The 60,948-nt window shown below is 39.7% G+C and overlaps 3 protein-coding genes and 1 pseudogene across 3 annotated transcripts; 2 read left to right on the top strand and 2 right to left on the bottom strand.

Moving 5' to 3' along the window:
- Nucleotides 1–1,078: 1,078 nt before the first annotated feature.
- LOC128048560 (lysozyme C-1) lies at nt 1,079–6,154 on the top strand. The gene is made up of 4 exons (XM_052640982.1): nt 1,079–1,292; nt 2,440–2,604; nt 4,640–4,715; nt 6,088–6,154. Exons 1-4 carry the CDS (start codon nt 1,097–1,099, stop codon nt 6,152–6,154), a joined length of 504 nt encoding a protein of 167 aa, XP_052496942.1. The 5' UTR covers nt 1,079–1,096.
- A 16,211-nt stretch (nt 6,155–22,365) lies between these two features.
- LOC128048559 (lysozyme C, intestinal isozyme) lies at nt 22,366–27,186 on the bottom strand. The gene is made up of 4 exons (XM_052640981.1): nt 26,970–27,186; nt 25,578–25,742; nt 23,619–23,694; nt 22,366–22,432 (listed from the first exon to the last, which is right to left on the bottom strand). The coding sequence occupies exons 1-4, from the start codon at nt 27,163–27,165 to the stop codon at nt 22,366–22,368; spliced, it is 504 nt and encodes a 167-aa protein (XP_052496941.1). The 5' UTR covers nt 27,166–27,186.
- Nucleotides 27,187–46,891: 19,705 nt separating this feature from the next.
- Nucleotides 46,892–46,996, bottom strand: LOC128049063 (uncharacterized; annotated as a pseudogene).
- Nucleotides 46,997–49,518: 2,522 nt separating this feature from the next.
- LOC128048561 (lysozyme C, milk isozyme-like) lies at nt 49,519–56,061 on the top strand. Its single transcript, XM_052640983.1, has 4 exons — nt 49,519–49,706; nt 51,146–51,310; nt 54,649–54,727; nt 55,995–56,061. The coding sequence occupies exons 1-4, from the start codon at nt 49,571–49,573 to the stop codon at nt 56,059–56,061; spliced, it is 447 nt and encodes a 148-aa protein (XP_052496943.1). The 5' UTR covers nt 49,519–49,570.
- The last annotated feature ends 4,887 nt before the right edge of the window (nt 56,062–60,948 follow it).

The following is a 60,948-nucleotide window of genomic DNA, read 5'->3' as shown; positions in this document are numbered from 1 at the left end:
GAAACAAGTATATTAACATGTACATTTCATGTATACTTATGAGAAAGGCCAGGATGAGTAAATCAAAGAGTAGCTGGAATTTGGACTTAACAGATCATCTTTACCAGAGAATAGTAAATATTTAGAGGCACAACTAGACAGAGGAAAAGAGTACTGGGCTTCCAAGGATGCTGAATTTTAGGATGATAAATACATTAAAAACTGATAGGCAATAGTAGCTAGTCAAAATCATTGTTTTGTAGAATCCTCTGGTGCTGTCTTGGGGCTGGTAAGTATCTGAGGTTTTGGTGATTAATATCTGCACAAATTTATGTTCTGCTTTCAGGATGATAGGGGGAGGGCAGAAAACTTGTCCAGGATCTGCTTCTTCAGCTCAAAATAATCCTTGTGCCAAAGGGGAAGATTTTGGAATGGCATATTCTGTTATTCTTCTGTAGATTTTACCATCCTGATTTTTCACTTTACAATGACACTACGTTCTAACATGGAAATGTGAAGTAAGACATTGTCAGATGGAGTTAGGAATGTTGTTCACCGGAGGTTTATTTATCGTACTATGACATTGATTTATAAATTAAGAATTTATAATAGACACCAAAAGAGTAAGTATAAGAATCTGGCTGAGCAACATGGTGCTGTGCTATATATCATCAATCAGAACAACAGGCAGTGTGTCATGTTCTTTGTGAAAAGTGTATATAAAATAATTTTAAGTGAAAAAAATGAAGACAACATACTGAAGTCACATAAAACATCTTAATGTAAATGAATGTTAATCAAAGATGGGAGTTCATTTTCAGTTGAGAAAAATGTTGGTTCAGGTTTTTTTTTTCTGAATACTTGCTCAACTTCATAATAAAATAGGAGGAATTTCCTCTTTTGGCAATAGTGCTAAACCTTGTTCTTTTTTTCTTAATGTCTTTAAGTAATCTCACTTCCTTATTTTCTGCAGACTAATTCTTAGGGTATCAGAATATCTTTCTTCAAACATAAGAAGGAAAATGTTTAAGTCAGTGGACCAATAAACTGTTTCTGTTTTCCACATGTTTCAGAGGGTGGAGCCACCAAACCAGTGAGATAAGAGGGGAGTGAAAAGATGTTAAATAGCAAGTCTGGCTCACCCTGGTCAGTCTGGACATTTGACTTCTCAGTCAACATGAAGGCTCTCGTTATTCTGGGGCTTCTCTTCCTTTCTGTTGCTGTCCAAGGCAAGGTCTTTGAGAGATGTGAGCTTGCCAGAACTCTGAAGGAACTCGGACTGGACGGCTATAAGGGAGTCAGCCTGGCAAACTGTAAGTTAACTCTTCTTTCTCCTTCCAAACAGTTGACCAGGTGTGGAACTAACAGAGGATGAATAATGAGCAAGGGACTTTGAGTGAATGGGTTTTTCTTTGTTGGAGGGTTTGTACGCTTACCATGGTTAATAACGTTAACTTGCTCCTTTAGAATAGATGTACCAGGTGAAGGACTGAGGCATGAGAGGGCCATTCTAGTCCCTCTAAGCATGCCAGCTGGCACATGTAGGGTGATGATAAAATATATTTCAGCACCTCGGATATGTGTCAAGCCCATGGTGTTTGACTCTAGCAGTTTGGCAGTTGGGTTCTTCTAACCTGAGTAAGGCAGTATTTTTCTCATTTTTAATTCCCTTACCAATGTTGGGTTTTTAACAGCAAGCTTTTTAAAAAATTACATTAAACTCTCAAAACAGGGACAGTAGGAACCTATTTCCCTCAATTCATTTTTATAATAAGGATCCCTGAAATACAGCAGGAAATGACATTTTATTGTGCTCACCCTAGTTGATTATTTTTCATTTCTTCCACAGAATTCAATAAACGGCCTTAGGAAAAGTTCCTCTGTATTTTAGTCTATATTTTTCAATGTCATCACTGTATTTTTCATATTGAATTCAGACATCTCCCTCCATAACTATTTTTGAGTGAATGAGCAAATGGCTAGATGGATGGATGGAGAAGAGTCTTTCCTATTCTGTGACTCTTACTGTCTAATTTGGTACCCACATTCACCTTCAGGGTCATAAGAAATTTTCTCTCTCCCAGAGAATCCTAATTTTTCCTAATAACATATTTTTCCTTAATGTGTGCATCTGCTGCTAATGACCAAACCCACTCAACTAATCTGTTGGTTTTGCTATTCTAGGCTCAGTATTAACTTAGGGATGTGTGAAGGGCAAGAGCTATTTTAATTTTTTTTAATTTATTATCTTGTTTCATTAGTATTACCAAATGATTTGCTAATAAAAGAATTCTCTTAAGAGAATTCCTAACACGAAAGCGTTAAAATATTTCACAAGTAAGTACATCTTTGTACTTTTAAAGTAAGTTGTTAATAAAGTAGAACTAAATAGAACTGATTGGGCTATGAAGTGTAAATCATCTCATGTTGTTTTTCAACCAAAAATACATTTTTTTCCAGGGTTGTGTTTGACCAAATGGGAAAGCAGTTATAACACAAAAGCTACAAACTACAATCCTGGCAGTGAAAGCACTGATTATGGGATATTTCAGATCAACAGCAAGTGGTGGTGTAATGATGGCAAAACCCCTAATGCAGTTGACGGCTGTCATGTGTCCTGCAGTGGTAAGACAAGATGATGTTGAGTGATAGCCCAGGCCCCATCTGGTTACACCTGTAAGAACAGAGATTCAGTACAAATGAAAATGTCTTGAAGGCTTCCCTGGTGGCTCAGATGGTAAAATATCTGCTTACAGTGAGGGAGATCTGGGTTTGATCGCTGTTCGGGGAAAATTCCATGGACAGACGAGCCTGGCTGGCTACAGTTCATGTGGTTGCAAACAGTCTAACACAACTGAGTGATTAACACTTTCACTCATCATGAAAGTTGGCTGTTGGCTAACATACAAGAGTTTCTTGAATGACCTAGCACTTTAGTATAACTGAACTTGTTGATGCTTTGTAAAGGACAATGCCATTCCTCTTATCTTGTTTGAGAAGATTTAGGGATAATTAGGTTTGTGTGTGTGTTTTTATTTAATAGACCCTCCTTTATTGGAAAACAAAGGATTACTAGTTAACCAAAGAGGAGGAATACCTGTGGTTCCTTTTAAAAAATTGTTTTTACTTTTTATGAGTATATGTTTTAATTATATAGAAAATTAGAAACATAACTATACAACCATCAGTATGGTCATCATGTACTTTAACAGTTATTCACATTTTGTCATATTTACTTCTATGTATATAAACTGTATGTATGTGTGTGTGTTTTGGCTGAGTGATTTAAAGTGCATTTGAAACTCTAAATTCTTGAGCTTGCATTTCCAAAAAATACAGTTCGTATTTAAATACTGTCATTGTGACAAGTTAATTTACAGATTTGTTTAACTGGGCTAAAATAAATTTTCTATTGAGTTCCTTTTAAAATAGAGATGACATGCAGTGTTTAGTGCATAAAATATTGGTGAGCTGATACAAATTTATATTGCTAATTTTTTATATATTAAAATTCCTAATAGAGAAATTAGTCAAAGAATATTCTTTTGTATCATGTTAATTTACTTTAAAAAGCATTTTGCATTATATAATAATCTGTGGTCACTGAATAAAAATTCTCACTATCCAGAGATTTATGATAACTGGTAAGTTTTGGTATCCACATATTTCAGAAGATACATCACTCACATACATGAATGTAGAACTATATTATGCATATTTGTACCCACATACAAACATGTAAGCAATGTATGTCAGCAGAAATGAAATTATACTAAACTTACTGCTTTATAATATGCTATTTATTACACAAAATTATTTTATCAACAAATACCAATCTTTATTATATTTCAAGATGAATAAATTCCACTAAATAAATATTCTATAATTTATCAATCCAAATCTCATTGATAAACACTTAGGCTGTATTTTCCCCTGTTATTAATTGATATGAAACATCTGTACACACATCTTTGGGTGCATCTCTTATTATTTCTTTAGAATAAACTTCCAGTAATAGAATTGCTGAGCCAAAAAATGCTGGACCCATTTCCCCTTGGTTGTTTTAGTTTTGTTTCAGTAGCTCAGCTGGTAAAGAATCCACCTACAATTCAGGAGACCCTGGTTCGATTCCTGGGTCGGGAAGTTCCCCTGGAGAAGGGATAGGCTACTCACTCCAGTATTCTTGGCCTTCCCTGGTGGCTCAGATGGTGAAGAATCTGCCCACAATACAAGTGACCTGCGTTTGATCCCTGGGTTGGGAAGATCCCCTAGAGGAGGGCATGGCAACCCACTGCAGTATTCTTGCCCGGACAATCACCATGGACAGAGGAGCCTGGTGGGCTACAGTCCATGGGGTCACAAAGCATTGGGCATGAATGAGCGACTAAGCACAGCACAGTAAAAAGAGAATCTTCTATCACATTAATTATTAATTCCAGAACTCCCAATGACTTTGGTAAATGAGAAACGAAATGCTTTAATTTCATGCCAAATAGGATAGAATGAAGAAAAAGTTTTCCCCCAACATTCACAACATGGACTCTTAAAAAATAATTTTAGTTGTACTTTCCTTAGCTTAAGAAAATAAAGCCTGCAGAACCTAAACTTAAAATGAAATCTCTAGGAATATTGTTTTCATTTCTCACCATTTGCTTTTCAGAATTAATGGAAAATAACATCGCTAAAGCTGTAGCATGTGCAAAGCATATTGTCAGTGAGCAAGGCATTACAGCATGGTACGTTGTTGTTTTTTTTTCTGCTTCCAATTCTATTGAGATGTAATTGACACACAGTGCTGTAGAAGTTCAAGGTGTACGGTATAAGAGTTTGACTTACATACATCATGAAATTATTATCACAGTCAGTTTAGTGAACAACCGTTATGTCATATGGTTACAAAAATAAAGAAATTGAAGAAAAAAATATGTGTGTGTGATGAAAAGTCTTAGGCTATACTCTCTTAACAGTTTTCATATATATATGAATTTTATGTATGAATATGTATATGAAATGTATATGAATATGAAATGAATTCACTAAATTCATTTATATGAATTTTCATATATTTCTTATTTTATACATATAGTGGTGTTGATTGTATTTCTCACACTGTACATTACATATCTAGCATTTTTATACTTGGAAGTTTGTAGTACCTTTAGTTGCCTTCATCCACTTCACCACCCCTCACTCAACCACAACCTGATTCTCTGGTAACCACGTATCTGACTTCTTTTTTCTATGAGTTTGTTTGTATGTTTGTTTGTGTTTGAAGTATAATGGACCTACAACACTATGTTAATTTCTATTACAAACTATGGTTAGTGTTAAGCATTAAAAAGGAGAGCTGAGGGCTTTCCTGGTGGTCCAGTTGATAAGACTTTGTGCTTCTAAGGCAGGGGGTGCTGGACAGGAAACCAACAACTTCAGGTGTGGCCAAAAAAATAAGACGGTGAAGAGAACTGGGGGTTTTTTGGTAGCACTTCAGGGCACCTGGAATTTTAGCTTTCCTCTCCCCCACCAAGAATTGAATCTTGTCCACAACTTTGGAGGGGCAACGTCTTAACAACTGGACCACCAGGGAAGTCCCAGGTGAGAGCTGTTTTACCCTACTCTTATGAGAGAAGCAAAGGAATATTTCCAAAGAACAAAGTATGCTACTGAGAACTGAAAAATTGAAGCTTTAAATTAATGCTAAACAATGTACTAATATAAACAGTTTACTTTAACTGGCTCAGAATCTTATTCTTTTACTCTTCAATTTATTTTAGGAGATTCTAGAGTTTTTAAGATTCTACACACTCTACCTTGTCATACCTTGAAATTATTTTTGGAATTAAGTAAATGTGGAATGCACTCTGCAGTTGTGTTGTGAACACAGGACTCAACATTTGTGTTCAGCATTGTGTGCTCTAGTGAAGGCTGGTGGAGATGTGAAGTCCTTGGTATACATATCTCCAGTTGGCAAATAACAGTACTTGGATTTGTCTATAGCTTGCATTTCATGTATTGATGAACTATTTTGTTCTCCCAAAGGATTTGAAGTATGTACATTACAATGAAGCTATGTTTTGGTCTTATGACCATTTGTTTCATCTTTCTCCACAGGGTGGCATGGAAAAGTCATTGTCGAGACCATGACGTCAGCAGTTATGTTGAGGGTTGCACCCTGTAACTGTGGAGTTATCGTTCTTCAGCTCATTTTGTCTCTTTTTCATATTAAAGAAGTGATAGTTGAATGAAAGTTTATACCACCATTATTTCAAACAAATAACGTTTTTACAGAAGCAGGAGCAGGTGGTCTTTCTTCTAAGAAGCTTAATGTTTATCTAATGTTAATTGTTTGATATTAGGCCTATAATATTTTTCAGTTTGCTAATGTAACTAATACTGGTGAATATTTGTCTAAAACCTTAATTATCAAATATGTGTCCAGTACATTCAGTTCTTAATTAAAGCAAGATCATATATGCACCTTGCTGATCATGAAGGAATATAAAGAGGGATTAGATGAGCTGTTTCTTTCCTTGATTTTATTAGCATAGATTCATGCATTATGACCAAATTCAGAGGCAGATAAGTATTGGAATAACTAATTAACCACAGATATGAAATTATGCATGCTGTAAAAAATACAAACTATTTCATTAAAAGCTTTGCAATTCATTCCTTGTCTGTTTTGTTTAGATCCATTTAGTGTCTCTGAAGAAATACATATATATGTACTTGGGAAAAAATGAGCTGACACTTAGTATTTCCAACATTCTCACCTGTATCCAAACAGAAGGATATTGCTAGAGAAAAATCCATAGGCTTATTCACAGACCTCAATTAACAACAACAAAAAAAAAATTGGTGGAACTGCGCAGCTTTGGGATCTTAGTTCCCCAAGCAGGTATTGAATCTCCACCCTGAACAGTGGAAGCATGGATTCCTAGCCACCAGACTGCATTCCTTTCAGTGTGGTTAAATTCATAACCACAAATCCCAAATGGGCCCTTAAGACTGATCGGTGGTCACTTCTCTGCAAACTTTCTGTGCTGATATCCCCACTCTCATCCCAAAATGACTGTCACTGTTCACTTCTCTCTTTCCAAAGATCCAGCAAGCACCCCAGCTACCAGCCTTCCATACTCTACTCTCAGTAGACGACCTGGGCTCACACTACACTGACAGAACAGAATCAAATCATACAAAATTCTCCCCTCCAGGCCACCATAATAGTGTTCACATCTCTCCTTGAGCCCTCCTTCTCTTCTTTCCCCTTTATCACTAGGATGTAGGGCCTCTGCTCTTGCCAATGACAGTGTTTCTACATGCAGTCTTCATCATACATAGCCCTCTCACTACTCCAATTTAAGCTAAGTTTTTCCAGCATCCTGTGTTTCTTCCTCATTGCTGGATCATCCCATCACTGTACAAACTGCCCCAGAAAAGTTTCATCTTGCAAAGAACTCTCCATGGACTCTACCTGCCAGAGTTCAGCTCCAGCAGCCAGGGATTCAACCTGAAGGGATGAGCGGTGTTGGCAAGAAACTGAGGCAGCCTCTCAGTTTTCTTTGGACTGCCTGTTTATTTCAAGCTTATGATTCTTTTATACTTTTACAAAAGCATTAGGTCAGAGGTTTGATATTTTTAGTTCCCAGAGACCCAGATTTATTTTTCTCCAAAAATCACTGTTGCCCCTCAAAAGGAGTTCCTTCCTCAGTGATTCTCTTATCTACTTTTTCTCATGTGTCCTTGTGAATACACTGTAACTCATGCTAACATCTGGGTTGCATACCACATTCCTCAGTTTAATTCTTATCTTTCTAAGTCTTGTTTGCCCCTAGTATCCTAAGCTCAACATTTCTAAGAAAGGGCTTCTAGCTAAATATCTCTGAAGTCCCTAATCTCTATAAGCTATAGTAGAATATGTTAACATTACAGCATCCCTTAAATCTTTAGCTTCTAACTATTTTAATTATTCCTAAACCCTAAATTCAGCAAACTCCTTTGCCGTAAACACTTTTCTCACAAATGGGCTTCAGATAGCAATCCCTACAAAGGCCTCAAGCTGCAGCCTGTGTTCTCACTCTGGAACACTTTATTGTAAAATTCCTTGAACAAATGTCAGTGATTAACTTTATGAATTATTCTTTGAGCACAGCTGCAGAAGGCTTTATGCCTTCTCATGCTCCTCTCAAAAACAATAAGTACCTTAATATTCTCTTCAGTCAACTCAGCCGAGGAAAGGAAAAAACAAGTCAGAATCACAAAGCCTAACTCCTTCATTCCAGGTCCGTGCCTACGGAACAATGGGAGGGGGTTTAGGGCTGTGCCTCCATTTTGTCAGTAATGCCTAACGCTGCTTCCAACATCTACATAACCCTCCAAGTACATCATTCTTTGCTCCCTTTTACAGCAGCATTTCTGGGATGAGATATCTATATTCACCCACTCCATGTCCTCACCTCCCTTTCTCTTTTCATCTCTTCTTAATCTGACTGCTCTCCTCACTCAGCTGAAAACGGCTCCAGCCTGACTCCTCCCAGGATGCCTTGGGGCCAGTTCTAGTGATCACCTGGTTTCTGTTCATCCGACTTGATCTCTCAGCAGCATTTGACAGAGTGAACCACTTCCTACTTCTAGAAAAGTTTTTCTTCCTTAGCTTCTCCTCCTTTACATCCTACCTCATTGATGGCTCCTTCTCAGCCCTTCATGGCTAGCTGTTCTTCTTCTTGATTTTTAACTGTGGGAGTCCCCAGGACTCAAACCTGTAAAACCATCTGAAAGAATAGTTTTACTTATTCATTTATTTTTCTTTTCTTGCCAAAGTATAACTTTCAAAAGAATAGAGTCCCACTCTTTAAGGACATTAAAATAATCTCAGTGTTTCCCAAAATTTGCAAGTACAGTAAAGCCTTTTAAGTTTTCAGAATAGTTTGAGAATATAATGCCAATATGGTGCCCAGCAGCTCTGAATCCTTCAATATGCAACTCTCACAGAACCTCAGAACATCATCCAAATTAGGAGATGAACACTGACAAATTAGGACCACTTTGTCATCAGATCTAGGCAATTTTATCAATTGTAACATAAGTTTTTCTTAACTAAAAGGTATAATTCAGAATAACATGTTTAAATTGGTTGCTGTATTTTTCAGTTTCCTTCAATCTAGATCATTTCTTCACTTTTTTCTTAACTTTTATCACTTTAACCCCTTTGAAGACCTCAAACCAGCTATGGTGTAAATGGCCTAAGGTTTTTCTGATATTCTCTAGAGTAAATTAGGTTATGCATCTTTGGCAGAGATACAACAGATGTAATACTGTGCTCTTTCTGTTGTATCTTTCAAGTGACATGCAGTTTTGAATATTCTCTTATGATGTTCTCATCAATTATTTGATTAATGTAATGCCTGCAGATGGTGACTGCAGCCATGAAATTAAAAGACGCTTACTCCTTGGAAGAAAAGCTATGACCAACCTAGATAGCATATTCAAAAGCAGAGACATTACTTTGCCGACTAAGGTCCGTCTAGTCAAGGCTATGGTTTTTCCTGTGGTCATATATGGATGTGAGAGTTGGACTGTGAAGAAGGCTGAGCACCGCAGAATTGATGCTTTTGAACTGTGGTGCTGAAGAATACTCTTGAGAGTCCCTTGGACTGCAAGGAGATCCAACCAGTCCATTTTGAAGGAGATCAGCCCTGGGATTTCTTTGGAAGGAATGATGCTAGAGTACTCCAGTACTTTGGCCACCTCATGCGAAGAGTTGACTCATTGGAAAAGACCCTGATGCTGGGAGGGAATGGGGGCAGGAGGAGAAGGGGACGACAGAGGATGAGATGGCTGGATGGCATCACCAAATCAATGGACGTGAGTTTGAGTGAACTCTGGGAGTCGGTGATGTACAGGGAGGCCTGGCGTGCTGCGATACATGGGATCGCAAAGAGTTGGACATGCTGAGTGACTGAACTGAACTGAACTGAACTGAGGTACTTTGAGAAATTTTCTTCCTCATCAAAATGTCAATTTTTGCATGCACTTTCTGTATCAGTATGGACCCCTGGCTTCCTATCTTACTGCAATTATTACATGTCATAACCCATGGCCATCATTTATTTCGATGCTCATATTGTCCCTGATTTGGCCAGGAGAGACTCTACAGACTAGCTTCAGTGTCCCCATCATTCTCTGGATACTTTTTTGTTTTTTTGTGTAAAGTGTTTTAATTATCCCCTTGTTCTTTTCCTCCTTCAGCCTGGAATCTTCCACTTCTCCCAAGAACCCTTATTTTAAAAAACCAGCTCTGAGTAGTTGAGTGTTATTGTTTGCCTATCCCATCAATGATAAGGGCTATAGAATGTATGAATTTACATAATTTTTATCTATTTAAATTGAATTCATATAATACCTCCAGTTCCAGTCTCATACAACTAGGTTAATTCTAGTTTTTTTCCTTTTTCATGTTGGTAACTCCCTTGTATGCTGCTGCTGCTGCTGCTGCTAAGTCGCTTCAGTCATGTCTGACTCTGTGTGACCCCATAGATGGCAGCCCACCAGGCTCCCCTGTCCCTGGGATTCTCCAGGCAAGAACACTGGAGTGGATTGCCATTTCCTTCTCCAATGCATGAAAGTGAAAGTGAAGTCGCTCAGTCGTGTCCGACTCTTAGCGACCCCATGGACTGCAGCCTTCCAGGCTCCTCCATCCATGGGATTTTCCAGGCAAGAGTACTGGAGTGGGTTGCCATTGCCTTCTCCAACTCCCTTGTATGACATTGAGAAATCAGGCACCCATTGTCTTTAATAACCTTGAGGTTTGTTGTGAACACATGCATATATTTGATCAACTTGACTGTTTGTAACCAATCTCCCAACACTGCACACCATGGATTTGATGCTGTGCACTCAGGCTTTGATACCTCTCATTGGGTCACCCCTTCCTCCACATCTGGACAGCTGCTTTGGTGTGTTATATCTTTGACACAACATGCTGGACCACTGTTTTTACAGGAAGGAGGGCAGAAAGGTTTTACTCTTGTTTATACCTGTATTCCAAGTACCTAGAACAGTGCCTATAACATCATATATGCCCAATAAAAATCAGTTGCTTGAATGAGTCTCCCTGATGAGTTAGTATATTCCCCGACCCTGGGGATTCTGAGTTTTCTTACTATCCAATCTCAGATGATTCTAATACAGTAGCTTCTGGGGCTCCAAGTATCAGATCTCAAATCTATATGACCAGCCATGGGAGGACAGCAGAGGGTCCAAACTCTAGTACAGCCTCTGGCTTCAAGATTTTAGGACCATTTTGCTATGAATAAAGGGTTTATTCACATCAGGATATCCAGAGGTGTAAGAAGAATTAGTCAAGGTAGAGGAGTGAGGCTTGAAGAGTCACAGCTCAGATGCACAGATAGGATATATCTAAGAAGCCGCAGGACAGACGTATAACAATGGCTGACTTAAGAAATAACCAGAGAGTAGCAAAAGTTGGCCTAACAGGGAAAGCAGTGGTTGTTGAAGATTTTGCTTAGTGTTTTTGATAAATGTCATGCCTTTACTTATACCTGTTATTTTAATACAATTAAGTTCTCAAGCCAAATTTTCACCCTTATACTGAGAACAAAGTAAAAATCGATGTGAAAGTTTCATCATGTTTAAAAGACATTCAGTTCTGATGTTGCTCAGTTTCACCTCAGGATATTATTTGACATGTAGAGTGATATTCCAGATGATTTTACTGGGCTCTTCCTGTAGCACTAATTATAACTAAGCCTTGAGCATATCTCTTGCACTTATATTTAGCAGACTTACTTAAAAAATATTTTATAGAAATTGCTAAAGGAAATTTAAAAGTTATATCATAAGTGACTAAAGTCATTCATAGACATAATGTTTTTCAGTTATATATATGCCTATTGTGCAAATTACATTTAAAAAATAATTTTATGTATTCATTTTATGTTTTGCTGTGCTGGGTCTTCATTGTGTGGGCTTTTCCATAGCTGAGGCAAGAAGGGGCTATCTCTAGTTGCAGTACATGGGCCTCTCCTTGGGGTGGCTTCTCTTGTTGCAGAGCTCTAGGGGGCTGGGGCTTCAGTAGTTGCTGTACAGGGCTCAGTAGTTGCAAGCCTCGGTCTCTAGAGCACAGGCTCAGTAGTCGTGGTGCACAGGTTTAGCTGCTCCGAGCACATGGGATCCTCTAGGTCAGGGATCGAACATGTGTCTCCTTCATTGGCAGGTGAATTCTTTACCACTAAGTCCACCAGGGAAGCAGCAAATTATATGGTAGACCATTCCAAATTTTTTACAAAGTTATAAATTCTCAGTGTTTCCAGAATGAAATGTTTCTACAGATTTGTTATGAAAGATGTTACTCCTCATATCTCCCACTTCACAGGCAACAATTTTCTACTCTTATAGCTTAATGTTAGGAATTTTAGACAGTGCCCTGTTGGCCTGATTGTTAGCATTTTGCACTTTCACTGCTGTGGCCCAGGTTCAATCCCTGGTCTAGGAATTGAGATAACACAAGCTGTGTGGCATGGCTGAAAAAAAAAGAATTTTATTTATACTCCCATGCTTTTATGTATCAGGCTTGTATTGCTTCTTCTTGATTTCTCCATTTTATGATATTGATCCCTATGGTTAAGGATTACGTTCTGTTTCCTCCTCCTGCATCTTCATCATACATGGCAACTTTCCCTAAAACCTATCCTTCTGATGTAACTATCTATACTTTATTAGATCAATACTCAGTTTTTACATAGTCATAAATACAATTATTTTCTTCTCTTATGCAATATTTTATTTCCCCTGGAGCTAAAAACTACATGATCTTAAACTGGCTTAGCTTTCTTTGTATCTATCATTAGTTCAACTCCCAACTTCAAGGTGGCTTCAATACTTTATTGAAGTATAGTTGATGTAAATACAATATTATATAAGTTTTAAGAGTACAACATAGCAATTCACAATTCTTAAAAATTGTATTTCATTTGTAGTTATAAAGTATTGGCTATATTCCTTGTATTGCCCAATATATTTGTGTAGTTTGCTTATTAATTTATTTTGTCTGTGCTACATGGCTTTCAAGATTTTAGTTTCCAACCAGGGTCCAAACCCGCACTCCCTGCAGTAGATGCATGGAATCCTATCTGCTGGACTGCCAGGGATTCTCAGCTCATTTATTTTATCCATAACAGTTTGCACCTCTTAATCCCCACTGCTATCTGCGTCTCCCCTTTGAATCTCCTCTTAGGATTTAGATGCAGATAGTATTTCATCAGTCTTATCTTTCTCCAAGATTTTTCATTTCTGCTATCAAAGTTTTAATTCCAACAGCTCTTTTTCACTCCCTGAGTATTCTTTTCTTCCTTCTTTTGTGTCATGTTTGCTATTTCTTATTTTATCTGGATATAGTAATAACAGTTTGGGTTTGTTTTGGCTTTAGTTGACTTCTCTATGTTTCCTCTTATATGCCATTTTGCTTTTTTTTAAATTTGAATTATATCTTTTCGTATTAGAGGCATTTCTCTGTTATTTGGCAATCCTTGGTTATCTAATTAAATTCAGGATTGGGAAACTTTAAAAGTCATTTGAGGTTCCAAGGGCCTATGTGGATTTGACCATGTGTACTTCTCAGAAGGATGACCTGGTTGGTTGAGTCAGTTTCACTGAGGCCCCTTAGATCTCCTCTTAGACTAGACACATCCCCAGGGCAGCCTCTCCCTCCTCTCTGCTCACACACACATAAAAAGGCCTGGTTGCCAGTACTTCAAGAGTTTAGTGGGGGATGAAGGGTTTAGTGGGGGATGAAGGTTTTAGTACCAGGCATGTGTTTGGCTAATCTACTTATTTTCTGTAGGGTATTCCTCCCTTAATCCTGTCTGGTGACTCTCAATGCAAAGGCCTTACTTTACCCCTGTTTTATCCCATGGGGGTAAATAAGGGGTAATTGTTCAGCTGAATTAAAAAAAATTTTTTGTGGTAAAAGTCACATAATATAAAGCATACTATTTTAACCATATTTAACTATATATTTCAGTGGCACTGAGTGCATTCACATTATTGTGCAACTCTCATTATCATCCATTCTCAAATTGTTCACCTTCCTACTGAACCTCTGACCCTGTTAAACACTAACTCCCCATTCTCCCTCCCCCAGCCCCCGGCATCTATCCGTGTCCTTTCTGACTCTATGAGTTTGAGTATTCTAGGTGTCTCCTCGGAGAAGGCAATGGCAACCCACTCCAGTACTCTTGCCTGGAAAATCCCATGGACAGAGGAGCCTGGTGGGCTGCAGTCCAGGGGGTCGCTAAGAGTCGTACACGGCTGAGAGACTTCACTTTCACTTTTCGCTTTCATGCACCGGAGAAGGAAATGGCAACCCACTCCAGTGTTCTTGCCTGGAGAATCCCAGGGACGGGGGAGCCTGGTGGGTTGCTGTCTATGGGGTCGCACAGAGTCGGACACGACTGAAGTGACTTAGCAGCAGCCGCAGCAGCAGCAGGTGTCTCCTATAAGTGGAATCAAACAGTATTTGTCTGCATCTAATACATATTCCCTTGTGGCTCAGCGGGTAAAGAATCTGCCTGCAATGCAGGAGACCTAGATTTGATGCCTGGGTTGGGAAGATCCCCTGAAGAAGTGAAAGGTTACCTACTCCAGTATTCTGGCCTGGAGAATTTCATGGACTATACAGTCCATGGGGTTGCAGAGTTGGACACGACTGAGTGACTTTTACTTTCAATGTACATTGGAATGTATTTTTAGGTAAATATATGTCCTACAAACAGATTATAACTTTTTTTTTTTTTCTGCTATGGGAACAGTTCAGTTCAGTTCAGTTCATTTCAGTCGCTCAATTGTGTCCAACTCTTTGCGACCCCATGAATTGCAGCACGCCAGGCCTCCCTGTCCATCACCAACTCCTAGATCTCAATAATCATCTATTTTATACATGGTAGTGTGTATATGCCAATCCCAATCTCCAAACTTATCCTACGTCAGTACCCAACTTGGTATCCATGTGTTTATTCCCTAAGTCTGTAGAACCTGAATATTTTTTAAACAGAATCTCAACCAATCTTTTTTTTCTAGCTTCTCTCTTCCTCCTCCCTTCCCTTACTTCCAGAGATCCCCACACCCACAAATTCCTGAGATTCAGGGAGTTCCTGCAGTGTGAACTGGCTAGCTTCTTAGCTCTGACCTCAGCTCCCAGGACTGCCCTATACCACTTACCTTAAGTGTTTCAATCCAGTAAGCACCACAGAAACAGATGACAGTCCGACTGAACTATCTGGAAATCAGCAGCCAGAAAGATAGGAGAAAAAAGACTATATTTTATCAAAGGAGGCATAGATAGCTGTGTCAAATCCTGCCAAGAAGCTAAGGAATTAGGGGAAGCGGCAGATGGATTTACTGATCCACTAGCTTTGTTCGTAGTGATGCTTTCTAAGGCCCACTTGACTTCACATTCCAGGATGTCTAGCTCTAGGTGAGTGATCACACCATAGTGACTATCTGGATTGTGAAAATCTTTTTTGTACAGTGATTCTGTGTATTCTTGCCACCTCTTCTTAATATCTCCTGCTTCTCTTAGGTCCATACCATTTCTGTCCTTTATTGAGCCCATCTCTACATGTCTCTAATTTTATTTTTGTCTTTGCCTTTTTATATGTATATATATATAGATAGATATATATTTAAATTTTTTATATTTTGGGCTGTGCTGAGTCTTTGTTGCTATTAGGGTTTTTCTCCAATTGCAACAAACAGGGGCTACTCTAGTTGTGCTCAGGCTTCTCACTGTGGTGGCTTCTCTTGTTGTGGAGCACTGGCTTTGGGGTGTACGGGCTTCAGTAGTTGAGCTCCCGGGCTCTAGAGAACAGGCTCAGTAGTTGTGGTGCATGGGCTTAGTGGCAGCAAATGGAACCTTTCCAGATCAGGGATCAAACCCTATGTTTCCTGCACGGGCAGACAATGACACAGAAGTTAGCTTGCAGAGACTCTCCTGGCCAGACCAGGGACAATGTGAACAACAAAATAAACGACAGCAATGGATTATAGCAAAGCTAGTAGAGGTGATGGAATTCCAATTGAGCTATTTCAAATCCTGAAAGATGATGCTGTGAAAGTGCTGCACTCAGTATGCCAGGAGATTTGGAAAACTCAGCAGTGGCCATAGGACTGGAAAAGGTCAGTTTTCATTCCATTCCCAAAGAAAGGCAATGCACAAGAATGCTCAAACTACTGCACTCATCTCACACGCTAGTAAAGTAATGCTCAAAATTCTCCAAGCCAGGCTTCAACAATACATGAACCATGAACTTCTAGATGTTTAAGTTGGTTTTCGAAAAGGCAGAGGAACCAGAGATCAAATTGCCAACATCCACTAGATCATCGAAAAAGCAAGAGAGTTCCAGAAAAACATCTATTTCTCCTTTATTGACTGTGCCAAAACCTTTGACTGTGTGGATCACAATAAACTGTGGAAAATTCTTAAAGAGATGGGAATACCAGACCACCTGACTTGCCTCTTGAGAAATCTATATGCGGGTCAGGAAATAATAGTTAGAATTGGACATGGAACAATAGACTGGTTCCAAATAGGAAAAGGAATATGTCAAGGCTGTATATTATAACCCTGCTTATTTAACTTATGTTCAGAGTACATCATGAGAAACGCTGGGCTGGAAGAAACACAAGCTGGAATCAAGATGGCCGGGAAAAATATCAATAACCTCAGATATGCAGATAACACCACCCTTATGGCAGAAAGTGAAGAAGAACTAAAGAGCCTCTTCATGAAAGTGAAAGAGGAGAGTGAAAAAGTTGGCTTAAAACTCAACAGAGATCATTCTGTCGTTTTTGAGATTGCATCCATGTACTGCATTTCAGACTCTTTTGTTGACCATGATGGGTACTCGATTTCTTCTAAGGGATTCCTGCCCACAGTAGTAGATATAATGGTCATCTGAGTTAAATTCACCCATTCTGGTCCATTTCAGTTCGCAGATTCCTAGAATGTTGACATTCACTCTTGCCATCTCCTGTTTGACCACTTCCAATTTGCCCTGATTCATGGACCTAACATTCCAGGTTCCTATGCAATATCGCTCTTTACAGCATTGAACCTTGCTTCTATCACCAGTCGCATCCACAGCTGGGTATTGTTTTTGCTTTGGCTCCATCCCTTCATTCTTTTTGGAGTTATTTCTCCACTGATCTCCAGAAGCATATTGGGCCTCTACTGACCTGGGGAGTTCCTCTTTCAGTATCCTATCATTTTGCCTCTTCATACTGCTCATGGGGTTCTCAAGGCAAGAATACTGAAGCGGTTTGCCATTCCCTTCTCCAGTGGACCACATTCTGTCAGACCTCTCCACCATGACCCACCTGTCTTGGGTGGCCCCACGGGCATGGCTTAGTTTAATTGAGCTAGACAAGGCTGTGGTCCATGTAATTAGATTGACTAGTTTTCTGTGATTATGGTTTGTGTGTCTGCCCTCTGATGCCTCTTGCAACACCTACTGTTTTACTTGGGTTTCTTTTACCTTGGATGTGGGGTATCTCTTCATGGCTGCTCCAGCAAAGTGCAGCTGCTATTCCTTACCTTGGACGAGGGGTATGTCCTCATGGCTGCCCCTCCTGACCTTGGGTGTGGAGTAACTCCTCTTGGCCCTCCTGTGCCCGCGTGGCCACTGCTCCTTGGACGTGGGGTTGCTCCTCTCAGACACCTCCCCTGACCTCGGGAGTGGGGTAGCTCCTCTCAGTCGCCACCCTTGACCTTGGAAAAAGGAAGGGAGTTCCAGAAAAACATCTATTTCTGCTTTATTGAGTATGCCAAAGCCTTTGACTGTGTGGATCACAATAAACTGTGGAAAATTCTTCAAGAGATGGGAATATCAGACCACCTGACCTGCCTCCTGAGAAACCTCTATGCAGGTCAGGAAGCACAGTTAGAACTGGACATGGAACAACAGACTGGTTCCAAATAGGAAAAGGAGTACATCAAGGCTGTATATTGTCACCCTGCTTATTTAACTTCTATGCAGAGTACATCATGAGAAACATTGGGCTGGAGTAAGCACAAGCTGGAATCAAGATTGCCAGGAGAAATATCAATAACATCAGATATGCAGATGATACCGCCCTTATGGCAGAAAATGAAGAGCAACTAAAAAGCCTCTTGATGAAAGTGAAAGAGGGGAGTGGAAAAGTTGGCTTAAAGCTCAACATTCAGAAAACGAAGATCATGGCATCCGGTCCCATCACTTCATGGCAAATAGATGGGGAAACAGTGGAATCAGTGGCTGATGTTATTTTTCTGGGCTCCAAAATTATTGCAGATGGTGATTGCCGCCATGAAATTAAAAGGCTTACTCCTTGGAAGGAAAGTTATGACCAACCTAGACAGAATATTAAAAAGCAGAGACATTACTTTGCCAACAAAGGTCTGTAGTCCAGGCTATGGTTTTTCCAGTGGTTGTGTATGGATGTGAGAGTTGGACTGCGAAGAAAGCTGAGCGCCAAAGAATTGGTGCTTTTGAAGTGTGGTGTTGGAGAAGACTCTTTAGAGTCCCTTGGACTGCAAGGAGATCCAGCCAGTCCATCCTAAAGGAGATCAGTCCTGGGTGTTCATTGGAAGGACTGATGCTGAAGCTGAAACTCCAATACTTTGGCCACCTGATGTGAAGAGCTGACTCATTTGAAAAAATCCTGATGCTGGGAAAGATTGAGGGCAGGAGGAGAAGGGCACAACAGAGGATGAGATGGCATCACCAACTCAATGGACCTGACTTTGGGTAGATTCTGGGAGTTCATGAAGGACAGGGAGGCCTGGCATGCTGTGGTTTATGGGGTAGCAAAGAGTCGGATATGACTGAACAAATGAACTGAACTGAACTGAATGGATTATGACTCATTATAATTGGAATAAAGTAGGAAGCCAGGGGTCCATCCTGATATAATGTATGCATGCCTGCATGTGCACTTACTCGTGTCCGACTCTTTGTGACCCCATGGATGGTAGCCCTCCAGGCTCCTCTGTCCGTGGAATTATCCTGGCAGGAATACTGGAGTGGGCAGCCATTTCCTTTACCAGGGGATCGTCTTGACCCTGAGATCAAACCCATGTCTTGTGCGTCTCCTGTATTGGCAGGCGAATTCCTTACCATTGAGCCCCTGGGGAAACCCATACTGATATAATAAGTCAATATAAAAATTGAAATTTTGATCAGGAACAAAATTTCTCAAAGTACCTCACCATCTCCCACATACTTCACGGTGGAGGTGACTTGCAGACATCACCTTGATCAAATGATCAATGTGTACATCATCAGTAATAGAACATTTCAAAGCTGGATGTCACCTGAAAGGATGCAATGGGAAGAGCACAAAATCACTTCTATGGTATCCCTGCCAAAGGTGCATAAGCTAATCTACTCCATAGAATATCAGAAAAGCCGTAAGCTGTTTTACACCATAGGTGGTTGAGGTCTTCAAAAGGGTTAAAGTCATAAAAGTCATGGAAAAAGGGATCTAGACTGAAGGAAACTGAGAAACATAATAACCAAATAAAACACTTGGTTCTTTTAATTAAGAAAAGCTTTTGGGACACTTGATGAAATTGCATAGAATCTGATGATTAAGTGGTCCTAATTTGTCAGTGTTCACCTCCTGATTTAGATGATGTTTTGAGGAGTTACACACTGAAGAATCAGAGCCACCAGGCACCATTTTGGCAGTATATTCTCAAAGTGTTCAGAAAACATAAAAGACTGTACTGTACTTGCATATTTTGGAGAAAATTGACATTATTTCAGTGTCTTCAAAAAGTTGGAAAAACTCATTTTTAGTGTTATACTTCAGCTAGAAGAGACAAATAAATGAATAAATATGTTTATCAAATGATTACAGGCTTGAGCCCTAGGGCACTCTAACTCTTAAATATCAGTCAGCGGAGAAATAGCCAGAATGGCTGTGAAGGAAGCATCAGTGAAGCAGGATGTAAAGGAGGAAAAGCTGAGGAAGAAAATGTTTTCAAAAGTAGGAAGTGGTTCACTCTGTCAAATGCTGCTGAGAGATCAAGGAGGATGAACAGAAAACAATTGATCACTGAACTGGCTCCAAGGCATCCTGGAAGGAGTCAGGCTGGAGCCGTTTTTAGCTGAGAAAGGACAGCAGTCAGATTGAGAAGAGTCACAAAGAGAAATGGAGGTGAGGATGTGGCGTGGGTGAATACAGATAACATCCCAGAAGTGTTACTGTTAAAGAAAATAAAAAATGTTATGTAGAGCTCACAGAGAGTTCTTTGTAAGAAGCAAGGTTACCAGGGCAGTTTGTACAGTGACGGAGATGATCCAGCAAAGAGGGAGAAACTCAGGATGCAGGAAACCCTCAGCCTAAACTGGAGTAGGGAGAGGGCTGTGATGAAATCTGCGTATGGAGACACTGCCCCTGGGAGGAGCAGATGCCTTTCATCATAGTGATAAACGGGAATGAAGTGAGGTTGGGCCCAGGGAAAGAAAGATGTGAGCTCTATTACGGTGGGGATGAAGGGAGAATTTTCTATGAGTTGCATCTGTTCTGTCAGTGTAACATGAAGCCAGCTCATCTACTGAGAGCAGTGTGTTGAAGCCCGGTAGTTGGGCGTGTGGGTTAGGACTTTGAAATGAGAGGAGAAGCAAATAGTGACAGCCATTTTAGAGAGTGGGGACACCAATACAGAACCGCAGAGAAGTGACTATGATGGCCAAGCAGATTTGAGTGCCCATTTGAGATTTATGTTTATGAATTTAAGGTGAGGGGAATTCCTTGGTGGCCCCATGATTAGGACTCTGTGCTTTCACTGTTTAGGGTGCGAATTCAAGCCCTGGCTGGGGAACTAAGGTCCCAGAAGCTGTGTGGCACCACCAAAAAATTTTTTTAATTTAAAATATTAAGTGAGATCTGTCAGTATGCTTATGGATTTCTTGCAACAACACCCAGCTATTTCATTACAGGTGAAGATGTAGGAAATACTAAGTGTCAGATCATTTTTTTCCCAAATATATACATATGTATTTTTTCAGAGACATTACATGGCTCTTATTACTTTGCTGACTAAGGTCCATCTAGTCAAGGCTATGGTTTTTCCAGTAGTCATGTATGGATGTGAGAGTTGGACTGTGAAGAAGGCTGAGCACGGAAGAATTGATGCTTTTGAACTGTGCTGTTGGGGAAGACTCTAGAGAGTCCCTTGGACTGCAAGGAGATCCAACCAGTCCATTCCGAAGGAGATCAACCCTGGGATTTCTTTGGAAGGAATGATGCTAAAGCTGAAACTCCAGTACTCTGGCCAACTCATGAGAAGAGTTGACTCATTGGAAAAGACTCTGATGCTGGGAGGGATTGTGGGCAGGAGGAGAAGGGGCCGACAGAGGATGAGATGGCTGGATGGCATCACGGACTCGATGAACGTGAATCTGAGTGAACTCCGGGAGTTGGTGACGGACAGGGAAGCCTGGCGTGCTGTTTTTCATGGGGTCACAAAGAGTCGGACATGACTGAGCGACTGAACTGAACTGAACTGAACAAAGGAAGACAAGGTATGAGTTGCAAAGCTTTTAATGAAAATGTTTGTACTTTTTTACTGCCTGTACAATTTCACATCTATTTAATAGCAATTAATTCAATGCTTGCAAGCTCATCTACCTCTGAATATGTCATAGAGTGTGAATCTAAGTTAATAAAATTAAGGAAAAGCATCAGCTCATCTAATCCTTCTTTATGTTCCAGAATCAGCAAGATGCATATATGAGTTCTTTACAAAGGCTAAAATAGGTTGATGTATAAATTGTGAGTTTATTTCTAAAGCTGTGTAAATGCAACATTTCTACAAAAACATTTAAATCAAAGGCCACACTGTATGAAAACAAAATTCTTAATTCAGGCTGTTTTCATATATAGCCATTTGGCATTCATCTCCTTTTGGCTGGACAGATGAAAATTCACATGCCTACACAGTGGGCCTTTGACCAAGATCAATTTGCTTAAAGATATTCTTTTGTAATATTTGTGTTAAATATTGGGGAGTACTTGTATCATTCAAAATTAAGTCTGGGTTATTTCTTTGATTAAGAACTTAATGTACTAGGGATACATTTGATAACTAAGGTTTTAGACAAATATTCACCAGCATTAGTTCTGTTTAGAACCTGAAATATGTTGTAGTAATAGCAAACAATAAACACATGAGGTAAGCATCAAGCCTCTTAGAAGAAAGACCACATGCTCCTGCTTCTGTGAAAGCATTATTTATTTGAAAGAGTGCTAGTATAACCTTTTACTCAACTATTACTTCTTAATATGAAAAAGAGACAGATGAGCAGAAGAAAGAAAACTCCAGAGTTACAGTTTGCAACCCTGAATATAACTGCTGACATTTCGGTTTCGACACTTGTTTTTCCACGCCACCCTGTAGAGAAAGATGAAACACACGGTAATAAGGTTAAAACATATCTTCATTGTTTATACATTCTTATACATAGTTCAGATCCTTTGGGAGAACAAAATTGTTTATCAATATATGAAATACAGGCTACAGACCGATCCGAGTATTGCTATTTATTAACTGGAGACATGTATACCAAGGCCTTCACATCTCCCCAAGGCTTCACTAGTGCACAGAATGCTGAACACAGATATTGAGTCTTGTGTAGTCCACAACACAACTGCAAAGCATGTTCCATATTTACTTACTTTCAAAATTAATTTCAAGAGATGACAAGGAATTGGTAGAGTGTGTAGAAACTTAAAAACTCTAGAAGCCCTTAAAATAAACTGAGGAACAAAATAATTAGATTCTGAATCAGTTAAAGTAGATTATTTCTATGCGATACACTGTTGAGCATAAATCTAATTTTTTAGATTTTCAGTTCTCAGTAGCATACCTTGGTCTTTGAGAATATTCCCTCACTTCTCTCGTAACAGTAGGGTAAAACTACTGTAAAACAGTAGGGTAAAACTCCCCCCTACCCTTTTTTTTTTTTGACCACACCACATGGCCTCTGGTATCTTAGTTCCCCAACCAGGTACCAGACACCCACCTCCTGAATTGAAAGCACAGAATCTAAACTACTAGGGAAGACCGCAGGTCTTTTAATGCCTAACGCATACCTTGCTCTGTAAAAGGAACTTACATAGTGTTGCAGTTTGAAGTTCATACTTCAAACACAAACAAACCAGCTCATAGAAAAATAGGTGAGATTTGTGGTTACCAGAGGTGGCTGTTGTGGGTGGGGTGAGGGGTGGGGAATTGGATGAAAGCAGTGGAAGGTACTACAAACTTCCAGGTGTAAGATAAACAAACACTAGGGATGTAATGTACAACATGATAATATAATTAACACTGCTATATCTTATCTATGAAAATAGATTAGAGTGTAAATCTTAAGCTTTTCATCACACACACAAAATTTTTTCTTCTGTTTCTTTAATTTTTTATCCATTGAGATCATGGATATTCACTGAACTTCCTGTGATAATCATTTTGGGATGTACATAAGTCATTATGCTGTACACCTTAAACTTAAAAAGTGCTGTGTGTCTATTATATCTCAACAACACTGGACAGAAAACAAAAACAAAAAAAAAGAACATACCATGCTGTAATGCCTTGCCGACTGACAATCTTCTTTGCACATGCTACAGCTTGAGTGATGTCATCTTTCAGCAAAGCTGAAAAAGAGGTGGTGAGAAATAAGGACAATGTTCACAGAAATTTCATGTAAATTTTAGGTTCAGCCAGCTTTATTCTCTTAGGCTGAGGAAAGAACAACTAAAATTATTTTTTTAAGAATCTCTTTATCTGTGAATATTGGGAGAAACTCTCTCCATTCCATCTCACTTAGCATGAAATAAAGCATTTGTTTCTCATTTGCCAAAATCATTCGAAGCTCTGAAACTATTAACAAATATGATAGAAGGTTCTCTTTTCACTGGACACTGTGAAAACAAAACAAAAACAAACAAGCAGAACCCAGTCTAGCAGTTTTTTGCTCAGCAATTCTACTAGTGGAAATTTATTCCAAAAAAAATAATGAGATATGTACCCAAGATATATGTGTTAATACAAGAGTTGGATTGATAAATTTTAGAATATTTATATAGTAGAATTCTATTCATCCAAAAAAATAATAAAGATTAATATTTGTTGAAAAAATGATTTTTTACAATGAAGAGCAAATTGTAAGCTGGTAAATATGATTCAGTTTCATTTTTGTTGAAGCACATTGCTTACATGTTTGTGAGTACAAATGTGCATAATACAGCTTTACATTCATGTGCTTGAGTGATGCATAATCTGAAAGAAAACTTGAATACCAAACCAGTGGTCATAAATCTCTGGGTAGTAAGAATTTTTATTCAATGACCACAGATTATTACACAATAAAAAATAATTTTTAAATCCTAACACTTAACTGAGTACAAAAGAATATCCAGAAACGAATCTTCTTTATTAGGAATTTTAATATTAAAAATTAAACAATATCAAATTTACAATACTTCTCAATATTTTACGCATTAAATATTGTATGTGTATGCACATTTGCTAAGTAGCTTCAGTCATGCCCAACTCTGTGAGACCCCATGGACTGTAGCCCCTCAGGCTCCTCTGTCTGTAGGGATTCTCCCAGGCAAGAATACTGGAGTGGGCTGCCATGCCCTCCTCCAGAGAATCTTCCCAACCCAGGGATCCAACCCGTGTCTCTTATGTCTCCTGCGTTGGCAGGCAGGTCCTTTACTACTAGCCTCACCTGGCAAGCCCTAAATATTGCATATGTTGTCTCAATTTGAAAAGGAACTCAATAGAATATTTGTTTCATTCTGATCAAACAAATCCATATATGAAATTGTTAGAATGATAGTGATTAAATATGAAGTGTATTTTTAGAGATGCACAGTAAAGAATTTAGAAATGGAATGTAATAATGTTTCTAATTCACTTTAAAATCACTCAGCAAAAAACCACCAACTGGATAATATATACATAAAAGAAGTAAACATGACAAAATGTTAACAACTGCTAAAGCACATATTATGCTGTTAAAGTACACATTTATGTTGATATGTGTTTCAAATTGTTCACATATTTAAAATATTTCATAATCAAAAGTAAAAGTTTTTTAAAAAGACCACATATATTCCTCCTCTTTGGTTAACTACTAATTCTTTCATTTTCCAATAAAGGAGTGTATATTTAAAACACACACACACACACACACACACACAACCTGATTATCCCTAAACCTTTCCCAAACAAGGTAAGTAGGAGGAATAACATTGTTCTTTACAAAGCATCAACATGTCCAGTTATAATAAAGTGATAGATCATTTCAAAAATTTTTGTATGTTAGCAAACAGCAACCTTTTATGATACCAGCTGTTTAATTTCTTACTTAAGGACTTATGAGATAGATAAAGCATTTCTAGAAGTTAAGATGGAGTTTTTCTAGGTCCATCATGAACTCTTCAAGATCTTTTCATTTGTATTGACTCTCTATTCTTGCAGATATAACCAGAAGACATCTGTGCCATCCCTCAACATTATCTTGTCTTACCACTGCAGGATACACCACAGCCATTAACTGCTCTTGGGGTTTTGCCATCATTACACCACCATTTGCTGTTGATCTGAAATATCCCATAATCCGTGCTTTTGCTTCCAGGATTGTAGTTTGTAACTTGTGTGTTATATCGGCTTTCTCCATAGATCAAACACATCCCTGGAAAAAAATGTATTTTTAGTAATAAACAGTAACATCATATGACTTATATTTCATAGCACAATTCTATTTTACTAATGACTTATTTTAGAAGCATAAAGATATATTTTACTTATAAATATTTTAACATTTGGTATTAAGGGCCCTTAAGAGAATTCTTTTGTTAGCAAATCATTTGAAAATACTAATGAAATAAGATAACATATTGCAAAAATATCAAAATATCTGTGTCTTCTATTACTATTAGCCTTCCCCTGCTCCCATCCCTCAGGTAAGATTGAGCCTTGAATGGAAAAAGCAACAGAGCTGTTGAGTTTATTTGGTCATTAGCAGCAGATATATATACCAGCGGAAAAATACCTTTATTAGGAAAAGTAAGGATTTTCTAGGAAAAAGAAAATTTCTTATGATACCTAAAGGTGACTATGGGTATCAAAATAGAATTCAGACAACAAGAATCATAGAATAGGAAAGACTATGTCATTCAGCCAGCCAGCTAGCCGGTTGCTCATTCATTCAGAAATGTTTATGGAGGGGAAATATCTGAATTTAATTTGAAAAATACAGTGATGACATTGACAAATATGGACTAAAGTACACAGTCACTTTTCCTTAAGGCACATCTTTAATTCTGCAGAAGAAAATGAAAATTAATTAATAGAGAGTCAGAATAATAAGATATATTTTCATGCTGCATTTCAGGGATACTTATGTAGATATTGATTGAGGGAAGATAGGTTTCTACTGTCCCTGTTTTAAGAGTTCAATGTAAGTTTTAAAAAACTTTACTGTTAAAAGCTCAACATCATGGTAGGGGGATTAAAACAAACAAACAAACAAACACTGCCTACTCAGGCTTGCAGAACACAAGTTCCAAACTGGAAATGGGTAGAGTCAAACACTAAGGGCTTGAAAGACATATCCCAGGTTCTGAAATATATCTTAGACTCAGCCTTCATGTGCCAGCCGGCAAATTTAGTGGCACTAGAGGAGTATATGGGGATCTGGCATGCTTAGAATGGTATAGAATTTGACCCTCCCATGACTCATTCCGTCACCTGGTACCTCTAATTCTAAAGGAATCTTTGATGTTTTTAACCATTGTAAATGTACAAACCTGCTAAGAAATAAAAAAAGCCCATTCACTCAAAGTCTTTCTTCTTCCTCTGTTAGTGTCTGTTCCACACCTGGCTAACTGTTTGAAAGGATGAAGAAGAGTTAACTTACAATTTGCCAGGCTGACTCCCTTATAGCCATCCAGTCCAAATCTTCTCAGTGTTCTCGCAAGCTCACATCTCTCAAAGACCTTGCCCTGGACAGTGACAGAAAGGAGGAGAAGCCCCAGAATAAAGAGAGCCTTCATGTTGACTGAGAAGCCAGACCTCCAGGCTGACCAGGGTGAGCTGGAGTTGGTATTTAACATCTTTTCACTTCCCTCTTCTCTGATCAGTTTGGGGGCTCCACCCTTGGAGACATGTGGAAAGCAGGGACTTTTTATTGCTTCACTTACACTAAAAGTTTTGTTCTGTATGTTTGCAGAGGGGTATTCTGATGTCCTAAGAGTTAATTGCAAGAAAATTATGAAAGATATTGCTCAGGAAGAACTGGGATTATCACTATTGAATTTGAGCAACTATAAAGAAATAAAAACCCTGAATGAACATTTTACACAACTGAAAATGAGTTCCCATCTTGATTAACATTCATTTGCATGGTGTTGTTTTATATGCTTTCATTATATTATCATCTTTTTCCTTAAAATTGTTTTATATACATTTTCCACAAAACAATATGGCACACTGCCTGGTGTTCTGACAGGTATGTAGCACCATACCGTGGTGCTCAATCAGATTCCTCTACTAACATTTTTGGTGTCTATTATAAATTCTTAATTTATGAATCACTGTTTTACTATAATAAGTAAGCTCATGTGAACAATATTCCTAACTTCTTTCTGACAATGCCTTATTTCACATTTCCATGTTAGAACATATAATGCAAAAGAAAGTGAAAGTGAAAAGAACTTAATAGTAAAACCTACAGAAGGATAACAGAATATGCCACCCAAAAATCTTCCCCTTTAGCACAAGGATTATTTAGAGCTGAAGGCAATTGAGAAGAAACAGATCCAAGAAAAATTCTCTGCTCTCCTCCTGTTTTCCTGAAAGCAAAGCATAAATTTGTGCAGATATTAATCATTTTGATTAATTGACACTTATCAGCCCCAAGACAGCAACAGAGGACTCAACAAAATAACCTTTACTGAGTAGCTGGTATCTTCCATCAGTTTCTAATGTATTTATTGTTCCACAGTTTGCAAACCTTGAGGCCTCAGTTCAGTTCAGTCTCTCAGTCGTGTCCGACTCTTTGGGACCCCATGAATCGTAGCACGCCAGGCCTCCCTGTCCATCACCATCTCCCGGAGTTCACTCAGACTCATGTCCATCAAGTCAGTGATGCTATCCAGCCATCTCATCCCCAGTCGTCCCCTTCTCCTCCTGCCCCCAATCCCTCCCAGCATCAGAGTCTTTTCCAATGAGTCAACTCTTCACATGAGGTGGCCAAAGTACTGGAGTTTCAGCTTTAGCATCATTCCTTCCAAAGAAATCCCAGGGCTGAGCTCCTTCAGAATGGACTGGTTGGATCTCCTTGCAGTCCAAGGGACTCTCAAGAGTCTTCTCCAACACCACACTTCAAAAGCATCAATTCTTCAGCGCTCAGCCTTCTTCACAGTCCAACTCTCACATCCATACATGACCACAGGAAAAACCATAGTCTTGACTAGATGGACCTTAGTCGGCAAAGTAATGTCTGAGGCCTAGCACTCTTTTCCTCTGTCTTGTTGCTACTTTTAAAGTATATTGTTCTTTGGTTAAGATAATCTGTAAGTCCAAGTTTTAACCATGTTTTTAAGTTATTCCTGTTAACATTTCTCATAAGTATATATGAGATATACATGCTAATATACTTGTTTACTTTTCTCTTGTTAATCTTTCATACCAGCCAAAAACTTAGTAAGGTGAAATGAAACAAATGTTTCCTCCTGTGCCGTTTCTAGTTATAAGGATGAGACAGTGAAGTGTGGAACACTCCACTGTTCCCTGGAGACTGCAGTTGAGATATGGGATAACTGACAGCAGACCTGAGAATTTTTACTATGTCAGTCTCCCAGCTCTCTGTCTGCAGTGCACAGTTAAGAGAGGAAGATAACAGTTTTTCCCTGTCCCTACCTTTGTGAATTCACATTGGCAGAAGAAAAACATTTGTGAAAATAGATCTTGAATTGGGACTCTTGAAGTGAAGAGGAGCTAAAAAGCCTCTTGATGAAAGTGAAAGAGGAGAGTGAACAAGTTGGCTCAAAGCTCAACATTCAGAAAATGAAGATCATGGCATCTGGTCCCATCACTTCATGGGAAATAGATGGAGAAACAGTGGAAACAATGTCAAACTTTATTTTGGGGGGCTCCAAAATCACTGCAGATGGTGATTGCAGCCATGAAATTAAAAGACACTTACTCCTTGGAAGAAAAGTTATGACCAACCTAGATAGCATATTCAAAAGCAGAGACATTACTTTGCCGACTAAGGTCCGACTAGTCAAGGCGATGGTTTTTCCAGTGGTCATGTATGGATGTGAGAGTTGGACTGTGAAGAAGGCTGAGCGCTGAAGAATTGATGCTTTTGAAGTGCGGTGTTGGAGAAGACTCTTGAGAGTCCCTTGGACTGCAAGGAGATCCAACCAGTCCATTCTGAAGGAGCTCAGCCCTGGGATTTCTTTGGAAGGAATGATGCTAAAGCTGAAACTCCAGTACTTTGGCCACCTCATGTGAAGAGTTGACTCATTGGAAAAGACTTTGATGCTGGGAGGGATTGGGGGCAGGAGGAGGAGGGGACGACTGAGGATGAGATGGCTGGATGGCATCACTGACTCGATGGATTCGAGTCTGAGTGAACTCCAGGAGTTGGTGATGGACAGGGAGGCCTGGCATGCTGCGATTCATGGGGTTGCAAAGAGTTGGACTGAAATGAGCGACTGAAATGAACTGAACTGAATTGAATTTGGTTTTGGCAATCAACACCTATGGTTATTGATTCTTAGCCTCCCTGAAGGAGTCATGCTTTCCTTTGTTGCCATCATTTGTCAGAAGAATGAAAAACCATGAAATGAGAATCTCCATTTGTTTTATGTATTGAGAACTTGGCTTTGTCACCAGTGAGGATTCTTGCTCTGGATCCTGCCACTGGGGGGTGCAGGTTGTCTGTTAGGCTGGCATCAGCAGCCAGCCAGCTGGGAGCCTACAACATGAAGTGACAGGCAGCATTTTCTTTGTCCAACCATGCCAGCTTTTAGGGGAGTTTGAATAAAGTATCCAAGTCCATAAGAGGCCATAATGGCCTCTACCTTTGTTGCCTGGTTTTGAAAGGAAAACTCTCTTAGTAGTATCATCTTCTGGTAACACAGGTTAGGAGGCCAGTGATTTAAGGTGTCACTTGGTGGGAGATAGAGGCTTCTTTGCCACCTGTGACATGGAAGGTCTTTGCTTTCTTAGGCTTTCTCTGGAGAGGCCTTGCATCTTGGGAGGGCTACATTTCTTAGGGGACACCTCTCATGTCCATGGGTAAGCTCTAATATTGTTGTTTTTTTTAAATTTATTTATTTTATTGGAGGCTAATTACTTTACAATATTGTAGTGGTTTTTGCCAAACATCAACATGAATCAGCCATGGGCTCATGTGTGTTCCCCATCTAGACCCCCTCTCCCACCTCCCTCCCCATTCCATCCCCCAGGGTCATCCCGGTGCACCAGCCCTGAGCACCCTCTCTCATGCATTGAACCTGGACCGGCAATCCGCTTCACATATGATAATATACACATTTCAATGCTACCCTCTCAAATCATCCCACCCTCACCTTCTCCCGCAGAGTCCAAAAGACTGTTCTTTACATCTGTGTCTCTTTTGCTGTCTCACATATAGGGTCATCATTACCATCTTTCTAAATTCCGTATATATGCATGAGTATACTGTATTGGTCTTTTTCTTTCTGACTTACTTCACTCTCTATAATAGCTTCCAGTTTCATCCACCTCATTAGAACTGATTCAAATGCATTCTTTTTATTGGCTGAGTAATATTCCATTGTGTATATGTACCACAGCTTTCTTATCCATTCATCTGCTGATGAGCATCTAGGTTGCTTCCATGTCCTGGCTATTGTAAACAGCACTGTGATGAACATTGAGGTACACGTGTCTCTTTCAATTTTGGTTTCCTTGGTGTGTATGCCCAGCAGTGGGATTGCTGGGTCATATGGCAGTTCTATTTGCAGTTTTTTAAGGAATCTCCACACTGTTCTCCATAGTGGCTGTACTAGTTTGCATTCCCACTAATATTGGTTTTAAGTCATAAAAAGACTCACTGGTTTGAAGTCAGAACTGAAATAGGTATACTGAAGATTTGGAGTTTTACACCTAAAAGTATTTTTTAAATTTTATTTATTTATTCATTTATTTATTTATAGCTAAACTGGGTCTTCGTTGCTGCGTGCAGGCTTCTTCTAGTTGCTGTGAGCAGAGGCTACTCTCTAGTTGTGGAGGGTGTGCATCTCATTGCAGTGGCTTCTCTTGTTACCAAGCATGGGCTCCAGATCCCCGGGTTCAGTAGTTGCAGAGCATGGCCCAGTAGTTGTGGTGCAAAGGCCTAGTCACCCCTCAGCATGTGGAATTTTCCCAATCAGGGATCAAACCCATGTACCCTGCATTGGCAGGAGGATTCTTAACTGCTGGACCACCAGAGAAGTGCCTAAAAGGACTTTTTACAACTAAGTTATTTTATTTCTGGCTGTCCTGGGTCTTCATTGCTGCTCGAGCTTTTCTCTGGTTGTGCAGAGGGGGTGCTGCTCTCTTGTGTGTGGGCTTCTCATTGTGGTGGCTTCTCTTGTTTTTGACCACAGGCTTAAGGGCACACAGGCTTCAATAGTTGGGATTCATGGGCTCAGTATTTCAGGTCCCAGCCTTAAGAGAACAGGCTTAGGCATTGTGGTGCACAGACTTGGTTGCTCTGGGGCATGTGGGATCATCCTATATCAGGGATTGAACCCGTGTATACTGCATTGGCAGGTGGATTCTTTACCACTGAACTTCCAGGGAAGACTGATAAAGGGATTTTTCAAAGAACTCTAATATGGACAGGTTCAAAATTGGGAAAGGAGTTCATCAAGGCTGTATATTGTCACACTGCTTACTTCACTTCTACACAGAGTGCACGTGTGCCTGCATGCTAGGTCACTTCACTCATGTCCAGCTCTGTGCAACCCTATGGACTGAAGCCCACCAGACTCCCCTATGCATGGGGATTCTCCAGGCAAGAATACTGGAGTAGGTTGCCATGCCCTCCTCTAGGGAATCTTCCCAACCCAGGGATCAAACCTACATCTTTTATGTTTCCTGCATTGGCAGGTGGGTTCTTTACCACTAGTGCCACCTGGAAAGCCCTCTATGCAAAGTACATCATGTGAAATTCTGGACTGGATGAAGCACAAGATGGAATTGAGATTGCTGGCAGAAATATCAATAACCTCAGATATGAAGATGACACCACTCTAATGGCAGAAAGCAAAGAGTAACTAAAGAGCCTCTTGATGAGGGTGAAAGAGGAGAGTGAAAAAGCTGGCTTAAAACTCAAAATTTTTAAAACTAAGATCATGGCATCTGGTCCCATCACTTCATGGCAAGTAGATGGGGAAAAAAATGGAAACAGTGACAGACTTTATCTTCTTGTGCTCCAAAATTACTGCGGACGGTCAATGCAGTCATGAAGTTAAAAGACGCTTGTTCCTTGGGAAAAAGCTATGATAAACCTAGACAGCAAATTCAAAAGCAGAGACATTACTTTGCCAACAAAGGTCCATCCTGTGAAAGCTGTTTTTTCCAGTAGTCACGTATGGATGTGAGAGTTGGACCATCTGTTTGAAGGCTGAGCACTGAAGAATTGATGCTTTCAAACTGTTGTGCTGGAGAAGATTCTTGAGAGTCCCTTGGACTGCAAGGAGATTAAACCAGTTGATCCTAAAGGAAATCAACCCTGAATATTCATTGGAAGGACTGATGCTGAAGCTGAAGTTCCAATAATTTGGCCACCTGATGCGAAGTGTGGGCTCACTGGAAAAGACCCTGATGCTGGGAAAGATTGAGGGCAGGAGGAGAAGAGGGTGACAGAGAATGAGAGGGTGGGATGGCATCATCGACTCAATGGACATGAGTTTGAGCAAGCTCTGGGAGATAGTGAAGGACAGGGAAGCCTGGTGTGTGCCAGTCCATGGGGTCACAAAGAGCTGGACACAACTGAGTGACTGAACAGTAACAACAATCTTAAACTAATGTCTTTGTGGTACCTATAGGAAGATCAGATTGAAGAAAGAGAGAGAAAGAAAGAAAGAAAGAAAGAAAAGAAGTATATATGGAATTACCTTGGCTAGTGTGAGAAAAACTAAAACACTTCCTTAACAAGATTAGGAGGGGAATATCAGATAAAAACTTCAAGAACTGCAAATGGTACTCAAGTAGGTGTAAAATTTATGTAAATGTTAAAAGCCAGGAAATAGGTTTGACAAAGGTCCAGAGAATGTACAGAAAGGCTTCATAGATTGTCCCTTACTCTATAAGCAGACCCCATCAGGTCCAGACCCTCCCACATTTGGGGCTGGCACTACAAAATAAAAATTATTGAGCTATATTATCCTACCATCAAAGAAAAGGAAAGCATTATAGTGCTTATCCTAGATTTCTGTTAATAGGAAAATATGTCCCTGAGTTCCTTCTTAGATAAAACCAACAATTCTTTCTCAGTCCCTTGGAAATATGGATCTTACCATATCTTTAAAGTGTAAGCATCCAAAGAGATAAGTGTTGACTAAAGCAAACATGGGACTGTTAAAAAAAAAGAAAGAAAGAAAAGAAAGATTTTATAAAAAAAAAAAATAAATTGCTGTTTGGTATTTCCATAAGCTCCCTTGCCCTAGATTTTGTTCACAGCCTCCATAAGATTATCTATTAAAGACAAGTAAAAATCTTACAAGTACATTTCCAGAAATACTGGTAAAATGCTTCAGCCATCTGAATGTGTAAATTTAAATTGTTCCATCTGCCAGAAACACCATTTAGATCCAGCTATTCTTTTATAATAATTAAAAGAACATAACTATTCTTTTTGTTTTAATTTACAAACCATAGAAGTTTATTTCTCACAGTTCTGGAGGCTGGAAAGCCCAAGATCGAGGCATTGGCACTGTGATTTCTTCTACAGGTTCTCTTCCTGGTTTGCAGCCGGCACCTTCTTGCTGTTCCTCACGTGGTGGAAGGGTCTTTGTGGGGTCTGTTTTATGAGAACACTAATCCCATTCATGAAGGCTCCACCTTTATGACCTGAGAACTACTCAAAGGCCTCATCTCCTAATATATCATCTTTGGGGTTTTAGGACGTCAACATCTGAATTCAGGGGAGTACAAACAATATAAATATTCTTTTATAAGTTCATCTCAAGGTTCAGTGGTAATGTTTTGAAATTTTTATCTCTAAAAGGGAGTTAGCTTCCTGCCCTAGAAATTTGCTACCAGTTGATAATTGCTTAAATGAATATTCTTATGTTTCAGGATTTGTTCTCAAGAAATTTTAGTGTTCTGGGACTCTGTCAAGTGATCTTAATTAGGGGTTTTGGGTTATTGAAAAAAGGGGAAATTTATTAACAGGTCTTCCTTGATTTACTGTGGGGTTACATTCTGATAACCCATCATAAGTCAGAAATAACATAAGTCAAAAATGCATTCTACACATCTAACCTACCAAACATCATAGTTTTGCCTAGCATACCTTAAATCTCCCTGGGACACATTCATTAGCCTACACTCAGGCAAAATCATCTGACACAAAGCCTGTTTTAGAATAAAGTGTTGAATATGTCAGGCAATATTGAATATGCTCCTGAAAGTAGAAGACAGAATGGTTGTCTGGGTACAGAATTGTTTTAAGTATATTGGTTGTTTACCCTTGTAAACAAAAGGTAACACTAGGCTGGGATAAGATCACATTTCAAACTCCAAGTATATTTTCTACTGAATGCATACCACTTTTACGCCATCGTGAAGTTGAAAAACCATAAGCCATGTTGAAGTTGGAAGACCTTCTGTATGGTAACAGCAAATTCAGACACAGTGCATGCCATGTCCCAGGCATTATTCTAACAAGCTTAATATGTATTAACTCACTTAACTCCCCTTGAAAAAGGTATTGTCAACATTGGCATTTTACAGATGAGGAAACAGAAATTCACTGAAGTCCAGCAGTTTGCCCACAGCCCCTCTGGGAGTGAGTAAAAGGCCCCCCTGCCTGTCCACCTGCTTTTCCTGTAAGCTCCACCCAACACTTCAGTAAAACTACCTATTAAAGGCCCATCAGAGTGCCTCTAACAGGAAGTTCATCTGAAAGCAGGCCAGTTAGAAGAGTTGGGATCTGCGGGAAGTGGAAGGACAGGCTTGGTGTCAGAGTGCTGTATCATCCTTTTGTCGTTGCTATTCACTTAGCATTCCATTTAAGTGGTCATACTAAGTTACACAGAAGGAGACGCCTACCTATGTTTTTGTTTATAGGTTCTTTTGCATGTAAGAAGCTGACAAGTCACATAATCAAACCTTGTGATCATTGTGCTCATTGTTACTAGGGTAATTCCCTGGCTCCACCCGAAAAATAGCTTCAGGGAGAAGTCACAGTTCCCAGGAGCCACCAAATACTTGCAAAGGCTGGAGTTTTACTTCCTCATCAAGAATGAGCCTCTCCAAAGAAACACGGGAAACTAAGTATGCAAATTCTTGAAAGTATACATTTGCCTGGTGTGAATCACTACTTGCTTAATTAGGTGCTTAGTTAAGAAAACAGCTTTGTATAAGGATGGGGGGAGAAATAGGGACAGGAGGTGGTGGAGATGGTGCTGGAAAGGGATGGGCAGGATAAATAACTGTTAGGGCAAATGTGTTAATTCTATCTGCAGAGTTTTTTGGTTTTTAATTTTTATTGGTTTGGGGGTTTTGGAGGGTTTTTCAGGTTTTGGTATCATTTTGATTTGTTTTCTGGCAGATCTTTCTCTTTAATTCTACAAGGTGAGAATGATGAAGCAGAAAACAGACCCTCTGATCTTAGTGACGACAGCTTCCAAAGTTACTTGTTAATCACTTGGTGGCTGTTGAACTCTGAAATCTCCTCTTTTACTTTCTGAGAAAGGTGAGAATTCCATTTTTAAAAGTTTGCAGACAGAAAACATCAGGATTCTGTAAACTTCATAAGAAGTTGGGTTTTGGCTTTGTGTCTAGGAGGGAGTCCCTTTATCCAGGAGAGTTGGTTTTGATCTTTCTAGGCAACAAGGCTTACCGTGGATGCTCCTCTCTCTTCAGCAGCCACAGGTCTGCTTGTGGCCTGGCGTGTGCACCCTCCCCTCGCTTTAGCCACCCTGTGTGGACACAGGAGATTAATTAAACCCTGTGAAGTTCCTTTTCTTTCAAGTTCTGCTTGAGAGAACATTCTGATTTTCAAGTGAGAAAATTTGTTTAAGTTCTAGTCATTCTGGAGCAGCATCCTGAGGTGTCTTGCCACAAGTTAGAATCCTTGAATTATAGGCTGGGAGGCGATAGCTTAAATTCAAATCTTTTTCTTGCATGTGTGATCTCTCAAGGAAAATGTTCCAAGTCCATGACTTATAGGTAAAACTGAGCATGTCATTAAATGATGGAGGCTAATAAAAAATGGAGGCTTCTCTTTTGGCTCAATGGTAAAGAATTAGCCTGCCAATGCAGGAGATGCAGGTTTGATCCCTGGGTCAGGAAGAATGCCTGGAGAAGAAAATGGCAGCCCACTCCAATGTTCTTGAGTGGGAAATCCCACAGACAGAGGAGCCTGGTGGGCTACAGTTCATGGGGTCATGAAAGAGTCAGACATGATTTAGTGACTATAACAACAGCAACAATGAAAGAGGCTTGTCTGAGAATTTACATGGCAGGCTTAGAAATCCAGGAACTTGACTGTCATCCTTCAGAAAAGCCCTAGCCTCATTGCCTTTGTTCCAGACAAATTTTCTGTGGGCATTTGTGTGTTTGGAAAGGGTATGTGCTTCAAGGAAGACAAGGAGCAGTGTGCAGGGTGTGGGTGAGGCCAGGAATGGTGTTCCTGTCCCTTCTGTCATGCCTGTGTCACTTTGTGCCACCCTCCACCCCTGGCTTGCTTTTAAAATTTCTGTTGTTTTGCAAGCAAGGTGAGCCAAGCAGAGGCACTTGGGGGATAAGTTGTTGTGAAGCTTATAGTTGGGAAAGGGTGGTGTTTAAGATCTGTTAGATTGTATTTTAAGACAAAACAGAGGTAATTACTCTATTTCTTTATGGACCACCTGCAGAACTACTGGAGGTACTGACTTTTAAAAAGAAGAGTTTTCTATACCCCCACAAAGTTGATATTAAGCCCTGAGAATCTGTTATTTTAACAGGCATGCCACGTTTTTTCAAATATTAACTGTAAATCTTAGAGCTTCACAGAGTATTTCATAGACTGAAGGGATATATACATGGGCACAGTTCTCTCTCTTTAAAAAAATTACTTCCACATTGAGAGTAATGGCCAGCCTGCAAAGAGATTCCCTATCCTGCCTCACTTAGCCCTGGAAAGGATTCAGTTCAGTTCAGTCGCTCAGTCATTTCCGACTCTTTGCGAACCCATGGACTGCAGCACACCAGGCCTCCCTGTCCATCACCAGCTCCCGGAGTCTACTCAAACTTATGTCCATTGAGTCAGTGATGCCATCCAACCATCTCATCCTCTGTCCTTCCCTTCTCCTCCTGCCTTCAATCTTTCCCAGCATCAGGGTCTTTACAAATGAGTCTGTTCTTCCAATCAGGTGGCCAAAGTATTGGAGTTTCAGCTTCAGCATCAGTCCTTCCAAAGAATATTCAGGACTGATTTCCTTTAGGATGGACGGGTTGGATCTCCTTGCAGTCGAAGGGACTCTCAAGAATCTTCTCCAACCCCACGGTTCAAAAGCAACAATTCTTCAGCACTCAGCTTTCTTTATAGTCTAACTCTCACATCCATACATGACCACTGGATGGACCTTTGTTGGCAAAGTAATGTCTCTGCTTCTTAATATGCTGTCTAGGTTAGTCATAGCTTTCCTTCCAAGGAGCAAGCGTCTTGTAATTTCATGGCTGCAATCACCATCTGCAGTGATTTTGGAGCCCAAAAAACATAAAGGCTGATACTGTTTCCTCTGTTTCCCCATCTATTTCCCATGAAGTGATGGGACCAGAAACCATGATCTTAGTTTTCTGAATGTTGAGTTTTAACCCAACTCTTTCACTCTCCTCTTTCACTTTCATCAAGAGGCTCTTTAGTTCTTTGCTTTCTGCCATAAGGGTGGTGTCGTCTGCATATCTGAGGTTATTGATATTTCTCCCAGCAATCTTGATTCCAGCTTGTGCTTCTTCCAGTCCAGCGTTTCTCATGATGTACTCTGCATATAAGTTAAATAAGCAGGGCGACAATATACAAACTTGATGTATTCCTTTCCCTATTTGGAACCAGTCTATTGTTCCATGTCCAGTTCTAACTGTTGTTTCCTGACCTGCACACAGGTTTCTCAAGAGGCAGGTCAGGTGGTCTGGTATTCCCATCTCTTTCAGAATTTTCCACAGTTTGTGGTGATCCACACAGTCAAAGGCTTTGGCATAGTCAATAAAGCAGAAGTAAATGTTTTTCTGGAACTCTGTTGCCTTTTCGATGACAGTTCTATGTATATGTTACCCTGTGCCCTGACCATGGCTAACTGGATTTTAGTTAGACCTGGGATACAGGTTTGTTGATCAATTAGAGTTTCTTAAAATTTAAAGTAAATAAACAAAGCAATTGTCATTAGTCCATGATGAGTACTCATAAACCAGGGGACTGAATGCACCAATGGGCCTTGTATCAGGGGCAGAGAGAGGCTACAAACAAATTTAGCCTCTACCACTGGACAGCTTTGCCCTGTCCAGGTACCTACAGTTGGACAGGTTTTGGCAAAAGGTTTATCCCAGTTTCTCATGGTAAACCAGGTTTGGTCATTATATTAGTCACACATTGCCAAAGTTAGTTACAAAAGTTTTTTTGTGTGATGATGTCAAACATGTACTTTCAACAAATTTAAATGTGCAATAGAGTAACTGCCGGGAGCCAGCATGAGGAAACCCACCCATGACAAGGTCATGTGGAGAGACCTGATGGGCAAGGTGAGTCAGGCCTCAGGGTTTCCCTCTGGTATTTCCTGAGCATGTACCCCCAAAATGAGAATCTGCCTGCCTTATTGTATTGTACTTTTCCACTCTTCTGGCACACTCTGGAAAAAGTTAACTCAGGACTTTAGTCTTCTGCATTTGAAAGGAATGTTTCAGTTCAAACCCCCTCTGATAACACTCTAGCCTGCCTACAGGACTCTTACAGCTGTGCATGTGATTGTTTATAGTCTCACAACCACCAGAGGCACAGGAAGCTTAAAACATCTTAGGAACGCAGGGGCTTCCGAGGTGTCAAGATCATTAGAATAAAACTGATTAAGCGTTTCATTGTTGAGCCAATACTTGCTGCCAAATTTTCGTATCTTTTATTTGTTGATATAGTTGGTATATAGAAAAAACAAGTAGTAACAAGTAACTATAGTCACTGTGCTGTACTTCATATCCCCATGACTTGTTTTATGACTGGAAGTTAGTACTTTTGGACCTCCTTCACCTTTTCTTCCACTGCCCACCACCTTCTCCCAATTCTGGCAACTTTTCCTCTGTTCTCCATATCTATGAGCTTGGTTTTCTTTCCTGTTGTTGTTGTTTTGTTTGTTTATTTATCCCATGCTGGGTCTTTGTTGTAGCCCTTGGGATCTTTGATCTTCACTGGGGCATGTGGGATCTTTAGTTGCAATACTTGGGATCTTTTTTTTTTCTTCAGTTGCATCTTTGGGATCTAGTTCTCTGACCAAGGATCAAACCTGGGCTCCATGCAGTGGGATTGTGGAGTGTTAATCACTCCACAACAGGGAAGTCCCTGTTGGCTCACATAGTAGAAGAAGAACTTTCAGAGTTCAACAGGCACCAAGTAAGTCACATGTGACTTTGGAAACTAAGATCAGAAAGTCTGTCCTCTACCTGGACATTCTCATCTTGTAGAATTAAGACAAAGATCTGCCAAAAAAACAAACCAAAATGAAACCAAAACCAAAAAACCACCAAAAATTTAAAAACCACAGAACCCTGCAGATGGAATTAATACTGTAGGTAGGCAGAATAGGGAAAAGGAGTCCAAAATGGAGGTGGCTAAAAGACAAAGAAGGGAAAAGCCCATGAAAATAGAACAAAAGAAGGTCCGAGGACCAGAGTGAGGACCTCAGGTAAAACAAACAACACTCCTGGCTGGCCCAATTTACATAGGACAGGCCCAGGGAGAGATAAACATATAAAAAGAGGAGCCAAAGCTAGCTCTCTCTCTCTCTCCTGCATGCTGGGATGCTCTTCTCCTCGTGTCTTTGGATCACCCTCATGCCTCAGAGATGGATTTTCCTGCTATCTTCTAAATAAAATAAAGCTGTAACAATGAGCTGTAACACTGCTTTGTCTAAGAGCTATAACATGGTCCATTTGAAACCTGAGAGCTATATCACGGTCTATCCAAGACCTGAGAGCTGTGACATGCCAAGGGGGCTTTAATGTCTGTCACTCCAAATCTCTGTTGTGACGAGACAAAGAACCGAGGAACAGACACTCACGTGACAATACATTTCCCCTGACAGTTATTTAACCTTTCCACTCCTTTCCAGCACCATCTCCACCACCAGCCTCTGTCCCCATTTCTCCCCCATCCTTATTCAAAGCTGTTTTCTTAACTAAGCTAGTAGTGATTCACTCCAGACAGTGTATACTTTCAAGAGTTTGCATACTTAGTTTCCCATATTTCTTTAGAGACGCTCATTCTTGATGAGGAAGTAAAACTCCAGCTTTGCAAGTATTTGGTGGCTCCTGACTTCTCCCTGAAGCTATTTTTCTGGTGGAGCCAGGGAATTACCCTACTAACAATGAGCACAATGAACACATGGTTTGATTATCTGCCCTGTTAGGTAGGCCTCTCCTTCTGTGTAACTTAGAATAATCACTTGAATGGAATGCTAAGTGAACATCAACAATAAAAGGAAGTCTGATAGAGCACTCTGACATCAAGCCTGTACTTCCATTTCCCACAGATTCCAACTGCTTTCTGATGAACTGCCCATTAGAGGCATTCTGATGGGCCCTTATTAGGCAGTTTTACTGAAGTGTTGGTCAGGAAGCAACAGTTAGAACTGGACATGGAAAAACAGACTGGTTCCAAATAGGAAAAGAAGTACGTCAAGGCTATATATTGGCACCCTGCTTATTTAACTTCTATGCAGAGTACATCATGAGAAATGCTGGACTGGAAGAAACACAAGCTGGAATCAACATTGCCAGGAGAAATCTCAATAACCTCAGATATGCAGATGACACCACCCTTATGGCAGAAAGTGAAGAGGAAATAAAAAGCCTCTTGATGAAAGTGAAAGAGGAGAGCGAAAAAGTTGGCTTAAAGCTCAACATTCAGAAAACGAAGATCATGGCATCCGGTCCCATTACTTCATGGCAAATAGATGGGGAAACAGTGCAAACAGTGTCAGACTTTATTTTTTGGGCTCCAAAATCACTGCAGATGGTGACTGCAGCCATGAAATTAAAAGATGCTTACTCCTTGGAAGAAAAGTTATGACCAACCTAGATAGCATATTCAAAAGCAGAGACATTACTTTGCCGACTCAGGTCCGTCTAGTCAAGGCTATGGTTTTTCCACTGGTCATGTATGGATGTGAGAGTTGGACTGTGAAGAAGGCTGAGCACCACAGAATTGATGCGTTTGAACTGTGGTGTTGGAGAAGACTCTTGAGAGTCCCTTGGACTGCAAGGAGATCCAACCAGTCCATTCTAAAGGATATCAGCCCTGGGATTTCTTTGGAAGGACTGATGCTGAAGCTGAAACTCCAGTACTTTGGCCACCTCATGAGAAGAGTTGACTCATTGGAAAAGACTCTGAAGCTGGGAGGGATTGGGGGCAGGAGGAGAAGGGGACGACCAAGGATGAAATGGCTGGATGGCATCATGGACACGATGGATGTGAGTCTGAGTGAACTCCGGGAGATGGTGATGGACAGGGAGGCCTGGCGTGCTGCGATTCATGGGGTTGCAAAGAGTCGGACATGACTGAGCGACTGAACTGAGCTGAACTGAACTGAAGTGTTGGGTAGAGCTTACAGGAAAAGCAGGTGGACAGGCAGGGGGGCCTTTTACTCACTCCCAGAGGGACTGTGGGCAAACTGCTGGACTTCAGTGAATTTCTGTTTCCTTACCTGTAAAATGCCAATGTTGACAATACCTTTTTCAAGGGGAGTTAAGTGAGTTAATACATACAAATAATGCCTGGAACATGGCAAGCACCATGTCTGTATTTGCTGTTACAGTACAGGAGGTCTCCAACTTCAGAATGGCTAAAGGTTTTTCAACTTTACCATGGTGTGAAAGTGGTATGCATTCAGTAGAAAATATACTTGGAGTTTGAAATATAATCTTGTTCCGGGCTAGTATATATTTTGTTTACAAGGGTAAACAACCAATATACTGAAAACAATTCTGTACCCAGACAACCATTCTGTCTTCTGCTTTCAGAAGTGTATTCAATATATTACATCAGATATTCAACACTTAATTCTAAAATAGGCTTTGTTGCCCAATCATAGGCTAATGTATGTGTCCCAGGGAGGTTTGAGTTATGGTAGTCAGAGGTATGATATTTGGTAGGTTAGGTGTATGGAATGCATTTTTTATTTACATTATCTAACTTATGATGGGTTTATCAGAATGTTACCCAACTGTAAATCAAGGAGGATCAGTATATAGACTCCCTTCTTCTTTCAGAAACACAAAACTCCTGATAAAAATCACCTGGCAGAGGCCCAGAGCAGTGTAAATTCATGAGAACTAATTTTGAAACATAAGAATATTCATTTAAACAATGGCATCGCTGGGTGTCCCAGAGGGTGAAGAATCCACCTGCAATGTGGGAGACCTGGGTTCGATCCCTGGGTTGGGAAGATCCCTTGCAGGAGGGCATGGCAACCCACTCCAGTATTCTTGCCTGAAGAGTCACGGCAGGCCTTAGTCTATGGGGTTGCAAAACTCGGACATGATGGAGCAGCTAAGCACAGTAAATTCCTAGGGCAAGAGCTAATTCCCTTCAAATGATTAAAAATTCTAAAACATTCCCCCTGCACTTTGTCTGGAAGTTATAAAAAAAAATAGTTTTATAAAAGAATATAAGGAAGTAGCTACATTCTTATAACTATTAAGCAAGAATTTGTTGCTATTGTTCAGCCGTTAATTTGTGTCCATCTGTTTGCAATCCCAAGGACGGTAACCTGCCCAGTTCCTCTGTCCATAGAGTTTTGGCAAGAATAATAGAGTGAGTTGCCATTTCCTTCTCTAGGTAAATAAGAATCAGTTCAGTTCAGTTCAGTCGCTCAGTCATGTCCAACTCTTTGTGACCTCATGAATCGCAGCACGCCAGGCCTCCCTGTCCATCATCAACTCCCAGAGTTCACCCAAACTCATGTGCATCGAGTCAGTGATGCCATCCCAGCCATCTCATCCTCTGTTGTCCCCTTCTCCTCCTGCCCCCAATCCCTCCCAGCATCAGGGTCTTTTCCAATGAGTCAACTCTTCTCATGAGGTGGACAAAGTATTGGAGTTTCAGCCTCAGCATCAGTCCTTCCAATGAACACCGAGGACTGATCTCCTTTAGAATGGACTCTTTGGATCTCCTTCCAGTCCAAGGGACACTCAAGAGTCTTCTCCAACACCACACTTCAAAAGCATCAATTCTTCGGCGCTCAGCTTTCTTCACAGTCCAACTCACATCCATACATGACTATTGGCAAAACCATAGCCTTGACTAGATGGACCTTTGTTGGCAAAGTAATGACTCTGCTTTTGAATATGCTATCTAGGTTGGTCATAACTTTCCTTCCAAGGAGTAAGTGTCTTTTAATTTCATGGCTGCAATCACCATCTGCAGTGATTTTGGACCCCCCAAAAATGAAGTCTGACACTGTTCCCACTGTTTCCCCATCTATTTGCCATGAAGTAATGGGACCAGAAGCCATGATCTTCATTTTCTGAATGTTGAGCTTTAAGCCAACTTTTTCACTCTCCTATTTCACTTTCATCAAGAGGCTTTTTAGTTCCTCTTCACTTTTTGCCATAAGGGTGGTGTCATCTGCATATCTGAGGTTATTGATATTTCTCCTGGCAATCTTGATTCCAGCTTGTGCTTCTTCCAGCCCAGCGTTTCTCATGATGTACTCTGCATGTAAGTTAAATAAGCAGGGTAACAATATACAAGCCTTGACGTACTTCTTTTCCTATTTGGAACCAGTCTGTTGTTCCATGTCCAGTTCTAAGTGTTGCTTCCTGACCTGCATACAGATTTCTCAAGAGGCAGATCAGGTGGTCTGGTATTCTGTCGTTTTCAGAATTTTCCACAGTTGATTGTGATCCACACAGTCAAAGGCTTTGGCATAGTCAATAAAGCAGAAATAGATGTTTTTCTGTAACTCTCTTGCTTTTTCAATGATCCAACAGTGGTTGGCAATTTGATCTCTGGTTCCTCTGCCTTTTCTAAAACCAGCTTGAACATCTGGAAGTTCATGGATCACGTATTGCAGAAGCCTGGCTTGGAGAATTTTGAGCATTAGTCTAGTCAAGTGTGTGCTGCTACTGCTGCTGCTAAGTCGCTTCAGTCGTGTCCGACTCTGTGCGACCCCATAGACAGCAGCCCACCAGGCTCCCCCATCCCCGGGATTCTCCAGGCAAGAACACTGGAGTGGATTGCCATTTCCTTCTCCAATGCATGAAAGTGAAAAGTGAAAGTGAAGTCAGTCAGTCATGTCCGACTCTTAGCAACCCCATGGACTGCAGCCTACCAGGCTCCTCCGTCCATGGGATTTTCCAGGCAAGAGTACTGGAATGGGGTGCCATTGCCTTCTCCCAGTCAAGTGTGTGAGATGAGTGCAATTGTGCGGTAGTTTGAGCATTCTTTGGCATTGCCTTTCTTTGGGATTGGAATGAAAACTGGCCTTTTCCAGTCCTGTGGCCACTGCTGAGTTTTCCAAATTTGCTGGCTTATTGAGTGTAGCACTTTCACAGCATCATCTTCAGGATTTGAAATAGTGCCACTGGAATTCTGTCACCTCCACTAGCTTTGTTCATAGTGATGCTTCCTAATGCCCACTTGACTTCACATTCCAGGATGAGACTGTGGCTCAGATCATGAACTCCTATTGCCAAACTGAGACTTAAAGAAAGTAGGGAAAACCACTAGACCATTCAGGTATGACCTACATCAAATCCCTTATGATTATACAGTGGAAGTGAGAAGTAGATTTAAGGGACTAGATCTGATAGACAGAGTATCCTTTTCCTAAGGGATTCCTGCCCGCAGTAGAGGATATAATGGTCATCTGAGTTAAATTCACCCATTCCAGTCCATTTCAGTCCACTGACTCCTAGAATGTTGACAGTCACTCTTGCCATCTCCCGTTTGACCACTTCCAATTTGCCTTGATTCATGGACCTAACATTCCAGGTTCCTATGCAATATTGCTCTTTACAGCATTGGACCTTACTTCTATCACCAGTCACATCCACAACTAGGTATTGTTTTTGCTTTGGCTCCATCCCTTCATTCTTCCTGGAGTTATTTCTCCACTTATCCCCTGTAGCATATTGGGCACCTACTGACCTGGGGAGTTCCTCTTTCAGTATCCTATCATTTTGCCTTTTCATACTGCTTATGGGGTTTTCAAGGCAAGAATATTGAAGTGGTTTGCCATTCCCTGCTCCAGTGGACCACATTCTGTCAGACCTCTCCACCATGACCCATCCATCCTGGGTGGCCCCACATGGCATGGCTTAGTTTCACTGAGTTAGACAAGGCTGTGGTCCTAGTGTGATTAGATTGACTAGTTTTCTGTGATTATGGTTTCAGTGTGTCTGCCCTCTGATGCCCTCTCGCAACACCTACCATCTCACTTGGAGTGTGAAGACAAAAGAGTCTGAAATGCAGTACTTGGATGCCATCTCAAAAATGACAGAATAATCTCTGTTCATTTTTCAGGACAAACCATTCAATATCACAGTGATCCAAGCCTATGCCCCAACCAGTAATGCTGAAGAAGCTGAAGTTGAAAGGTTCTATGAAAACCTACAAGACCTTTTAGAACTAACACCCCCAAAAGATGTCCTTTTCATTATAGGGGACTGGAATGCAAAAGTAGGAAGTCAAGAAACACTTGGAGTAACAGGCAAATTTGGCCTTGGAATAGGGAATGAAGCAGGGCAAAGACTAATAGAGTTTTGCCAAGAGAATGCACTGGTCATAGCAAACACCCTCTTGTAAGGAGGCCTTAAAAATAGCTGTTTAAAGAAGGGAAGTGAAAAGCAAAAGAGAAAAGGAAAGATATTCCCATTTGAATGCAGAGTTCCAAAGAATAGTAAGGAGAGATAAGAAAGCCTTCCTCTGCGGTCAATGCAAAGAAATAGAGGAAAACAACAGAATGGGAAAGACTAGAGATCTCCTCAAGAAAATTAGAGATACCAAGGGAACATTTCATGCAAAGAAGGGCTCAATAAAGGACATAAATGGTATGGACCTAACAGAAGCAGAAAATATTAAGAAGAGGTGGCAAGAATACACAGAAGAACTGTACAAAAAGATCTTCAAGACCCAGATAATCACAATGGTGTGATCACTCACCTAGAGCCAGACAAGCAAGAATAATTGGATATAAATGGTGTTTCTGGCAGATGGAACAAGTTAAGTTTACCCACCCAGAAAGTTGAATCCTTTTACCAGTATTTGTGGGAAGACATTTTAAGGTTTGTACTTGCCTGTTTTTAACTTTAATTTTTAAATGGGGGGAAATTGCTTTACAATGTTGTGTTGGTTTCTGATGTACAACAACACAAATCAGCCATAATTATACATGTATCATCTCCCTCTTGAACTCAGAATTGCTCTTCTCCACAGAAATTTTTAGTAAAAGGTGAAAGATTTATATGATAGGAAGAGAAGCAGAATATTACTTGCCTTTAATAGATAATCTTATGGGGGCTGTGGATAAAATTTGTGGCAGTTACAGAAGTTGCAGAAATATCACGTAAGCAGTTTGCTGTTTAAAATCTCTTTCTCTCTTTTTTTTTTTTTCCAGTCCCAAGCAAGGATGCTTTAGCCAACCATTTGGATGCTCCATTTCAAAGATATGATAAGATCAATATTTCCAAGGGACTAAGAATCATAAGTTTTATCTAAGGAGGAAGTCAGGAACATATTTGCCTGTTATCAGAAATCTAGGATAAGTACTATAATCTTTTTTATTTTCTTTAATAGTCTGTAGATTAGTTCAATATTTTTTGTGTGTGAAGTGCTGTCCCCAAATACACAAAGATCTGGACCTGGTGGGGTTTGCTTACAGAGTAAGGGACAATAAATCAAGCCTTTCAGTACATTTCCTGGACTTCTGTCAAAGCAGTTTCCTGGCTATCAATATTTACATAAGTTTTATACTTGCTGTGTGCCATTGTAGTTCTTGATATCAATATTTACAGTTTTATACTTGCTGTGTGCCATCTGTAGTTCTTGACATTTGTTCTCTGATTTTCCCCTCTTAATCTTGTAGAAGCAATAAAGGGCCCTTATAATGTCTTTATAAAGACAAACTTTCCTGAGACCCAGTGTGGTTAGTTAGACAAAGAAAATGTTGCCTGTTACTTCATGTCTTAGGGTCCTAATTAGTTACTGAGGCAAGCCTGACAGACAACCTACACCTCTCAAGTGGCAAAAATGAGAAGGAGTATTCTCACTGGTTACAAAAGTTCTCAGTACACACTGCTGCTGCTGCTAAGTCGCTTCAGTCGTGTCCGACTCTGTGCGACCCCATAGACAGCAGCCCACCAGGCTCCCCCATCCCCGGGATTCTCCAGGCAAGAACATTGGAGTGGGTTGCCATTTCCTTCTCCAATGCATGAAAGTGAAAGTGAAGTCACTCAGTCATGTCTGACTCTTAGCGACCCCATGGATTGCAGCCCCCCAGGCTCCTCTGTCCATGGGATTTTCCAGGCAAAAGTACAGGAGTGGGGTGCTATTGCCTTCTCCGTCTCAGAACATAAAACAAGACAAATAGAGATTCTTGTTTTAATGGTTTTCATTCCTATGACAAATGAGAGAGACAAAGGAAAGCATGACTCTTTCTGGGAGGCTAAGAATCAATAACCATAGGTGTTGAAGAGACATGATTCAAGATCTATTTTCACAAATGTTTTTCTCCTGCCACTGTGAATTTGGAAAGGAATAGAGAAGGAGAAATTTTTATCCTCCTCTCTTGAGTGCACTACAGAGAGCTCAGAGACTGACATGGTAAGAATCCTTACCTTCTGCTGGTCTGTTGTCGATTATTCCATATCTCAACTGCAGTTTGAGGAAAGAGGAGTGTTCTAACCTTTCCCTGTCCGTCCTCATCACTAGAAACTCTACAGGAAGAAACGTGTTTCCTTTTGCCATTTTAAGGTTTTTGTTTGGGTCTCTGTAACAAAAGATTAACAAGAGAAAAGTAAACAACTGCATTAACACGCACATCTCATATATGCTTATGAGAAATGCTAGTAGGCATAACTCAAAAAGATGGCTAGAACTTAGACTTACAGATTATCTTAACCAAAGAAAAATATACTTTTAGAGTAGCAACAAGACAGAGGAAAAGAATGCTAGGCTTCAAGGCTGGCAGATTGTGGGATGATAATAAATACATTAAAAACTAATACTCAGTAAAGGTTGTTTTATTGAGTCCTCTGATGTTGTCTTGGGGCTGATAAGAGTCAAGGGTTGTTGGTGATTAATATCTGCACAAATTTATGTTCTGCTTTCAGGGAACTAGGGGGAGAGCAGAGAATTTTTCTTGGATCTGCTTCTTTTCAATCGCCTCAGCTCAAAATAATCCTTGTGCCAAAGGGGAAGATTTTTGGGCGGCATATACTGTTATTCTCCTGTAAGTTTTGCTGTTAAGTTCCTTTGCTTTACAATGACCCTTTATGTTCTAACATGGAAATGTGAAGTAGGCATTGTCAGAAAGGAGTTAGGAATGTGTTCACAGGAGCAGTTTGGTTGAACAACATGGTGTGGTGCTACATACTTATCAGAACACCAGGCAGTATGTCATGTTGTTCTGTGGAAAATATATATAAAATAATTTTACGTGAAAAAGAAGACAACATAGTGAAAGCACATAAAGAAATTTAATGAAAGATTGGAGTTCTTTCTCAGTTGGATAAAATATTCATTCAGTAATCTTTTTCTTTATAGTTACTCAAATTTGTAATAAAATAGGAGAAAATTCTTCTTTGGGCTAGAGTGCTAATCCCAGTTCTTCCTGAGCAAGGTCATTAAGCAATATCATTTTATTATTTTCTTGCTGGTTAATACTTAGGATATCAGCATATTCCTTTAAACATAAGGAAGAAAACTTTGGTCAGTGGACCAAAACACAGGACCTGCTTTTCACATGTCACCAAGGGTAGAGCCCCCAAACTAATCAGAGAAGGGGGGAAGTGAAAAGATGTTAAATACCAAGTCCAGCCTGGATATCTGGCTTGTCAGTCAACATGAAGGCTGTCCTTATTCTGGGGTTTCTCCTCCTTTCTGTCACTGTTCAGGGCAAGAAATTTCAGAAGTGTGAGCTTGCCAGAACTCTGAAAAGACTTGGATTAGATGGCTCTAAGGGCGTCAGCCTGGCAAAGTGTAAGTTAACTATTCCTCCTTCCAAATAGTGAGCCAAGTGTGGAACAGATACTAATAGAGGATGAATAATAAGAAAGGAATGTTGTGTAATGGACTTTTCTTATTTCTTTGAGGTGTTGTACATTCACAGTGGTTAAAACATCAATGGTTCCTTTAGAATCAGATGTACCAGGTGAAGGACTGAGGCATGGGAGGGTCAAATTCTGTACCATTCTAAGCATGCCAGGTACTGCTATACTCCTCTAGAGCCACTGAATTTGCCAGCTGGCATATGGAGGCTGACTATAAGATATATTTCAGAACCTGGCATATGTCTGTTAAGCCCTTGGTATTTGACTCTAGCCATTTCCAGTTTGGAACTTGAGTTCTGCAAGCCTGAGTAAGGCAGTATTTTTCTCATTTTTAATGCCCCTACCATGATGTTGGGCAAAGTTTTTTAAAAATTTCATCGAACTCTTAAAACAGGGACAAAAGGAACCTATTTCCCCTCAATCAATATCTGTATAAGGATCCCTGAAATGCAGTAAGAAATGACATTATTCTGACTCTAGTTGATGAATTATTTTTCATTTTCTTCCATTCAAGATGTGTCCTAAGGAAAAGTGACTGTGTATTTTAGTCCATATTTGTCAGTCATCACTGTATTTTTCAGACTGAATTCAGACATTTCTCCTCTGTAACTATTTTTAAATGAATGAGTAACTGGCTAGAAGGATGGTTGGATGGCATAGTCTTTCCTATTCTACGACTCTTTTCAGGATTCTAATTTGATATCCAAATTCAACCTTAGGTATCATAAGAAATTTGTTTTTCCTCCCAGAAAAAAATGCTTAAAAAATTTTTCCCTAATAAAAGTATTTTTCCATTAGTGTGTGCATATACCGCTAATTGGGCTTTCCAGATGGCTCAGTAAAAGAAACCATCTGCTGATGCAGGAGACGCAAGAGACGTGGATTCGAGACCTGGGTTGAGAGGAGGGCGTGGCCACCCACTCCAGTATTCTTATGTGGAAAGTCCCATGGACAGAAGAGCCTGGTCGGCTACAGTTCATGGGGTTGCAAAGAGTCGGACACCACTGAAGCAACTTTGCTCACACATATACTGGTTATGACAAAATCTACTCAGTAACTCTGTTGACTTTTCTATTCTAGGCTGAATCTTACATGAGCAATGGGAGCAGGGGAAGGGTAATAGCAATAGAGGAAACATCTATTTTAATATTTTTTAAAATATGTTACTTGTTTCATTAGTATTAACAAATGTTTTGCTAACAAAAGAATTCTCTTAAGGGCCCTTTAACACGAAAGTGTTAAAATATTTTACAGGTAAAATACATCTTTATACTTATAAGTTGTTAGTAAAATAGAATTAAATAGAACTAATTATGCTGTGAAGTATAAGTTATGTCGTGTTGCTGTTTATTACTAATTTTTTTTCAGGGATGTGTTTGGCCAGATGGGAAAGCAATTACAACACACGTGCTACAAACTACAATCATGGAGACAAAAGCACTGATTATGGGATATTTCAAATCAATAGCTGCTGGTGGTGCAATGATGGCAAAACCGCAAGAGCAGTTAACGCCTGTTGTATACCCTGCAGCGGTAAGACAAGATAATGTGGAGTGATGGCACAGGACTCACCTGGTTACACCTGTTGGGTTATCCAAAAGGTTCGCTCAGGTTTTTCCATAAATATCTTATGGGAAAACTGGAATAATACTTTAGGTCAAGATTCAATAGAAATAATGAGTGATGTTGAGCATTTTTTCATGTTTGTTAGCCATCTGTATGTCTTCTTTGGAGAAATGTCTATTTAGTTCTTTGGCCCATTTTTTGATTGGGTTGTTTATTTTTCTGGAATTGAACTACAGGAGTTGCTTGTATATTTTTGAGATTTGTTGTTTGTCGGTTGCTTCATTTGCTATTATTTTCTCCCATTCTGAAGGCTGTCTTTTCACCTTGCTTATAGTTTCCTTTGTTGTGCAGAAGCTTTTAAGTTTAATTAGGTCCCATTTGTTTATTTTTGCTTTTATTTCCAGTATTCTGGGAGGTGGGTCATAGAGGATCCTGCTGTGATGTATGTCGGAGAGTGTTTTACCTATGTTCTCCTCTAGGAGTTTTATAGTTTCTGGTCTTACGTTTAGATCTTTAATCCATTTTGAGTTTATTTTTGTGTATGGTGTTAGAAAGTGTTCTAGTTTCATTCTTTTACAAATGGCTGACCAGTTCATTATCAGAGAAATGCAAATCAAAACCACAATGAGGTACCATTTCACACCAGTCAGAATGGCTGCGATCCAGAAATCTACAAGCAATAAATGCTGGAGAGGGTGTGGAAAAAAGGGAACCCTCTTACACTGTTGGTGGGAATGCATACTAGTACAACCACTATGGAGAACAGTGTGGAGACTCCTTAAAAAACTGGAAATGGAACTGCCTTATGACCCAGCAATCCCACTCTAGGCATACACACCAAGGAAACCAGAATTGAAAGAGACACGTGTACCCCAATGTTCATTGCAGCACTGTTTATAATAGCCAGGACATGGAAGCAACCTAGATGTCCATCAGCAGACTAACGGATAAGAAAGCTGTGGTACATATACACAATGGAGTATTACTCAGCCATTAAAAAGAATACATTTGAATCAGTTCTAATGAGGTGGATGAAACTGGAGCCTATTATACAGAGTGAAGTAAGCCAGAAAGAAAAACACCAATACAGTATACTAACGCATATATATGGAATTTAGAAAGATGGTAATGATAACCCTGTATGCAAGACAGCAAAAGAGACACAAATGTATAGAACAGTCTTTTGGACTCTGTGGGAGAGGAAGAGGGTGGGATGATTTGGGAGAATGGCATTGAAACATATATACTATCATGTAAGAAATGAATCACCAGTCCAGGTTCGATGCATGACACTGGATGCTTGGGGCTGGTGCACTGAGACGACCCAGAGGGATGGTATGGAGAGGGAGGAGGGAGGGAGGTTCAGGATGGGGAACACGTGTATACCTGTGGCAGATTCATGTTGATGTATGGCAAAACCAATACAATATTGTAAAGTAATTAACCTCCAATTAAAAAAAAGGTTTAATAGAAATAAAAAGGTCTTGAGGGGCTCATCAGGGACCTAAAAAATCTCCATCTTAACTTCTAGAAGCTCTTTAGTTTGCTCCTCATAATTCCTTAAGTTAGAAATTAAAGAGCTGGTATCATAAAAGTTTGCTGTTTGTTAACATACAAGAGTTTCTGGAGTGACCTATCACTTCATCATAACTGGACATATTGATGCTTTGTAAAGAACAATGCCATTCCTCCTACTTTCCTTGTTTGTGGAGGTTTAGGGATAATTTGGTTGTGTGGGAGTTTGTTTGTTTTCTTCAATGTATCCTCCTTTATTAAAAAACAAAAGTATTAGTGGTTAACCAAACAAGAGGAATATATGTGGTCTTTTAAAAATATAACTCTTAATTTTTATTGTGAAATGTTTTAAATATTTGGAAAATTCGAAATATTAGCATAATAAACATCAATTTGCTCATCACGTACTTTTACAGTTACTTACATTTTGTCATATTTACTTCTTTTATGTATATCATATATATGGGATTGTTTGCTGAGTGATTTTAAACTGATTTAGAAACATTATGACATTTCATTTCTAAATTCTTTGGTTTGCATCTTCAAAAAATCCAGTGCCTATTTAAGCATAATCATTCTAATAAGCTAATTTATAGTTTTGTGTAAATGGGGTGAAAAAAATATTCTATTGAGTTCCTTTTAAAGTAGAGATAACATATGAATCTTTACTGCATAAAATATTGAAGAAATATTGCAAAACTGATAGTTTTATTTTAAATATTCAAAATCCTAATAAAAGATTAGTCTTTAGAATATTATTTTGTATGCAGTTAATTTATTTTATACAAATATTTTACATTATAAAATAACCTGTGATCATTGAGTAGAAATTCTTACTACCAAGAGATGCATGAACACTGGTAACTTTTGGTATCCATATCTTCTTTCAGAATCTACATCACTCATGTAAATGAATTAAAGCTATATTATGCACATTTGTATCCACATATGAACATGTAAGCAATGTGTTTCAACATAAAAGAAATTGTACTAATTTTATAGCTTTACAATTTGCTCTTTATTACACAAAACTATTTTTGTTAACAAATACCAATCTTTATTATTTTTTAAGATGAATAGAGTTATACTGTGTAGATGTTCTATAATTTATCAATCCACTTCTTTTTTAACATTTGTTTGTTTATTTTTGGCCATGTGAAGTTTTAGTTGCCACAGGCAGGATCTTCATTGTGCCATGCAGACTTCTCTCTAGTTGGGATGTGCGGGCTTAGCTGCCCTGCAGCATTTGACATCTTCCTTCCCCCACCAGGGATTGAACCAGCATCCCCTGCACTGGAAAGTACACTCTTAACCACTGGACCACCAGGGAGTCCCTCAGTCTATCTCTTACTGTTAAGCACTTAGGCTGTTTTGATTTTCTCCTTTTATATTAACTGCTATGAAACATCTTATACACACATCTTTGGGTACATACCATGACTTTTTCAAGATAAATTTCCATTAGAATTGCTAAGTAAAAAACTCTAGACCTGTTTCTGCTTGTTTGTTTTGTTTTTACACTGCCTAGTAAAAAGGGTGCCTTGTATCACATTAGTTAATAGTTCCTGAACATCCACTGACTTTGGTAGAGGAGAAACAGAATGCTTTATTTCATACCAAAGGAGATGGAATGAAGAAAGAGTTTCCCTCCAACATTCACACAGATACATGGACTTTTAAAAAATAATATTAGTTGTTCTTTCCTCAGCCTAAGAGAAAGCTGACTTAACCTAAACTTAAAATGAAATTTCTATGAAGATTGTTTTCACTTCTCACCACTTCTTTTTCAGATTTGCTGAAAGATGACATCACTCAAGCTGTAGCAAGTGCAAAGAAGGTTGTCAGTGATCCACAAGGTGTTAGAGCATGGTATGTTTTTCCCCCTTTCCAGTTTTACTGAGATGTAATTAACATACAGCACTGTAAATTTTAGGGTGTACAGCATAGTGATTTGATTTATAGTCATCATGAAATGATTATCACAATAAGTTTAGTAAGCATTGATTATCTCATATGGATACAAAATTAGAAAAACAGAAGAAAAAATTTCTGTGTGGGATGAAAAGTCTTAAAATTTACTCTCAACATCCTTTATATACATATAACATATAGCTGTGTTAATTATATTTATCATGTTGTATATTGTGTTATTGTTGTTTAATTGCTAAATCCTGTCCAGTTCTTTCAGGACCCCATGTACTGTAGCCCACCAGGCTCCTCTGTCCATGGGATTTCCTATTCAAGAATACTGGAGTAGGTTGCTATTTACTTCTCCAGTGGGTCTTCCCGACCCAGGGATCAAACTTGGGTCGCCTGCACTGCAAATGCAATCTTTTGCCACTGAGCCACCAGGGAAGGTCTGTTGTGCATTACATCCCTGCTATTGTCTTATAACTGTAAGTCTATAGTACCTTCCACTGCCTTTGTCCAGTTCCTCACCCCTCACCCCACCCTAGAGCCCCACTCTGGATAACCACAAATCTGACCACTCTTCTGTGAATTTCTTTGTACATTTGTGTTTGAAATATAATGGACCTATAACACTGTGTAAATTAGTCTTTAGAATAAGACTAATCTTATTAGTCTTTAGTTCCTGTTATAGAGCACAGTATGCATTAAGCACTAAAGAGAAGAGCTGATTCATCCTACTGTTATGAGAGAAGTGAGGGAATATTCCCAAAGACCCTGGTAAAACTGTAGCTTTAGGTTTATGCTAAACAGTGTATTACATAGAAACAATATTTTACCAGATTCAGAAGCTTACTCTTTTACTACTCAATTTTTTTAGGGAATTTCTAGAGGCTCTAAGATTCTCCATATAATACCAATACCTTGTCATATCTCAAAATTAGTTTTGGAATTAAGTAAATGTGGACTGCACTTTGCAGTGCTGTTGTGGACTGCACAAAACTCAACATTTGTGTTCAGCATTCTGTGCCCTAGTGAAGCCTTGGGGAGATGTGAAGGACTTGGTATACATGTCTCCAGTTAATAAATAAGCAATACTTGGGTCTGTCTGTATCTTGTATTTCATGTACTGATTAACTATTTTGTTCTCACAAAGGATTTGAAGTATCTATAACACAATGAAGATATGTTTCAATCTTCTTACCATATGTTTCATCTTTTTCTACAGGGTGGCATGGAGAAACAAGTGTCAAAACCAAGATCTCAGGAGTCATGTTCAGGGTTGCGGAGTGTAACAGTGGATTTTTCACTTCAGCTCATTTTGTCTCTTTTTGATATTAAGGAAGTAATAGTTGAGTAAAAGGTTACACTACCACTCTTTAAACAAATTATGTTTTTATAGAAGCAAGAGCATGCAGTCTTTCTTCTGAGAGGCTTGACGTTTACCTCACGTGTTTATTGTTTGATATTAGGCCTACAACATTTTTCAGCTTGCTAACAGAACTAATGCTGGTGAACATTTGTCTAAAATCTTCATTATCAAATGTATCTAGTACATTCAGTTCTTAATCAAAGAAATAACCCAGACTTAATCTTGAATGATACAAGTACGCTCCAGTATTCAACAAAAATATAATGAGTATCTTTAAACAAATTGATCTTAGGCAAAGTCCCACCTGTGTAGGCATGTAAACCTTCATCCGTTCAGTTAAAAGGAGCAGAACAGTGAAAGCACGGAGTCTTAACCATGGGTGTTTGTGTTAGCCACTCAGTCATGTCCACTCTTTGCAACCCCATGGACTATAGCCCGCCCAACTCCTATGTCCATGGAATTCTCCAGGCAAGAATACTGGAGTGGGTTGCCATTTCCTTCTCTAGGGCCTAACCATGGAACCACCAAGGAATTCCCCTCACCTTAAACTCATAAACATAAATTTAAATTGGGCCCTCAAGTCGGCCTAGTCATCTTAGTCACTTCTCTGCAATCCTTCTGTGTTGGTGTCCCCACTCACCAAAACGACGGTCACTAATTATTTTTTCTTTTCCTTTTTTGACTGTCGCTATTTACCTCTCTCTTTTCAAAGTCCCAGCACATACACCCAACCACTGGCCTTCTACACCTGCACTCAACTAGATGATCTCACCTCATTTCACACTGACAGAACAGAAGCAACTCATACAAATTTTTGCCCTCCTGGCCACCATAATAGAGTTCGCGTCTTTCCCTGGGCCCGCCTTCCCTTCCTTCCCCTTTATTGCTAGGATGAAGGGCCTCTGCTCCAGCCAGTGGCAGTGTCTCCACATGCAGTCCATCACCATGCTGCCCTGGTAACCTGGCTTGTTACACAGAACTCTCCGTGGGCTCTACATAACCCTCCAACTGCAACGTCATTCTCTGCTCCCTTTCCAGTAACACTTCTGGGTGTGATATCTATTTCACCCACCCCATGCTCTCACCTCCCTTTGTGTTTTCACCTCTCCTTAATCTGACTGCGGTCCTCTCTCAGCTGAAAACGGCTCCAACGTGACTCCTTCCAGGATGCCTTGGGGCCAATTCTAGTGATCAATTGTTTTCTGCTCACCCTACTTGATCTCTCAGCAGCATTTCACAGAGTGAACCACTTCCTATTTCTGAAAACTTCTTCTTCCTCAGCTCTCCTCCTTTATATTCTGTCTCATTGATGGTTCCTGCTCAGCCTTTCTTGGCTGGCTGTTTCTCTGCTGACTGATTTTTAAATGTTGGAGTATCCCAGGGCTCAAGCCTGTAACCATTTTATACACGTTTTACTTATTCTTTTATTTATTCTTTTTTGATGAAGTATAACTTTCAAAGGAATAGTTTTCCCCACTTTTTAGAGACTGAAATAATCTCATTCTTTCCCCAAATTTGCAAATACAGTACAACCTTTTATGTTTTCTGAACAGTTTGAGAATACACTGCCAACACAGTGCCCGTGGCTCTGAATCCTTCAGTGTTTAACTCCTACAGAACCTCAAAACGTCATCCAAATCATCAGGTGAACACTGACAAGTTAAGACCACCTAGTCATCTGATCGATGCAATTTCATAGATTGTTCCATAATCCCTTTATTAAAAGGTCCAGTTCAGAATCACATGTCATATGTGGTTGTTATGTTTTCCTGTTTCCTTCAGTCTAGATCACTTCTTCATCTTCCCCATGACGTTTGTGACCTTAACCCTTTTGACGACCTCAACCACCTATGGTGTAAAGTGGCCTAAGGTTTTTCTGATATTGTCTGGAGTAGATGAGGTTATGCGTCTCTGGCAGGGATGCCACAGATGTGATAGCATGCACTCTTACTGTGTCCTTTTAGGTGACATGCAGTTTTGAAATGTTCTGTTACGGATGATGTTCACACTGATCATTTGATTAAGGTAATGTCTGCAAGTCACCTCCACTGTGAGGTACTTGGGAGAGGATGAGGTACTTTGAAATCTGAGAAATTTGAGAAATTTTCTTCCTCATCAAAATGTTAGTTTTTGCATGTACTTATTACATCAGTATGGACCCCTGGCTTCCTACTTTATTCCAATCATAATGAGTCATAATCCATTGCTATCATTTATTTTGATGTTCACATTGTTCCTTATTTTTCTCCTTTCAGAAAGCCTCTACAAGCTAGCTTCTGCGTCATCTTGACATGACCTCATCATTCTTTCGGCACTTTTTTGTTTTCTGGCACAAGCTGTTCTAATGCTCACCTTGTTCTCTTCCTGCTTCAGCCTAGAATCAGGTATTTCTCCAAAAGCTCTTAGCCCTCACAGTTGATAACAGTATTAAAAAACCAGTTCTGGGCCCTAGAGTGGCACTGTTCCCATGCCCCATCAAAGGAAAGAGCTAGAAGATGTATGGATTTGCCTAATTTTATCTACTCTAATTGAGTTCATAAAATACCTCCAATTCCAATGCCATATTACAAGGTTAATTGTAGATTTTCTTTTCTTTTATGTTGATAACTTCCTTGTAATATAGTCAGAAAGCAGGTACCCATTTTTCTTAAAATTCTTAAAGCGTATTCTGATCAGTTTGCCTGTATGCAACCAATCTCCCAACACTGCCACACAATGGAATAGATGGTCTCCACTCAGGCTTTGATACTCCTCAGGCAGTCACCCCTTCTTCCACATCGGGACATCTTTACTGCATTTCATCTCTGACATACCATGCTGGGACACTGTTTTTACAGCAAGGAGGGCAAAAAGTTTTTCCTCTTGTTTATGCCCACATTCCCAATACCTAGAACAGTGCCTGTAACGTGATATATGGTCAATAAAAACCAGCTGCTTGAATGAATCTCCCTGATGATTTAGTATACTCCCCCAGGCTGGGCATTCTGAGAGCTTTTTACTCTCCAATCTCACTTCTAGTATAGCAGCTTCTGTGGCTCCAAGGGCCAGGTCTCAAATCTATGTGACCAGTCCCCTGGAGGACAGCAGAGGGGCCCAACTCAGGTGCATCCTAAGATTTCAGGATTCTGGGAGCATTTTGATATGAATCAACAGGAAAGAATGTGGGTTCATTCATATCAGGATATCCAGGGGTGCATGAAGAATGAGTCAAGGTAGGGGAGAGAGGCTTGAAGAGTAAGAGCTCAGATGCAGAGATAGGATGTATCTGAGAAGCACCAGGACTGAACCATGACAATGGCTGACTGAAGAAACAACCAGAGATTAGCAAAACCTGGCCTAAGACAGAAAGCAATTCTTGTTGGAGATTTTGCTTAGTGCTTTTGATAAATGTCATGTCTTACTTATACCTGTTATTTTAATGCAATCAAGTTCCCAAACCAAATTTTCACCCTTATTTATTTATTTTTTATTTATTTATTTATATTTTTGTGGGGGTAGTTTATTTTATTTATTTATTTTTATACTGCAATATATTTTATTTATTTTTTTTATTTTATTTTTTTTTTAATTTTAAAATCTTTAATTCTTACACGTGTTCCCAAACATGAACCCCCCTCCCACCTCCCTCCCCACAACATCTCTGTGGGTCATCCCCATGCACCAGCCCCAAGCATGCTGTATCCTGCATCAGACATAGACTAGCGATTCAATTCTTACATGATAGTATACATGATAGAATGCCATTCTCCCATATCATCCCACCCTCTCCCTCTCCCTCTGAGTCCAAAAGTCCATTATACACAGCTGCGTCTTTTTTCCTGTCTTGCATACAGGGTCGTCATTGCCATCTTTCTAAATTCCATATATATGTGTTAGTATACTGTATTGGTGTTTTTCTTTCTGGCTTACTTCACTCTGTATAATCGGCTCCAGTTTCATCCATCTCATCAGAACTGATTCAAATGAATTCTTTTTAATGGCTGAGTAATACTCCATTGTGTATATGTACCACAGCTTTCTTATCCATTCATCTGCTGATGGACATCTAGGTTGTTTCCATGTCCTGGCTATTATAAACAGTGCTGCAATGAACATTGGGGTACATGTGTCTCTTTCAATTCTGGTTTCCTCAGTGTGTATGCCCAGCAGTGGGATTGCTGGGTCATAAGGTAGTTCTATTTGCAATTTTTTAAGGAATCTCCACACTGTTCTCCATAGTGGCTGTACTAGTTTGCATTCCCACCAACAGTGTAGGAGGGTTCCCTTTTCTCCACACCCTCTCCAGCATTTATTGCTTGCAGATTTTTGGATTGCAGCCATTCTGACTGGTGTGAAGTGGTACCTCATTGTGGTTTTGATTTGCATTTCTCTGATAATGAGTGATGTTGAGCATCTTTTCATGTGTTTGTTAGCCATCCGTATGTCTTCTTTGGAGAAATGTCTATTTAGTTCTTTGGCCCATTTTTTGATTGGGTCATTTATTTTTCTGGAATTGAGCTGCATAAGTTGCTTGTATATTTTTGAGATGAGTTGTTTGTCAGTTGCTTCATTTGCTATTATTTTCTCCCATTCAGAAGGCTGTCTTTTCACCTTGCTGATATTTTCCTTTGTTGTGCAGAAGCTTTTAATCTTAATTAGATCCCATTTGTTTATTTTTGCTTTTATTTCCAGAATTCTGGGAGGTGGATCATAGAGGATCCTGCTGTGATTTATGTCTGAGAGTGTTTTGCCTATGTTCTCCTCTAGGAGTTTTATAGTTTCTGGTCTTACATTTAGATCTTTAATCCATTTTGAGTTTATTTTTGTGTGC

This window comes from Budorcas taxicolor, chromosome 5, assembly GCF_023091745.1.
Source record: "Budorcas taxicolor isolate Tak-1 chromosome 5, Takin1.1, whole genome shotgun sequence".
Taxonomy (NCBI): domain Eukaryota; kingdom Metazoa; phylum Chordata; class Mammalia; order Artiodactyla; family Bovidae; genus Budorcas; species Budorcas taxicolor.
The sequence above is the reverse complement of the archived record's forward strand: the minus strand, read 5'-3'. Positions and strand labels throughout refer to the sequence as shown.

What these genes read in the sequence shown, in the direction of transcription:
- LOC128048560 (XM_052640982.1), top strand. Translation starts at nt 1,097, where the DNA reads ATGTTAAATAGCAAGTCTGGCTCACCCTGGTCAGTCTGGACATTTGAC. An exon ending in CTGTCATGTGTCCTGCAGTG is followed by an intron (nt 2,605 to 4,639) that starts GTAAGACAAGAT and finishes TTTGCTTTTCAG; the next exon opens with AATTAATGGAAAATAACATC. An exon ending in GAGCAAGGCATTACAGCATG is followed by an intron (nt 4,716 to 6,087) that starts GTACGTTGTTGT and finishes CTTTCTCCACAG; the next exon opens with GGTGGCATGGAAAAGTCATT.
- LOC128048559 (XM_052640981.1), bottom strand. Translation starts at nt 27,165, where the DNA reads ATGTTAAATACCAACTCCAGCTCACCCTGGTCAGCCTGGAGGTCTGGC. An exon ending in GGGAGTCAGCCTGGCAAATT is followed by an intron (nt 25,743 to 26,969) that starts GTAAGTTAACTC and finishes ATTTTTTTCCAG; the next exon opens with GGATGTGTTTGATCTATGGA. An exon ending in CTGTGGTGTATCCTGCAGTG is followed by an intron (nt 23,695 to 25,577) that starts GTAAGACAAGAT and finishes CCTCTTTTTCAG; the next exon opens with CTTTGCTGAAAGATGACATC.
- LOC128048561 (XM_052640983.1), top strand. Translation starts at nt 49,571, where the DNA reads ATGAAGGCTGTCCTTATTCTGGGGTTTCTCCTCCTTTCTGTCACTGTT. An exon ending in GGGCGTCAGCCTGGCAAAGT is followed by an intron (nt 49,707 to 51,145) that starts GTAAGTTAACTA and finishes ATTTTTTTTCAG; the next exon opens with GGATGTGTTTGGCCAGATGG. An exon ending in CTGTTGTATACCCTGCAGCG is followed by an intron (nt 51,311 to 54,648) that starts GTAAGACAAGAT and finishes CTTCTTTTTCAG; the next exon opens with ATTTGCTGAAAGATGACATC.